The sequence below is a fragment of the Vipera ursinii genome (assembly GCF_947247035.1).
Source record: "Vipera ursinii genome assembly, chromosome: 1".
NCBI classification, from domain to species: domain Eukaryota; kingdom Metazoa; phylum Chordata; class Lepidosauria; order Squamata; family Viperidae; genus Vipera; species Vipera ursinii.
The window spans coordinates 250,728,860-250,800,948 of NC_139512.1; positions in this window are offsets into that span (position 1 = coordinate 250,728,860).

A 72,089-nucleotide genomic window follows, 5' to 3' on the forward strand; every position below is an offset into this window, starting at 1 on the left:
CTGTTCCCCATTCCTCCCAGCCCCTTTTCTTTCTGTGGAGTTTTTTAAGATATATTTTTATGTCATTATGTTCCAGAAGCTAATGAAATCCTTCTCAGGATGCAAGATTTGCTTTGTGGAAATTTTGCCCTCATGATGTTTAAATTGGACTCCTTATTTGCCAGCTTTGTAGGCAAACCATTGTCATTCCACCCATATATTAAGAGAGAAAGAAATCTAAGTAAGATTTGAAGGTCAGATTACTATTCATTTATATCCATTTTATCGAACTGTCAGCTGATTCCTTCCTTTCATTTATTTGCATTAATAGGGGTGTCTGCAACCAGGGGATCAAAAAAGTTAAAATGGCAGCTAGAACTAGGTAATTGAAGCCCAACTTCCTTTTTGCATGTGTCATCCTGCAGATATTCCTGCATGTTTAGTGTCTTATTAAGATGCTAAAATAAGAATATAAGTGCAACCCAATTGAACTGGCCTTCTTCAGTCTGGTGCCTTCAATTGTGTTGGACCAAGAATCCATGATCTCTACCCATCTGTTTTCTGAGAATATGGATAGATGACCACACTACCCAGATGTGACAGGAGATGATATTAGGTAATTGAATAGCTAGCTAATTAGATAAATCAAGCTGACCAACTATAATGGTCAATCAGATGAAAGTTCTTTTCAGAAAATCTTACACTGAACAATAGCTAAAGAATATGCAGATACAAATAACTTCATCTCAGGCTTCTATCCTGAATCAAAAAATAGTTTATCTGTCTTCTTCTTCTTCTTCTTCTTCTTCTTCTTCTTCTTCTTCTTCTTCTTCTTCTTCTTCTTCTTCTTCTTCTTCTTCTTCTTCTTCTTCTTCTTCTTCTCCTCCTCCTCCTCCTCCTCCTCCTCCTCCTCCTCCTCCTCCTCCTCCTCCTCCTCCTCCTCCTCCTTCTTCTTCTTCTTCTTCTTCTTCTTCTTCTTCTTCTTCTTCTTCTTCTTCTTCTTCTTCTTCTTCTTCTTCTTCTCCTTCTTCTCCTTCTTCTCCTTCTTCTCCATCTCCTCCTCTCCCTCCCTCTCCCTCTCCCTCTCTCCCCCCTCCCAGCTTTTTCAATCTCATATGCTGCCTATCTCACTGAAGTGACTCTAGGCAGCTTACAAACATTCAATTAAAATGCACTACAAAATTTTAAAACGATATTTAGAAACTTTAAATTTAAAATTCCATTAAAGCAAAATAAAATTCAGTTAAAATAAATAAAATAAATAGTTCAGTAAAAGAGGACAGGCACACTGACAGTTGCTATATAGAACATTAGGATATACTATTGTGAATTGTGTAATTCACAATATACAATTGTGAGGTTCAAACAAGGTTCAAACCTTCATTCACAAGGTTGAAACCTTCATTTACCTCTAAAGCTTGCTGAGTAGGGAATATCATTATTTCTTTCCATGAAAAAACACACACACACTCTAATTGAATATGCTTTAGAAGCATCATCGGAACGTGTTTAACAGATGAAGCTTGAAAAAGCAGCATTTTCCTGATTTGTTTTATTAACTGCCATAGACAATGCTGGAAACAATTTTTCCTCTAGCTATTGCTAATAACTTTATCACTTGACATGCACTTTCATCCACTATGGTAAATGTGATTGTCGTGTTTAAAGGCATTTTGATCCATTCACCCATTGGCAGGAGGATTGTGTTCCCTTGCGGCATGTCATAACAGCAGTCCAGCAGTATCACCAAGCATTTTTACTTCTCTTTTCCAAAGTAAAAAAGATGAAAACAAAGCTAAACAACAAGCATTTAATAAGATTTTCTGCTAATAAAAACAAGAACGCTTGGAAGTTAGACATGGTTCAGTAACAAAAATTGCTACTGTCTGCAATTCTGCTTTCTGTTCAGGGTCTCTCATGTTGCTTTTTTTTCTCCTCTGGTTCATGAATATAAAAGAGTAACTGAGATTACTCTCTTGTTTTATCTTATACAGATTTGAGTTCACTATCGGGATCCTGCAACAAGTACAACAGTGCATTTCTACATGCCCTAGGAATGCAACCTTGAATGCATGTATCAGATTAATGATTAACATCTTTATTAGCTAAAATCATCATTACTAATTGAGCAAGTAGAGTGCAGAGAAGAGTAACAAAGATGATTAGGGAACTGGAGGATGAAAATATGTCTAGCTTAATGAAAAGACCAACTGGTGGTGACATGATAGCAGTGTTCCAATATCTCAGGGGTTGTCACTTGAGATAAAAACCAGAAATGAGCAAATATGTCATATCCTTTTTTTAAAAAAAGGGAAAAAAATACTGTTTCAGCAGATCTGTTGGTGAACTTATTTTTTTTTTAAAAAAATGGCCAGCCTTTCATCAATGAACCGTAAAAAAAGATTTCACAGATCTACTAGTGGAAGACTCTTCAGAAAAGAGCAGACAATCCAGCAGCCTAGAATGAAATGGACATGAAGGACCATGACAAATGACTACAGGACAGAGACAGAACTCCTAACACAATTCACAGCACAGCAGTCAATGAGAATGGATGCATTTGACAGACTATGGCAGACTATGGGTTGAGCCCGCAGAAGTTCAAATTATTGGTTTTGATATGGAACCAAAAGTGGAAAACTTGTGACAGTTACTTTTGCAGGGGGCTGGGGATCACACTGCATTCTCATATCTAAGGATAGTGGGCTTTCCTTGTATGAGAGCAACCAGGATATGTGTCAAAATCCAGTTATTGGGAGGAGGTGATTTCTTTGTTCTATGTTTCTGCGGGTTCTGCCAACTCCAGGGGGGAGGGGGAAGCTGTGGGCACTACAATATATCCTCTCTGCTTTGCTATGTGCACTACAACGTATCCTCTTCACTTTCCTCTATCTGCTGCTCTTTGATCAACTTCCCTTGCTGCCAGCCTGAGGTGAGAATGGAAAGTGCCTCCAGCCGTCTGCCTTATCTCTAGCTGTGGAAGAAGAGGCACAAAGACCTAACAGCCTAACAAGCTTGGGAACGGTGTCTTATCATCCCCGTTCCCACAGCAGCTTCACACCTGGAGATTGGCTCATTTGAACTGACCGGATGGACTATTGGAATGGGGTTTGCCATTCAATCTTTAGCCTATTGATTTGCGTGGGAAACTCTCAGGTCCTGCCTTCTGTGCTGCTGTCAACTTCTCCTAATGAAAGTTCCTTTTGGAATGAAGCTGTTCCAGGAGTTCTGCTTGTTGACCTGGACTTAGGATACAGCGTAGGAAGTATCAATTGTGAATATGTGCAGATGGCCCTGCTGTCTTTGGGCACTTGCAGAGTCATGGATGCAGGGTCATGAAAAGACAGCAAGGAGAACAATCGATGTCCTAACCCACCCGGGAACCTACAATGTCTTTAGGGAAACACCCCAAAGAAAACATTTTCGGCTACTTCTGCTTTCTCCCTTCTTATTTACAGTGTGCCAGAATGACTGGCTGAAATCTTTATTTTATGTGTGTCAGCTCTGCTGGGTGGGTTGCTTATGTAATCAGAAAGAATAAATACAAGGATTTCTTGTCATTTGGGGCTTCTCTCTTTTAGAGGAGCCCAACTTTGTTCAGCTGAATAAAAATGTAAAGCTTAAAAGGCAACTTCTGGTTTCCTGTATTTTTTTTAATCAAGCAAAACATGCTTCCTTGGGAAGAGGGACTGAGGCAGCGATTGAGCCCTGAGCATTCTCTACACATGGTCTGAGCCAATGTGCTTCCTATTGCATATGCAATCCAGGGCTAATTTTATCTCACGTTATAGACACATATAACTTTTCAGACTTTATTTTTATTTTAAAAACAGTTGAACAAGCATATGCGCAGTCAAGTCTAATTCCCAACAGAGACTAAAATTTCCACTGAGGCATGTTAACAAGACGGCTGGACCAGATTCTTTGATATTTAGTAACAGCTTAATTTTTAAATGGTTTATGAATTTTATTTTAAAGTTAGGTTAAAGACTTCTGCCTTTTGATTTAGCACAACTGCTTTATAGCCGTTTGTTGTCAGTTAGAGTGGTCCTTTCCTTATCTATAATACCTTAAAAATGCTTCAGGTTTTTTTTTCTGCAGTAAAAACTTTGAAGTACCCTGCTGAAACTGGGTGAGATTCATCTCTAAAAGGAATACCACTGCTGTTTGCTAAATTGCATCCCATTTTGCTTGAAAATGAAATAGCTAAAGACATTTTTTATACTTCCCCATTAGAGCCAATGGTCAATTTTTTTTATCGAATTCAAGGTTGAGATCCATTTAAGTCTTGGTGCTTTGGGCCCTTGAATCTCCAATTTAAATCAAATCATGCTCAAAATTCAGTCAGACTTTGAATGATTTGCATAGATTTATAGTGGCAAAATATTGAACCAATCCTGAGGAGATCCAAACTCAGAACTACCACAAGTGTAACCTATAGCATAACTTATTCTGAGGATAAAATGTAGAGTTTCAGAATCATGTATCAGCCTTGAGGAATGATGATCTGTCTATCTGTCTCTCTATGTAACTAACTAATTAACTAACCATAAATCAGTTAAAACCAACCATTAAAATCCAATTATAGGTAGGGAGGATGGGGGCAGGGTGGGAGAAGGTGGGATCTGTAGTTATTTAATCAACTACCTCCACAGTGCTGTTCCCTTATTGGAGCCTCAAGCCAATGGGCAGAGTCAGGTCTTTATACCCCTACAAAAGGAGGGTTGGTAAATAAATAAGGTAAAGGTATAGATTTCCTCTACCCAGTTGAGTCCAGCTCTAGGAAGCAGTGCTCCATTTCTTACCAAAGGAGCCAGCATTGTCTGGAAATGTTTCCACTGTCATGTGGTGACATCAAACCACAACACAGAGCATGTGGCGCAGAATGCTGTTACCTTCCCACTAAAGTAGTTTCTATTTATCAGCTCACATTTGCATGCTTTTGAAATGCTAGGAGGAACTGGGGCAAGGATGTCACAGGGCGCTTGGGTCTCAAACCCAGACTGTCAGCTTTCCAGTTAACAAGCTCAGCTTCTTAACCGCTGAGCCATTTCCCCCCTCCCTCTGATCTATAAATATATTTAATATATAAATAGAAACAATAAGATAAGGAATTTCAATCATCCATTTAGCCAGTTGTAGAAAAGAAATGAAGGTCCCAGGAATGACAGATGACATATTTCTTCCTGATGCTGTAATGTAGACACTGTTAACTGAAGACAAAGCAGAGAATACTTTATTATGAGAATATAGCCATGAAGGCGTTCATATAACATATAGGAAGAAGACAATAAGGAGCAAAAGAGAATGAAACATGTAGGAGGGAGTTGATAAATTAGGGGTCCTTGGTGTTCGCTGAACTTGCTTGCTTTCTTGCAGACATTTCATTACCCAAATTAGGTAACATCATCAGGAAGTTGATAAAGGAACCTCACCTACAACACACCATACTCAAGTGTGAAAGAATAAAAACACTTTAGTTGATGATTTTTTTTAAAAAAATAAAAAGTTAAAAACATAGAATTGGTATTAAAAGTGTCTAGATTTGGTCCCATTTTTTTCAGAAGGATTCAAGTCACTAGTCGTGCGTACTTGACAATTGTCCTTTAAAGAAAGTATAAAACAGAGAGTTATTTACTTGTAAAGGATGTGAGGTAGGGAACACATTCAAAGTCACCATTCCTAGGGCTAAAAGATTAATCATCAAAGAACAATGATGGCCTTTCCTATTTGTTCAGAACTTAACTGGTAAGTGGGGGTTGGAATAGTTTATAGTCTCCCTTAATGTTGCCCCAATCTGCAATTCCCATTCCTGGGAAGGTTTAATATTTCAATTCTTGTCTAGGGTCGCTTGCTTCAGTTCCTCAGATTTCTGCCATCCATATTGCTGGAGCCATTTTGAAACAGCTACCAAGGACCACATTCCTGTTCGAAAACATCCAAAGCAGCCCTCAGTGGGATCTTCCACATCTGGGTGGATGCAAGAGGTGGACATGAATAGTGTTGAAGGAAGCAGGTTTTCTTCAGCACAAATGTAAGCACCTGAGTATAGGTACTGAGGATCCAAGGTGTAACCAATACAAACAGTGGTGGGATTCAAATATGTGAAAAACTGGTTCTGTGTGTAGATGCTGCTTCCAGAAGTCCATTCTGGGACTGAGCAACAAAAAATTAGCTACCGGTTCTGCTGAAGTGGTGTGAAGTGGCTGAATCCCACCACTGAATACATCCCATATAAGTATGTGCTTGTTTGATTTTTCCCACTAAGAAACCATGCTGAGAATGTTATTAAAAATGAGCATAGTTTTGGCTTATTTTGATACTAACAGAAAAACTGTTGTAAACTTTCCACTCTGTTTCATACGCAAGTAAAGGGGATGATCAAATTCTAACCTACATGTGCTAAGACACTGCTGAAAATATATACTTTGAAGCTGATAGAACACACACATGCATACAACACACACCCTGCAAGAATGCCAGTGTGAGCTAAATGGAAGTACGCAAACAGTCTCAGTAGGAACCGGTGTCAGCTACTTGCATGTGATCAAGAAATGAAATATAGTAATCAGCCAGCTTTTCTTTGAAGGAACAGAAAAACGCAGAGGAGGAGGGCAATTCAGACTGGAGGGTGATTTACTTGTAAATGATGTGAGGTAGGGAACACATTCAAAGTCAGTTTCAGTCATCAGTCCTAGTGGGTCAGGGGGCTGAAAGATTAATCATCAAAGAACAATGATGGCCTTTTCTATTTGTTCAGGATTTCATGGCATGCTAGCATGTTGCTCTGATCTTCTTCTATTATATACAGGAGAGGTACATCAGGAAGCTTGGCACATACAGTTATTCTGGGGGGAATAAATAAATAAAAAATCCCCATACCAGCAAAAATATTCACTAGTTCATGTTTATTTTATCCAGAGGCTCTGCCTCTAATGCTCTAATAAATTAAATTCTATTAGAAATGATGTTCAGCTTTCTTTCCTCTCAGGAGTGCCTCTAATCCAATTTGAATTGCTGGGGCATTTGCATAATATTTGCACCGCAATAAGTTTTTACTTTTCCAAAAATACAAATTATAGTTTTAGGACTGAAAATGGAAGATCCTTTGTGTCTGAATTTTCTGAATCTTGCAATCATTGCTACTCCTATTAAACTGGCAACTTTAGAAAATATTGATCATATTCAGATGGAAGTTAATCCATTTTTCCAGTCTCTGCTTAATACCCAACATATATATGTACTCATATGTGCACATCTACAGGGGCATCTTCGCGATTCTATAGTTATAGTGGCAGTTGTGATAGTAGAAGTCATGAATATGAATGTTTGGTAATTTGGCAATTTTTAATATTCTTTTAATAATGACAACTGCTATCATGATAAAGGTGCCCCATTTTATTACATCAGATGATTAATTATAGGCCATGAAATATTATTTTATATTTTACAGAAAGGCATATAAAAAGAGCTAATATCTAATTCCCCTTCATGGATTACTGCCTTGTTGTGGTGAAGGGGCTTGCGTAATTCAATGAAGCAGGGCCACCGAAAACGGAAAGGTCATAGCAGAGAGTTCTGACAAAACGTGATCCACTGGAGAAGGAAATGGCAACCCACTCCAGTATCTTTTCCATGAAAACCCTATGGACAGTACCAAAAGGCAAAATGATATGACGCTGGAAGATGAGCCCCTCAGGTCAGAAGGCGTCCAATATGCTACTGGGGAAGAGCAGAGGGCTAGTACTAGTAGTACCAGAAAGAATAAAGCGACTGGGCCAAAGCTGAAAGGATGCTCAGCTGTGAATGTGTCTGGTGGTGAAAGGAAAGTCCGATGCTGTAAAGATTTTTTCTCCATAGGAACCTGTAATGTAAGATCCATGAATCAAGGAAAGCTGAACGTGGTCAAACAAGAGATGACAAGACTGAACATCTTAGGTATCAGCGAACTAAAATGGACAGGAATGGGTGAATTTAATTCAGATGACCATCAGGTATACTACTGCAGGCAAGAATCCTTGAGAAGAAATGGAATAGCCTTCATAGTCAATAAAAGGGTAGGAAAAGCAATACTGGGATACAATCCTCAAAATGACAGAATGATCTCAGTTCGAGTCCAAGGCAAACCATTCAATATCACAGTAGTCCAAGCCTATGCCCCAACTACCAGTGCTGAAGAGGATGAAATTGACCGGTTCTATGAAGCCCTACAGCACCTTATAGAACTAACACCAAAAAATGATGTCCTTATCATCATAGGGGATTGGAATGCTAAAGTAGGAAGCCAGAAGATAACCGGAATAACAGGCAAGTTTGTCCTTGGAGTACAAAATGAAGCAGGGCACAAGCTGATAGAATTCTGTCAAGAGAATACGATGGTCATAGCAAACACTCTTTTCCAAAAACCCAAGAGACGGCTCTACACATGGACATCACCAGACGGTCAACACAGAAATCAGATTGACTATATGCTCTGCAGCCAAAGATGGAGAAGCTCTATAGAGTCAGTAAAAACAAGACCAGGAGCTGACTGTGGCTCAGACCATGAGCTTCTCATTGCAAAGTTTAGGCTTAAACTGTAGAAAGTAGGGAAAAGCACTAGGCCACTCAGGTATGAATTAAGTCATATCCCTATTGAATATACAGTAGAGGTGACAAATAGATTTAAGGAATTAGATCTGATAGACAGAGTGCCTGAAGAACTATTGGCAGAGGTTCGTAACACTGTACAAGAGGTAGCAACCAAAACCATTCCAAAGAAAAAGAAATGCAAGAAAGCAAAATGGCTGTCTGAGGAAGCTTTGCAAATAGCTGAGGAAAGGAGGGAAGCAAAAGGCAAGGGATCAAAAGAAAGATACGCCCAATTGAATGCAGAATTCCAGAGAATAGCTAGAAGAGATAAGAATGCCTTCTTAAATGAACAGTGCAAAGAAATAGAAGAAAACAATAGAATAGGGAGGACCAGAGATCTTTTCAAGAAAATTGGAGAGATGAAGGGAATGTTTCATGCAAAAATGGGCATGATAAAGGACCAAAATGGCAGGGACCTAACAGAGGCAGAAGAGATTAAGAAGAGGTAGCAAAATTACACAGAAGAACTATACAAGAATGAGCTTAGCATACCTGATAATCACAATGAGGTGGTCACTGACCTCGAGCCAGACATCCTAGAATGTGAAGTGAAGTGGGCCTTAGAAAAACTGAGCAACAACAAAGCTAGTGGAGGTGACAGTATTCCAGCTGAGCTATTCAAAATCTTAAAAGATGATGCACTAAAAGTGCTACACTCAATTTGCCAGCAAATTTGGAAAACTCAACAGTGGCCACAGGATTGGAAAAGATCAGTTTACATTCCAATTCCAAAGAAAGGCAGTGCCAAAGAATGTTCAAACTATTGCACCATTGCACTCATTTCTCATGCTAGTAAAGTTATGCTTAAAATCCTACAAGCTAGACTCCAGCAGTATGTGGATCAAGAACTACCAGAAGTACAGGCAGGATTTTGAAGAGGCAGAGGAACTAGAGATCAAATTGCCAACATACGCTGGATCATGGAGAAAGCTAGAGAGTTCCTGAAAAACATCTACTTCTGCTTCATTGACTATGCTAAAGCCTTTGGTTGTGTGGATCATAACAAACTGTGGCAAGTTCTTAAAGAGATGGGAGTACCAGACCATCTTATTTGTCTCTTGAGAAACCTATATGTGGGCCAAGAAGCAACAGTGAGAACTGGACACGGAACCACTGATTGGTTCAAAATTGGGAAAGGAGTCCAGCAAGGCTGTATACTGTCGCCCTGCCTATTTAACTTATATGCAGAGCACATCATGAGAAAGGCAGGGCTAGATGAATCAAAAGTTGGAATTAAGATTGCCGGGAGAAATATCCACCACCTAAGATATGCAGATGATACCACTCTAATGGCAGAAAATGAAGAAGAACTAAAGAGCCTCTTGTTGCGGGTGAAGAAGGAGAGTGCAAAAGTTGGGTTGAAACTTAGTATTAAGAAAACCAAGACCATGGCATCATGCCCTCTCAATTCCTGGCAAATAGATGGGGAAGAAATGAAGGTAGTGACAGATTTTATTTTCCTGGGCTCCAAGATCACCACAGATGGGGACTGTAGCCAAGAAATTAAAAGACGCTTGCTCCTGGAGAGGAAAGCCATGCCAAATCTGGACAGCACTAAAAAGCAGAGACATCACCCTGTAAACAAAAGTGCGTATAGTCAAGGCTATGGTCTTCCCAGTTGCAATGTATGGCAGTGAAAGTTGGACCATAAGAAAGGCTGAGCGTCAAAGAATTGAGGCCTTTGAACTATGGTGCTGGAGAAGACTCCTGTGAGTCCCTTGGACTGCAAGGTCATCAAACGGGTCAGTCCTAGAGGAGATCAACCCTGACTTCTCTTTAGAAGGCCAGATCCTGAAGTTGAAACTCAAATACTTTGGCCACCTAATGAGAAGGAAGGACTCACTGGAGAAGAGCCTAATCCTAGGAAAGATTGAGGGCAAGAGAAGAAGGGGACAACAGAGAATGAGCTGGCTGGCTGGAGTCACTGAAGCAGTAAGCGTAAGCTTAAATGGACTCCAGAAGATGGTAGAGGACAGGAAGGCCTGGAGGAAAATTGTCCATGGTGTGTGTGTGTGTGTGTGTGTGTGTGTGTGTACACACACACACACACACACACACACACACACACACACCAAGGGTCCAGATTGAGCATTCATCTTTTGAAGACATCATCCAGTAACAAATTTGCACTGAGACAATTCAGTCTCATTAAAACCAGTAAGACTGTTGCACTACTGTACTCACTGATATTTGGTTGACTATTTAGATATACATTATATTTTGCATGCATTTTTTGCTATGATATTGTGCGGTTGTCTCAACTAAAGTAAAGTAAACTCTTCCATATGGTCACTGGAAGCTAAAACTCAAATACTTTGGCATGGACTCCAGAAGATGGTAGAGGACAGGAAGGCCTGGAGGAACGTTGTCCATGGGGTCACGATGGGTTGGACATGACTTCGCAGCTAACAACAACAACAACAATATCTAATTGTGTCACTATGTTCACATAAAGTTTCTATCACTTGTGGAAAACCAGTTTTAATCCTGTTGTTGCTTCAGTTCCTATATTTTTATTTTGTTTATGAAATCAGTTGTGCAAGCTTTTGTATATCTGCTCTGTGAAATATAATATAACATATTATCTTTTGTTATATTTTACATAACATAATTTCATTAGTCTGGTTACTACTTTTGCTGATTGCACAAGCTGTTCCACTAGTATTTCTACAATTTCAAACTAATCACACAACCAGTGGTGGAACACTATGTTGTAAGAAAGTACCCTACATATTCAGTATGAATTCTGTTGAACAAGCCAATTGGATGCAATGGTGAAGATGATGACCAGGAAACCAGGAGACTGTTAGTTTCCCTTATCCATGAAGGTCAGCTGGGAGAATTTGGGCCAGTCAACTCTCTCAGCACAACCCATCTCACAGAGCTGTTGCTTCTTTACAATACTTTTATTAAAGTGTATTAAAGTTTGCAAGTAAACTTAGCAAAACAAATCTCTCCCAACTTAGAGCTTGAAGCATTGTTAAAGTCCCTACAAGCACACTTCATGGTCTGTTTCTGTTGCTCCCCTCTGGGAGGAGGTTTCAAAGTATTTCTAGCAGGACTATCAGCTTTGTTCCCTATGTCTGGTAAACTCGCAAGCTTCATTTTTCTCACCATGCACATATATACATCCAAACTAGATTGTGTTGTTTCTCTGTGTCATATATGTGTATATACATAATTATTTTTATTTATTTATTTTTTGTTATGTTTATGCAGTGTATATTGGAAGGTTACCCATTGAGAGCTGTATGCAAAAAAAAATCACATTTTAATGTATGCTGATTAATGTACATTTAAAGTGACAGTAAAGTTATTATTCTATTCTACTCTAGTCTAACTTATAAACAGATCTTTAAAATCTTGGAAATCCCACTAATAGCTACTAGAAACCCTTGTAACGCTGACCAAATAGATTCACTTTATAAACTTTATTTTTTTTAAAAAAACAAAACCTTGATCTTTAGTCACATCAGTCAATGTCCCACAAATGATTTCTTATCATTTTCTCTTTGTCACTTTTCAGTAACATCTTAAGTAATTTTTCTTTGTCTCCTTCCCAGAAAGTTTCCTTAATTTCACATATTCCTGTGAAACCAAGATAAGAAGGCTTTCCAAATCACTCTTCTGATTTATTATTTCTATGTCGCACATAAACTCAACTTACAATTACAGAATGGAGGCAAATATTTTAACATTAACATTAGACATATTGAAGGATATTTTTGAAAAATGTATTCAAAAGTTTACATTAATAGTGTCAATGGACATCTGTCTCTAAGAAGAGACTCTGTTTAAAAGTGTTATAGAAGAAGAATAAGTTTTAACTCCAATAGAGACTGAGTTGAAAGTGGATTTACAAATGATCATCTAGAAGAATGACATGGAAAAAGTTGTTACACTGGACATAGAAAATGAAGTGACTGTTTTGATAATTAAAAGGGATATACAAATGACAAATAAGAAAATGATCTGGATTTACCAAACAAGTTGTGAAGGATTTTATGAGAAGGCACAAAGAAAAATAAAAGAAATCAAGTTCTACATTATTTGAAAGGAATAAAGCTTAAGATTGTTATAAGATTAAGGAAGGAATATAAAGTTGGTTTATTTGATCACAGTCAAAAAGATCATTTGTTGCACTTTAAGAGGAGGTGATAAATTATTTATATTTGTTTTAATGAAGATTGGAAGTCAGTTCTTTCTTCATCTTTTCTATATTTATTTTACTTTATTTACTAGACTTTTGTCCCATCTTTATTACTTTATAAGTAACTCAAGTACTTTATTGCTTTATAAATAACTTAATTTATCTTTCTAATTTTTCCTTTTTTTCTTCTGCACATCTAGTCTTTTTTTTTCTATTCATCTTTTAGTTTGAATTAATTTTTACTATAATAATTATAATAAATAAATTGATCATTTTTATTAACTTCCAATAGAGCTTCAGCTCCTAATTCTTCTAGTTTAAGTAACTCTTTCAATAAGGAAATATGAGTGATATTTTTCAGAACAGAAAAAAAAATCAAACTTAAGAGAGCTATGCCTGTCTGGAAACTTTTACAAGTGGGCAGTTGTAGAAATGTATTTATTGCATTAATAAATAAATGGAGTATATCAAAGAGATAGAAAAAGATGTGCTACATGCTGACATATCTTTAAAAAAGATATACTGTATCATAATATGGAATTAAATGTAACCTTTTAAAAAAAGATAAATGAGAAGTATAAGTTCAATAGTCAGTGTCAATGGCTTGTGTTGTTAAGAGCTTTTTATGAGTATTAAAGGAGTTAATAGTCTTTGATGACTTTTAAGGATAACAATAACAATAATAATAAAGTTGGAAGGGACTTTGGAGGTCTTCTAGTCCAACCCCCTTCTTAGGCAGGAAACTCTATACCATTTCAGACAATTTGTTGTCCAGTCTCTTCTTAAAAACTTCCAGTGTTGGAGCATTCACAACTTTGGAGGCAGGTTGTTCCACTGATTAATTGTTCTAACTGTCTGGAAATTTTCTTAGTTCTAGGTTGCTACTCTCTTTGATTAGCTTCTGTCCATAAGCAAAGTCTTCCATTTGCTTATCCAAGATATGGTAGGGAAGGACAGCTATGACAAATTTTCCTTTAGGTGCTGCAATCCAACAGCACTGACAAACCACATGTAGAACTTCAGCGTGTTCATCATATCAGCAGATGAATAGCACTGTTCTCCTGATGATAGTACATTTCTTCATCTTTAAAAAAACATCTTCCATTAATGATATTAAGGCTGTGCAATGCTTCATATTTTGTTCTAAAAAGTTCCTTCAGAACACTTGGAAGTACAAATGTAGCACCTATTAGCAATTCATTAAAGCAGCCATGTCTGTTTCCTGGACCTGGCTATGTGGATGAGTGGCCAATGGGCATAATATTGCCATTCCCATACTTTCCAAAGGAACTTTTAGGAATCTAATCAAAAGCATTACACAGCCTGAGTATTTATACCCAGAGATTTGACTACTAATTCAATATTTTGTCTTATATAACTTGATATTAGTGAAAATCCCTCTAGGAATCTTTATATGGCATTTGTTGATCTTTATTCTGCCTTTGACCTACTGGCCACCAATGTGGCTTTTGTTTTTTGTTTTTTTGCTTTGGATCTACAAATGATAAGTATGTGAATGCATGTTGATTTAATAGGAATGCTACCCAATAGTAGTGAAATGAACAGGGGTATTTATTCATTTGATTTTTATCATGCCTTTATTTAATTTCATACATATCCAATGCTCCTCCTTCCTTCCCGCAACAACTACTCTGTAATGTAGATTGAGCTAAAAAAAAAAGTGGCCGGACAAAGTCACCTAACTGACTTTGATACTTAAGGGAAGACTGGAGTTCATGGTTTTCAAGATTCATAACCCATTGGTTCCTTATCTAGTCAGGTTGTGTCTATATTTTAATCAACAATAGTGTAACAGAGCTTTCATCCCTTTTCTCAATGTCTACTTATAAATGGAGATTTCAGTAATACTATATGCAATGTAATGACCCACCTCAATCAGTTCTCCCAAAAAAACAGAACTCTTGAAATGGCATCATTTCAAAAGGAATTTTTATTGGAAGGTGTTCACAGCAGGAATAGAAGGCAGGATCTGAGGGTTACCTGTGCAAATCAAGTAATCAAAAGTGTCCATAGTAACCCCACCCTAACTGTCCATCCGGATGGTTCAAACAGGCAAATCCGCAGATGTGAAAACACCATGGGAACAGAGTGATAAGGTGCCACTTCCAAGGCTGTTAGGTGTCTGTGCCGGTTCTTCCGCACTTGGAGATAAGGCAGATGACCGGAGGTACAATCCATTCTCACCCTGTTAGAGACACATGAAAGTAGAGCAAGAGACAGAGCAAAGCACCTCACACAGAACATAGGGTTCTGACATGCAAATGATATAGCACTATCTCCATGAGACAGACTGGTATGTGAAGTCTCCTGGGTAAGCTAAGTGAATATTATTGGATTGACATAAGTGGATTTTTTTATAGCAATGAAATAGAACAAGTATTCATGTACATATCTGGGTTTCTCATGCTTTCTATACTGGGAGGTTCATCTATGAAATGAAAGTTTCAAGATGCGCAAATGCTTGCTGTTCTTCCTTTGTCTGTAGAGGAGGAATTCTGGTGCTATCTACAGTACAGAACGTCAGAGGAGAAATGGTTTCACAACTACTACATAGCATGGAAGATGGGATAAAATAAATAAGTTGGAACATTGCAATTACATTTATTAGAACTACCCTAGCTCTCCACTAAGCATCCTCATTGCCTTGTTGGAAAATGAAAATGGATCTTCCCTCCATCATTATTTTTATTTGATTACTTATTTGATTAATTGATTTAAGAAAATGTATATAGTGGCCCGATTCATTCTCAGTGACTCCAGATGGCTTACATGGATAAAAGTCCAAGCCCAATACAAAAACAAGAAAAAAGCAACAACCCCCCACACCTTGGGTGACAACAATCAATTGAGCAATTTGATGGGCTACATCTCACTCTGGGGTCTCTAGGCCTGTTGGCAAAGCAGATCTTCAGGGCCTTGAGAAAGAGTGTCAAAGTGAGAGCCAATCTTATCTCTGCAGGGATGATGTTCCATTAATAGAACAGTAAAAACAATCACTTATACACAGAGCCCTGATTTGTGCATAGCTTAAACATGCTTGAAAGAATAACTAAAAGGTGTGGTTGACTTTCAGGTAGTTTAGAGTATTCTGAAGTTATTCCTATTCAATAGAACAAGCATACAAGCCAAAGTTTAAGGTTAAATCAACAGACTGGCTGTTTGCAAAGGACTCTTTTCAAAATAACTTCATAGCATGAGCTATTCAAAATGGTTCTTTGTGAATAAACTGTTATCAAAGAATGTTGGCATAATTATAGGGTCTGATAAACCCAGTGCTTTTTTTTTGTAAAAGAAAAAGGTGCCGGAACTCATACATGTCATACAACCCACCTTGCCTACCCTACAAGGTTCCATCCAAAAAAGGTGCCGGAACTCCGTTCTGAGTGTTCGATGAGAAAAAAAGCCCTGGATAAACCTATCCTTGGGACAAGGTTTTATTGAGCTCTTCTTTGAATCAATGCCTTCAGCATATTTGGATACGAGAGAAATTTAGCAGTGTTGGAAAGTCTCTGTATTTGTGGAGCACCGCAGATTGAAAATCTAATTCATTATGTGCTGAACTGTAAATTATACAAGGCTCGTAGAACCTTATTTATCCACTGCTGTGTTGATATTCTTGGGATTCTTGTAATACAATGATCTGTCTTTTGTTGACAGATTTGGATCACAAGGTAACCCAGCAAGGGGCAAGATATTCAGAGACAGCAAGAAAGTCAGAGACTGAGTTGTGGCAGCTTTGATAATGAATTATGAAGGGGTTGAATTATTTTAAAGACAGATATATATGCATACATGCATGTAAAACTTTATTGGTGCACTTGTCTGAAGGTTTCATTAATTTTAAATATAAGTGTCATGGAACTGGCATGTTTGATGTAATGTTTCTCTTTTCACCTTTTATTAAAACCACTTGCTTGCAATCAAGTATATAATAAGAAAAATATTTTGTGTATTGTTCTAATGGGAAGAATTTACAACAATGTTTGTAACACTGATGGAAAGGCCATGAAATAATCAATCAAGAAACGCGGAATTGTGAATAGGAGAATACAAAGATTTCCCATGCCTTACAATCAGAGCAATACTAAGAGAAGTAAATATCAATAGGGTCAAAAGGTAAGGGAAGATGATCAATAGCAGCCTGAAAGTAATGATTCGTATCTTATTAAGCATCTCAGATTTATCCTGTTTGGATTTAAAATCTATCTAAAGAAGGGGGGGGGAAAGAACAAAGAATGAAAGCTATGAATTTGTAGGCTAAAGGTACAAATAAACAATATTTCAGCTCTTAACAACAATCATTCAATGTATATGACAAAACCAAAACAACTTTCTGTCACTGATCCATAAAAAGTTGAATGGTGATGCTTTATGAAATCTGTCTAATAGTCAAAAGTTATTACAGAGAAGGGAGGAGAAAGTTCTACAAAAATCTGTCTAATAGTCAAAAGTTATTACAGAGAAGGGAGGAGAAAGTTCTACAAAAATAAAGATCAAAACACAGTTAAGAGCATTTAACTTTTAGAGAGCGGAAATAGCAAATTACATTATACCTATTCTTGTAGTTGAGAGTATTGAGAATATTGTAAATATTCTCCTTGGCTGGTACATTGTAACAACCCTGTGCATGATATATCAGGTACTTTTACATCTCTTCTTTCTTAGGCGTATAATGGCTCTGTTAATTTCTAATGGTATAATTAAATAATCAGATTGTCTAGATCAGTTTCAACATTGCTTTCTGACTAACTTTGAGACTGAGAAAACCTTGTAATCCCAGTAAATGGTCAATGGCAGGAGCTACGGTTAGGTAGTGCCTCTTTGCTGGTGTCAGAATCCATTTACCGTATATACTTGAGTATAAGCCGACTCGAGTATAAGCCGAGACCCCCAATTTCACCCCCCAAAACTGGAAAAAGTTGTTGACTCGAGTATAAGCCGATCCGCCGTTCTGCAAGCCTCCGCCACCAGCAGAGGCTCGATCCGCCATTTTGCAAGCCTGAATACACAGGAATACCCTGTGTGGCCGCGGCTCTCGGGGAAGCCCTGGCTGTCCACTTCCTCGCTCCACGCTGCCATTCGGGGCCCGCGCGTTCCCCGGGCAAATCGCGGCGCCCAGCAGGCGAGGAAACACGCCCGCTCCAGTCGCCCCCCCTTCCCTCAGGAGACGCGAAGCAAGTGACCGCCCGGAGCTTACCGAGGACTTGCTTCGGTGCTTCCAGGATCGCGCGCACCTCTCCCAAGCCGCCGCCGTCCGGAGACCTGCCGAAGTTTGGGGAGGTTTGGGGAGGTGCGCGCGCACCTCCCCAAACCTCCCCAAATGTCGGCAGGTCTCCGGACCTCCGTGCCCTGCCTGCCTGCTTCTTTCCGCTGTGGAAAGAAGCGGGCAGGCAGGGCACGGAGGTCTGCTTCTTTCCGCAGCGGAAAGAAGCAGGCAAGCAGGGCGCGGAGGTCTGCTTCTTTCCGCTGCGGAAAGAAGCAGGCAGGCAGGGCGCGGAGGTCTGCTTCTTTCCGCAGCGGAGGTCTGCTTCTTTCCACAGCGGAAAGAAGCAGGCAGGCAGGGCGCGGAGGTCTGCTTCTTTCCGCAGCGGAAAGAAGCAGGCAAGCAGGGCGCGGAGGTCTGCTTCTTTCCGCTGCGGAAAGAAGCAGGCAGGCAGGGCGCGGAGGTCTGCTTCTTTCCGCAGCGGAGGTCTGCTTCTTTCCGCAGCGGAAAGAAGCAGGCAGGCAGGGCACGGAGGTCTGCTTCTTTCCACAGCGGAAAGAAGCAGGCAGGCAGGGCGCGGAGGTCTGCTTCTTTCCACAGCGGAAAGAAGCAGGCAGGCAGGGCACGGAGGTCTGCTTCTTTCCGCACCGGAAAGAAGCAGGCAGGCAGGGCGCGGAGGTCTGCTTCTTTCCGCAGCGGAAAGAAGCAGGCAGGCAGGGCGCGGAGGTCTGCTTCTTTCCGCTGCGGAAAGAAGCAGGCAGGCAGGGCGCGGAGGTCTGCTTCTTTCCGCAGCGGAAAGAAGCAGGCAAGCAGGGCGCGGAGGTCTGCTTCTTTCCGCTGCGGAAAGAAGCAGGCAGGCAGGGCACGGAGGTCTGCTTCTTTCCGCAGCGGAGGTCTGCTTCTTTCCGCAGCGGAAAGAAGCAGGCAGGCAGGGCGCGGAGGTCTGCTTCTTTCCGCAGCGGAAAGAAGCAGGCAAGCAGGGCGCGGAGGTCTGCTTCTTTCCACACCGGAAAGAAGCAGGCAGGCAGGGTGCGGAGGTCTGCTTCTTTCCGCAGCGGAAAGAAGCAGGCAAGCAGGGCGCGGAGGTCTGCTTCTTTCCGCAGCGGAAAGAAGCAGGCAAGCAGGGCGCGGAGGTCTGCTTCTTTCCGCTGCGGAAAGAAGCAGGCAGGCAGGGCGCGGAGGTCTGTTTCTTTCCGCAGCGGAAAGAAGCAGGCAGGCAGGGCGCGGAGGTCTGCTTCTTTCCGCAGCGGAAAGAAGCAGGCAAGCAGGGCGCGGAGGTCTGCTTCTTTCCGCAGCGGAAAGAAGCAGGCAAGCAGGGCACGGAGATCTGCTTCTTTCCGCAGCGGAAAGAAGCAGGCAGGCAGGGCACGGAGGTCCGGAGACCTGCTGACGTTTGGGGAGGTTTGGGGAGGTGCGCGCGCACCTCCCCAAACCTCCCCAAACTTCGGCTGGTCTGCGGACGGCGGTGGCTTGGGAGAGGTGTGCGCGATCCCGGAAGCACCAAAGCCTCGGGCGCGCACAAGTCCTTGGTAAGTTTTTTTTGTTGACTGGAGTATAAGCCGAAGTGGAATTTTTCAGCCCAAAAAGTGGGCTGAAAAATTCGGCTTATACTCAAGTATATACGGTATATCATATTCATAAATGGAATGTTTCAAACATTATTCCATGGATTCTGCCATCTCCCGAAGAGAAGAGGATAGATGTGTATTGAACCGGCAATAGGCATTTCAAGGGAAAGGAGAAGCCTTTTGAACTGGGGAAACAAAAGGGGGGGCTAGCATCTGGTTTTTGTCATGGTAGACAGCAATAAACAAAAGGGTCCTAACTTCCTTTTTCCCATGAGATGGATGATACGAGAGGAAGGATGGGGGACTGACCTAATGGGGATTAAGGGGGGTTAAACCGGGAACTCTTTATAAGGGTTTACATCGTGGAAATATTAAGTCCTGTCTCGCCTCCTACAACCAAGCATGTCATAGTAAAGATTCCTTTTGGACTAAGATTTGGCTCCAAGAGTTTTGTCTTCCTAAGACGTGGTTTGGGGTGGGTCCTGACAGCTGGTTTCTATTGAATCAGTTTGATCATCCACATCATATTCTTCTGATTTCTCTTTTTCACTTATTATTAGGGAGGTTGTTGACATTTAAAATCAGTGTTTGGTAGCTATAATAGGCTGGATGAAGGCTAATAAATTGAGAGTTAATGTAGACAGGGTACTTCTGGTTAGGAAGCCCAAGAACTCTAGAACAGGAATTTAATCAATTGTAGATGGATAACATTTCTTATAAAGAAAAATGTTAACAATTTGGGATGCTCCTAGATTCCGGCTACATCAGAAGCCTCAGGTAGCAGTTATTGTCAAGAATGATTTTGCCCATCTTAAATTGGTGCGATAACTGCGTCCCATTCTATTCACAGTGAGCATGAATTTGGGCAAACTCCAGAAGACAGTGGAGGACAGGGGCAGCCTGGCATGCTATGGTCCATGGGGTCACAAAGAGTCACACACAACTTAGTGACTGAACAACAACAATTTATTCACATGAAATAAGGCCATGTCTTAGAATGGTATATACAGAGCAGTATCATGCCCTTTCAAAATCCAGATACTTGGCAACTGGTTCATACTTATGACCATTGCTATGTCCTCAGGTCATGTGATCAGCTTTTGCAACCTTCTGACAAGCAAAGTCAATGAAGGAGCAAAATTCTTTTAACAACCATGTCATTAACTTAACAACTGCAGTGATTCACTTAACAACTGTGGCATGAAAGGTCATAAAATGGGGGAAACTCACTTAACAAATGTTTCACCTAGCAACATATATTTTGGGCTCAATTGTGGTCATAATTTGAGAACTACTTGTAGTATACATAATATGCAATATGCAAAATTTACAATATAAGTATAAAGACTATGACCTTCTTACATTCAATTTGATTACTGACATGCCCTTTCTCAAAAAATATCTTTGAAATGTCCCTAGAAGTGTTGTTCTAGAAGACAACAACTCTATTGACTGGCAGAAAGATATTCCACTGGCTCTTCAAAGGTTGGACTGGTTACTAATGTGCTTCTTAATATAAGTCAAGGAGCCAGAGCTGAACCTAAAAGACATAACAGCCTGCCTGTGGTGAAAGAATAGAGAGAAAAATCCATTTCTAGGTTCTAACTGAAATGGGGCACAGAAGTAATAGAAATTAAAATAAATGGCATTCTCAAAAGCCATCCCTAAATTGTGAGATCCAAAAGGCTGGACTGGTGAGACTTGTGATAGCCTTTAGTCCGTCAGTTAAATTGTCCTAAATTCAGAAAAATATTTAGTCCACAAGGAATACAAACTCTATTCACAATTTATTTTACATTCTGTATCTGCCCACCTTTAATATTTGCAACTTTTATTATTTAAAAAAATGTTTTGAGTTTAACTGCTGCTATCCCTGCCTAAGTGATGTATAAATATAAACCAGTAATATATCATTTCACAATACATGTACATATACTCATAAACAAGGTAGAAATTTTTTAAAAAATCTAAATTGACTGGAAAACATATTCCATAGTAAATTCTGGCATAAGGCCTTATTCCCAAAAATTTATCTTAAAGGCACAACTTATTCTATTATTAGAATAATAATATTCTATTAATAATCTTGATTTTCTTATATATTAATAGAAGAGCTAAGAGAAAAAGATCATGAACTGAGTAGGATTTTTTAATTGTGAACACCAATAAAATAATCTCTGTAAAAAGAAATCAAAAGCACATTTACACAGAAAAGAGAGTGAAACAAAAAAGAAATGTATGAAATTATCTTTTTTATACAATGAACCCTAGTGATTAAAGTGCAGTATTGCAGGCAAAATTTTGCCCACAGCCTGGTGTTTGATCCTGACTGGGCTCAAGATTGACTCAGCCTTCCATCCTTCTGTGGTCGGTAAAATAAGGACCCAAATAGTTGGGAGCAATATGCAAAGTTACAATGCTACTACATTGTAAACTGCCCAGAGAGTTCTGTAAAGAGCTATGGGGATATAAGTAAACCTAAATGCTATTTTATAAGCACTATTAGCAAGTATCTATAAGTACACATAGCTGAGACATGTTCAAAATAGCATTTTGAACAAAAGTAGTCACGTTAAACCTTGCTTTTTGCTCCTTATAACATCAGCTGCTTATATTTTGCATATCTTGTTTCAGGTCAGTAAACAGTCACAATTACACAGCATTTGAAAACGAAATCCCTTTAGGGACTGCTCGTATGTAAGCTCTTGAGAACAACATCTTCTGTTCAACTGTTATTCTACAAGATAATGTATTGCTCTAATTCATGGAAGAGAGCTATCCACTCAATCTTTCCTTGTCATAAACAGATGAACCAGATTCCACAGATAGGCCCCACTGTGAGCAAAGGAATAAGGCAGCTAGGAGAAGAAATAAATTGTGTATACATAAGATAAGCATGCACCCTGATGAGGGGGAGAGGGGGAGAGAGAGATATAAATTGAAGAAGAAAGAGTCTAGAAGCAGGGATTTCACAGCTAAAATGAACAGGCACATGAGGTGCAATAATCAAAGTAACTAGTATCTGCTGGACTCTGTTGTTCTCTGCCTCTTTCCCTAAAATAATTTGTATTTTCATCTGTTTTCAAGACACACTCTTAACTATTTTATTCTCTTTTCTGGGTGGAGCCATGTTTACATCAGAAAGATAGCCATTGGATTTGGGGAGAAAGAAAACAAGAAGAAAAATTCAAGGTGAAAACTGGCTAATCCTAAACCAGACCTTAACACTATTATTATTATTATTATTATTATTATTATTATTATTATTATTATTATTATTATTATTATTATTATTATTATTATTATTATTACTACTGTATTTTCCGGCGTATAAGACAACTGGGCGTATAAGACGACCCCTTACATTTCCTGTTAAATTATAGGGTTTGGGCTATACTCGCCGTATAAGATTACCCCTCTTCCAACGCACACCAAATAAAAATTAAAAAACATCAGATTTGATTTTAATATGGTAATTTTAATTCAAATGCTTATGACATGCAGGTGCTTAGTAGGAAAACTGTCACTTATAAACATAAGGCTGTTTGTCATCAAACATGTAAACATAAAACAGTGCAAGTGGATTAAACAATAATAATAATAATAATAAGAAGAAGAAGAAGAAGAAGATGAAGAAGAAGAAGAAGAAGAAGAAGAAGAAGAAGAAGAAGAAGAAGAAGAAGAAGAAGAAGAAGAAGAAGAAGAAGAAGAAGAAGAAGAAGAAGAAGAAGAAGAAGAAGTTGGAGGGGACCTTGGAGGTCATCTAGTCCAACCCCCTGCTAAGGCAGGAAACCCTATACCATTTCAGACAAATGGCTGTCCAGTCTCTTCTTAAAAACTTCCAGTGTTGGAGCATTCACCACTTCTGGAGGCAGGTTGTTCCACTGGTTAATTGTTCTAACTGTCAGGAAGTTTCTCCTTAGTTCTAGGTTGCTTCTCTCCTTGACTAATTTCCATCCATTGCTTCTTGTCCTGCTTTCAGGTGCTTTGGAGAATAGCTTGGCTCCCTCTGCTTTGTGGCAGCCCCTGAGATATTGGATCACTGCTATCATGTCACCCCTCACCCTTCTCTTCGTTAAGCTACACATACCCAATTCCAGCAACCGTTCCCTATTTTCCTAATTCACTTTTTCACTTTTCCTAATTCACTCTAAAGCTTTCCCTGCACAGAGCCTTAAATAACACCAGCTGCCTGCAATTAGTGCAGGTTCGCATCCCACCAGGCTCAAGGTTGGCTCAGCTTTCCATCCTTCCAAGGTAGGTAAAATGAGGACCCAGATTGTTGGGGGCAATAAGCTGACTTTGTAATAATGCTGCTTGGGGGGGAGCCTTAATAAACAGGCATATACACAGAATGAAGGCTATTGCTAAGCACATTGATTTGTGCTTTAAATCGTAAGCCACCCTGAGTCTTCGGAGAAGGGCAGGATATAAATGGGATTTTTTTAAAAAAAAAAAAGACCAAATGGGAGATCCACTCCAGGTTCTCCAGCCAGCCCACCCAGTTCCTGAGTCAAATGTGTCCTTAGAGCTAAGCTGCTGCTCTGGCTGCTGCCTTCCCCACCTGCCTTTCAAGTTGGGATATACTACAGCTGCTCTTCAACTTTAGAAGGAAAGACGCCCAGACCCCAGCCTGTAAAAAATCACAGACTGCAGCTTCTTCTCCAATTGGTCCCGCTTTCCCTGCGCAGACTAAATGGGAGATCCGCTCCAGGTTTTCCAGACAGCCCTGTCCCCAGTTCATTCCAGAGGGTCAGCACGCCTACAGAGAAGGCTTTCCCCCTGGGGGTCGCCAGCCGGCATTGCCTGGCCGATGGCACCCTGAGGAGGCCGACTCTGTGGGAGCAAACCGGGAGATGGGAGGTAGACATTGGCAGCAGGTGGTCTCGCAAGTACCCTGGGCCTAAGCCATGTAGGGCTTTAAAGGTAATTACCAGCACCTTGAATCACACCCAGAGGGCAACCAGAAGCCAATGCAGCTCACGCAGGAGTGGTGTAACATGGGAGTATTGAGATACTCCCGTGCAGCCGCATTTTGCACCAGTTGAAGCCTCCGGGTGCACCTCAAGGGCAGCCCCATGTAGAGAGCATTGCAGTAATCGTACATAGGGCATCTCGGTCCAAAAGGGCCCCAACTGGCGCACCAGGCGAACCTGTGCAAAGGCCCCCCTGGTCACAGCAGTTAGATGATCCTCCAAATTAAGCCATGAATCCAGGAGGACACCCACATTGTGGGCCCTTTCTGAGGAGGGCAATAACTCCCCCCCATCAAAAGAGGTGGAACATGTTGGACAATACGAGATGCCGGTATCCACAGCCACTCGGTCTTGGAGGGGTTCAGCCTGAGCCTGTTCCTTCCCATCCAGACCCGCACCACCTCCAGGCACTGGGACATCACGTCAAGGACATCACTGGGTTGGTTCGGGGTGGAGATAAACAACTGAGTATCATCGGCATATTGGTGATAGGTAAAGGTAAAGGTAAAGGTTCCCCCGCACATGCGTGCTAGTCATTTCCAACTCTAGGGGCCGGTGCTCATCTCCATTTCAAAGCCAAAGAGCCAGTGCTTGTCCGAGGAGGTCTCCGTGATCATGTGGCCGGCATGACTAGACGCCAAAGGCACACAGACTGCTGTTACCTTCCCACCGTAGTGGTCCCTATTTTTCTACTTGCATTTTTACGTGCTTTTGAACTGCTAGGTTGGCAGAAGCTGGGATGAGTAACAGGTGCTCACTCTGTTACGCGCCACTCAGGATTCAACCCACCAAACTGCCAACCTTCTGATCGACAAGCTCAGCGTCCTAACCCACTGAGCCACCGTGTCCCTATAATATTGGTGATACCTCACCCCAAAGCCATGGATGATCTCACCCAGCGGTTTCATATAGATGTTAAAAAGGAAGGGGGAGAGAACTGACCCCTGGGGTACCCCACAAGAAAGGGGCCTCGGGGTAGATCTCTGCCCCCCTGCCACTACAAACTGCAAACGGCCCAAGAGGTAGGAGGAGAACCACCATAAAACAGTGCCTTCCACTCCCAACCCCTCAAGCCGTTGCAGCAGGATACCATGGTTGATGGTATCAAAAGCCGCTGAGCGGTCAAGTAGGACCAGGACAGAGGAGCAACCCGTCCCAGGCCCACCAGAGATCATCTACCAGTGCGACCAATGCCATTTCCATGCTGTAACCGGGTCTGAAACCGGACTGGTACGGGTCCAGATAGTCCGCTTCATCCAGGAATTGCGGAAGCTGACGCGCAACTGTCACTAACTGTTTTTTAGTTTTGCCAGCTTCGCTCATTTCTATCTGTACATTTTCACCTGCTCTCTGCACCTGTGTTACTATCTTATCATGTAACCATAGTGACTCTCATATGTCCAGCTATGGTATTGTTTTAGACTGTTTTGTGCGCATGTCTAGAAAAAGTTTCTCACAGTTACTTTCTTACTTTTCTCTTCTGCCTGATGAGAGAATGTAGTCAGCTTAGGTCTTTTGTGCTTTCGTTACTTGCCACTAATACCGTTTTAGAGGAATTCCCTTTGTGGTCCTCTTGGAACGTCTCAGAACAACCGTCCATTCTTCTTCCATGTCATCCTCTTCATCATTGTCACCAGCAGCAGCATTGGTGGCTTACGAAGATGGAACAATGGGTTGAGAAGAACTCGTGGAAGGAACATTCGCCTGTGCATCTTGATCATCAGGCTGCGTGGCATCAGCAGCATCATCTCTAGGAAAATACACTCCAGGATTGTTAGAATGAATCCTGGACCAGTCAGCATCTTCCTCAAAGATAGAAGATTGTGAAATCACTATGACATGATGAGAGTCAATATATTTGCTCCATTTTGAAATATCATCAATGCCCATAAATATCATCCTTTTTGCTGCAGGACCCCCTTTCTTTCTTTGGGCTAAAGGAATATTGACCATAGCGTATGAACCAAAAATATGGAGATGTGAGAGGTCAGGCTTATGTCCATATAACATGAAATAAGGGGTCTGATTTATGACACTACTCCAAGTACGGTTGATGATATGGTTAGCATATTTGATAGCTTCACCCCAGTATGGAAGACTGAGGTTAGCATCTTCAAGAAGGCAACGCATCATGGTTTGCAGAACCCCATTTCTGCGTTCTGCCACTCCATTTTGAGCCGGACTGTAAGGAGCTGAGGTCTGGTGTAGTATGCCGTTCCTACACATCCAGTCCTGAAAACACTGAGACATGAATTCAGCACCACGATCACTCTGGATTCTGGCGATGTTGACTTCGAATTGAGTGTAGACAAGATTGGCAAAGTCTTTAAAGACCTGAAAGGTCTCAGATTTTTCTCTCATAGGGAATACATATCCATATCTAGAATAATTATCAACAATTGTCAAGAAATATCTTTTACAACCAACTGTTGGTGTAAAAGGACCCACTATGTCAGTGTGTACCAAATCAAATATCCGTGTTGACAGGTGTGTAGCGCATTTTGGAATTGTTGCTGCTTTGGATTTGGCTTTCTTGCAGACAGCACAGTCCAAGAACAACTTACACCCCTTTAGATCCAAACCTCTAGCGAACTCTGGCATCTTCTTCAGAACACGGAAACTGGCATGACCCAATCTTCTATGCCACTTATGGATACACCTGGAATGCAAAGGTTTACCTGTTAGTGAATTCTCAACATTAGCATGTTTGTTAGGAACATTCCGACCAGAGGAGGATGGACCGTGGTTCATTTGCATGGTGAATATCAAAGAAAGAAAATCCGAGGCATATTCTGTTGTAAAACTTTTAATGAGAAAACAAAAGACCTAAACTCTTTTCCAAATCATCCTGTTCAGGTCATGGGAAAGGGAACTGTTTATATTGAAGAGCTCGGTGCATTCATTCCTGATGTTTACTACGTAGCATCAGCTAATAGTAATTTGCTTAGTCAGAGTCACTTGTCTAGGGTGTTACTTATTCTGTGTCAGCTACAACACTCTCAACAACCTTCACTACAAAGCGAAGGTTGGAGACAGGACAATAGTTATTCAAGGAGGCCGGGTCCAGAGCAGCCTTCTTGAGAAGGGGCCTCACCACCGCATCTTTTAAGGAGGAGGGGAAGACACCCTCCATCAATGAAGCATTGACAACTGCCTGGAGCCAGCCCTCTGTCACCTCCCCGGCAGCCGAAACCAGCCAGGAGGTACATGGGTCCAGTAAACAAGTTGTAGTGCTCAGTCTATGCATGATCATGTCCACATCATCCAAAGACACAGGGTCAAACTCACCCCAAGTGGTATAACCAAGACCTGCCCACTCCACGCCAGATTCCGCCCAGTTGGAGTCCAAACCAGTCCGGATCTGAGCAATGTTGTTCTGCAGATATTGTACAAATTCCTCAGCCCTACGCTGCAAGGGGTCATCACTGGTTGAGCAGTGAGCGGGTCACTCTAAACAGGGAGGCTGGGCAATTATCTGCTGATGCAATGAGAGCGGAAAAGTAAGCATGCTTTGCCACTTCCATCACCACTAGGTAAGACTTAGCCGTTCTTAGTCGTGTTCGATCAGATTCGGATCTGCTAGACCTCCAAGAGCTCTCTAGGCGTCTTTTCTGGCACTTCATCTCTCGGAGTCCCTCGGTAAACCAGGGGGCCACCCGGAATCTGTGCTGGATCAGAGGCCACAAGGGCACAACTCAATCCAAGGCCCCAGCAGCAGCCCTATCCCAGGCTACCACTAGGGCCTCGGCAGAGTCGTGGGCAAGAAAAGCAGGAAATGTCCCAAGCTCCATCTGGAACCTCTCAGGGTCCATCAGGCACCTGGGGAAGAACCACCTGGTCGGTTCAGCCTCCCAGCAGCGGGGGGTGGCGTACTGAAAGTCTAGCCAGAGAAGAAAATGATCGGACCATGACAGGGATTGGATAGTTAAATCCCCCCTACCCAGAACATTAATCTATAGTTACCCCAGACTCCAAAAGACCCTTTTAATTTCTATATTAAAAGTTATACAGTTTTGCATTCTTGAGTTGTAGTGATAAATCTCTTTACACTAACAAGACTTGTTTCATGTAATTGCCCATGCCTCAAGATATGGCTTCCTGTCTCCTGTAATTGTCCTTGCTTCAAGATAATACCTCTGCCTTTCCCCAATTATAATTATGAAGTCTGCATTCCTGTGATAAACCTTTGCCCCCTGCTTCATTTATAACAAGACTTGTCTCCTGTATTTGTCCTTGCTTTACAACCCTTGTCAACTTTGTTAACATTTGTATAAGATAAGCTATGCATTATTGTTTCCTGTAATGACCTTTGCCCTCTTCATTATCAGTTCTCTGTTAGCATAAACTATGTTTTATTGTTTCCTGTGATGACTTTTGCTCTCTTCATTAGCAGATGTATGCAATGAGTTATGTTTTCCTTTGACCTCACATATGTTCATTAGCAGATGTATGCAATGAGTTATGTTTTCCCTTTGACCTTCCATATTTCCATATGTTGCTCCCTCATGTGTACTTTCCCCCTCCCAAATGAAACTGCCTAATAAAAAGAGGGTGTACAAAGCTGTTCGGGGGCAAAACATCTACCCCGGGCATTCCGTGCTCTCTCACCTTGAGCAAACTTGTGTTGGTGCCTCAGTTTGTCTTAGGACTCTGTCTCTAAAACCATCGCAGTTCCCAAGTGTGACCGTCGGAACGTCCGGCACACTGGGTCGGTGGCAAAGGGCAAGATCCTTCCATATTCAAGGTGTTCACCCTTGCGAGGGTCCCTCTAAATTCTCACCCCTGTTACGGGGCTCTAAGAGTTGAGGCCAGAACCCTGATCAATCACTCAGCGCAACATTAATCCACTACCCAGAGATAAAAACCAGGTTGAGTGTGTGCCCTCCATTATGGGTCGGGTCTTGAATTATTTGAGTCAGGTCCATGGCCGTCATGGAGGCCATGAACTCCCGGGCCAACTCAGATGCCTCACCTGTGGAGAGCAGATTGAAATCCCACAGAACTATAAGCCTGGGGAACTCAATCACCAACCCGGGCAAGACATCGAGAAGCTTGGGCAGGGCCGATGACACGCAGCTGGGAGACAGGTACGTAATCAATAGGCCCAACTGAACTCTAAGACCCAACTTCAAAAGGAGAGACTCACACCCGCCTATCTGAGGGACAGTGGCCACTCGCGGACAAAGACTCTCCCTAATAATAACCGCCACCCCCACCCCTGCCCTGGGCCCATGGCTGGTGAAGCACCCGGAAGCCCAGTGGGCATAGTTCCAAGAGGGGGACACCCCCCTCTTGGCCCAACCAGGTCTCTGTGATGCAGGCCAGGTCCGCGTTCTCCTCCTCAATAAGATCATGTATGAGGGGAGCCTTGTTCACCATGGACCCGGCGTTGAAATAAACCAACCTGAGCCCAGGGTCCTGCAATCCAATGCCCCTGGGGAGGTGAGAAGAGCAAAGAGGGTGGGAACAGGCAACTGCTTGAAGACAGTGGTGGCCCGTTCCCCAATAGTGATAGAGCCCTCTGCTCTCACACTCTCTGCCCCTCCCAATCACCGTCAGGATAGGAAGACCCTCCACACTCAGAGCTGAGTCTGCCCCCAAACCCCTACTCCCCCCATGACCACCCGATGGTCTAGACTGCTGTCCAGGTCGAACTCCCCCAAGTTCGTTCCTGATCCCTAAAGCCTCCTCCCTCCCGGGTCCCCTTAAATTTTTATATAAAAATCTTAATAAAAATCCCCTCAGCCTCTTCTTTGAAGCATGCCATCTCTCAGGGTCCCACAACCCGTCATCAAGAAAGTTCTTATGTAGGACAGATGGGCATTCCTGTTGAGAGGGGGGAATCTCACAGCAAGTAAAGTTCTTCAAAGGTGTACGCTGGCATACAAAGGAAAGCGGTGGTAACCAACAATGAAGGGTGCCAGCAGACGAAGTCAAGTCAGGTCCACTGCACTCATGGAGCCGAACTTGCCAAGTGGCAGAGGGGGAGGGTGGAAACAACATTGAAGCTCCCTTCCCCCTGCCACAACCCTGGTCTTGATAAAACAAACAGGCACGAGCAGAGCCCAGAAATTCCGACAAAAATCACTTGTCACAGCTCCACTCGGCTTGGATGAGCAGGGAAACAGTTGAGTCAGCCCCGTCCAGCCACCAGCGTCCTCTCACCAGTGAGTTAGAAAGTCAGCTTCTCCAGCTTCTCTTCCCTCATCCTCAGCCATTCCAAGACGTATACCGACAGGGGAGGGAGCTAACGCTCCGCCAGCAGTTCCACTGACCGAACAGGGGCCAAAACGATGACAAAAAGCCCCATGGCACCCAGCAGAGCCGAAAAACCGCTCAACACTAAAAGCTCAGAAGCCAGCGAGGAACCATCTTGGACATGTGCAGAGGAGATTCTCCCCTAAGGCTTATCTGAACAAAGAAAGGAACTTTATGAACAAAATTAATATAACATGTATTAATATACTGACAATCAAATCCTAATCCAGAGTTGAACAATTGAAAGATTAGTGCAGAAGTGGAAAAATGTGTCTTTCTGAACTACGACTGCCAGCAGTCTTCTTCTTTGGACTCCTGCTAGAACTGCTGAGAGTTATAATTTAACATAAGTTCTCTACTTTTGAATTAGAAATTCCCCTGTGTTTCCGTTCTCACAAAATTAGATGTTTCACTGAGCTTGTGTAGAATAAATGGTAAAGAACATACTTCCATTAACTTAAGGATGAAATAGTATAAACCTTACGCCACAGACTAGGAGCATATTTTATGAATTTGTTAACAGAAAAGCAGTTTTCTTAATATTTAAAAGGATCATTATGCATTAGTATTTCTTCATGCAAGATGATAACCTAAGGGATAACTCTAAGAGAAACATTTGTTAAAGATATGCTCGATGTACCTGCTGTCCACACTAGAAACACTTAATTGTCAGGCCTACAGGGTCTTTCAGCCATCACAGTAGCTGGAGATTTTCATGGGGGTAATTGCCATTCGGGTTGTTCTGACCTCGGCTCGGCTTCAGGTAGGAGAGGCTTCTTATAGCGGGCAAGCTGAACATCTAATCTTACCACTGCCTGGTACCATTCTTGCAACTGGTCAGGTACAGCTCGGTATATGCAGGCCTGAGAAAGGTGGTCATCCAACCCTTCCCTGAAATGATGAATTATGGATTGCTCAGGCCATCTCCCTATCTGACCAGCTATTTTGCGAAACTCCTGCACATACTCCAGGGCAGGCCGGCCAGCTTGTTTTATCTTGTGGATTTGTTCTTCTGCTTTGAGGGCAATGGATGGGTCCTCAAATCTCTCTCTCAGCCCTAGGAGGAAGACGTGGGGGTCCTCCAATTCAGGGGCTTGCTCATTATATAAATTGTTTAACCATTTGGATGCTTCTCCCTCTAGGCTGAATGCAATCACATCGACCATAGCACCTGGGTTCAGATAGAGATAGGCCCAGCAATTCAAAAGAGAGCATATTTGGTTTAGGAAAAAAATCAATTTATCTGGGTCCCCATCGAAGTTTGCTCTGAAGGGTGGGACCATCATTAATTGCTAGGGCCCCCATTGCTGCTGGCCCCACTGGTTGCACATTCAGGCCCTGCTGCTGCCACCCTTGCTGTCGTTGTCCTCCCACCAGCTTCTGATCTCCAGGCTTCTGTACCACCCCCAGATGTTGCAAGGCCTCTATTAGTTGTGGCAAGCTTAGTAGTTGTTGGTCTTTCACTTGTGGGGGCTCCCCAACCTCCCATTGCTGCAGAGGCCCCAGGCTGGGGTCCTCTGTCTCTGTGGGTCTGGAGAGCCTGGCAGGGGACTCCTGGGGCTGGCAAGCTGTCTGGTCTGCAGACAGGATTTTCCACTCACCCAAATTCTCAGTGGCAGATGGTCTCCACCATTCTGCTTTTGAAGACTTTGGCAGTGAAGTCTCAAGACATCTGTAGTCTCCGCTGGAGTGGTTCCAGCCTGACGACCTGAGCTGCTGAGGGTTGGAGATCTGCCCAAACTCATCTTCCCACAGCAATCCATCTATTACTCTCTCTGAGGTTTCATCAGCAGCCAGGCTTCCTCTTCCCATGATGAAGATTCTTCCCTGAATCTTTGCCAGCTTCTCTCCCTTAATTACTAGAGACAGCGGTGGGGGCTCAGGACTCCCCAGGATGTTTGAAAGAAAGTAGATTCATGTCATGGTTCCGATTAATGAGACAGATCAAGAACACTGCATGACTGTTTATTCCAAAAAAGTCTATAATAATGAGAACGGAGCATCAGCACTCATGGATGGATGCCAGAATCTGAATTCTCCTCTCCTTAACCCATCATATCATACAGAATCTCCCTCCCTTAATTACATGTCATGAATCACATTCACCAATTAGTTTAACACACAAAGTTTCACTTCCCTTCTTATCTTCTCAAAACATCCGGGTTGAATTCCTGCCGCACTTTAGTGATTCAAAGCCAAACAGTTAAAGCAAAAGGCTGCCTCTTATATTGTCAGTGCAAAAACATGTCAATGTTTGCAGCATTGACAGTGCATTTAAATGTACTGTTTTGTGCCATGTGAATAAAACTAGGCCTTCATTCACTTTTATTGCACCAACATTTACTTCATGGAAACTAGGCAAGCATAAAACAAAATGTACAGCTGCATGGAAGTTTCTACTTCTGCAGCCTTCTTCAAATCTTTTCACCCAAGTCAGAACAGAAGGCTTTCCAGGGAAGAATGATACAAAGCCGCTGGAATATTAAACTCTTAAAGGCAAACTAGAGTTCATGTTTGTGTGTGGTTATAGGAAGGTTTAAGTAAGCATCATCTGATTTCTCGTCTGATTTCTTGAACAGATTTGCATGCTAAGGAGGATGATTTTGCTCTCCCTTCTTTCAGAGAACCCTCATTGAGGACATGTGTGCTCATCCAAGGGTGTTCATCCTGATAAAGAAGAATTTAGGATTTCTTCAGCCTTTTTTTGGCATAATTTCAGCTCCCCCTCCCCCTTTTCCTTTTGGGGCAGTAAGGGTAGTACTGTACGCCAGTTCCCTTATTAGGAAATGAATAGAAACTGAAAGAGCGGGCAGTTCTGACTTTTTTTAAAAAAAATCTATTCTATACACTTTCATTTGAGTTGTACTGCACTTTGATCCATTTGGTTTATTCGGCTTTTGCTCGCCTATGCAAAAGTTCAGGCATCCTCTTCTTTCATTGATTTGATCAGGAGATTTCAGAAAGTGAAATCCCATGCCAACAAACTTGAAAGGATAGGGCAAATCCTATCTTTGGATTCACCAAATGTCAGTCCTCCAAAAATGACCAGTAAGCTTTGAGTAAGCTTGAGCAAGGTCTGCAGGATTATCTCAGATGTTACACATCTTCTTCACAATTTATTTTCCATGACCTGTTTTCCTTGTTCCCTTCTGGGAGGAGGAGGCTTCATGGTCACAGTTTTATTCCATATAGCATTAACCTTGTGAATTCTCAAGTTTCCTCTTTCTGCTCTGTGCTCACAATAGATAGTGATTAATATTTATGTGTGTGTGTGTGTGTACATATACACAATGCACACACCCATACCCACATATGGACTAGGTATATAGAATGTGTATATGTGTATTATGCATGTGTATGAGTAGATATATATTTTCTTTTGAGAGTAGGAAACAGATTTTCATTTTTAGTGTGGATCACTGTGCTCACAGTAAAAATGAAAATAAAGTCCATCTTATCTTGTCTTGTCTTGTCTTGTCTTGTCTTGCCTTGCCTTGCCTTGCCTTGCCTTGCCTTGCCTTGCCTTGCCTTGCCTTACCTTGCCTTGTCCCGTCCCGTCTCACCTCGCCTTACCTCACCTTGCCTCACCTTACCTTATCTTACCATATCCTACCTTATCTTATCCTATCTTACCTTATTCTCTTATACTATCCTATACTATCCTATCCTGTCTCGTCTTATCTCGTGTCATCTCATCTCATCTCATCATCTCATCTTATCATCTTATCTTATCTTATCTTATCTTATTATTTTATCAAGCAGCAACTCTATCTGCCTGTAAAGCAGGCAAACAATGAAAATTAGCAACTTAATCAGTTTACTTCCAAGCACTGGTGATGCTATCCACATTCCAGAAGTTGACTAATCTCGGTTCAGGTCCTATCGCTTGTTGTTGATTGTAGGAACCTTTAATCCGATCTTGGCTGATGTCATCCTTTCAATGACATGTTCTGTTTGATGATGAAGAGGAAATTCATGAAAATGTGATCAGGATTGCAAGGGAATTATTGTGTAGATATTTGGTGGCTTAATAGGTGAAGTGGTTCTGAGTTTTGATTTGTTTCCAATTCCTGCAGCCCCAGTGTACAAAGATGTCAGCAGGTGCCACTTACTTTTTAATACATATCACCATTTTGTTTTCAAGTTTGATGCAAATTATAAGGGTGCCCTAGCCAAGGAGGTGTGCTTTTATTGAAGCAACTAAGCTATCATAAACTAATAATGCATATCAATGGGTGACATATTACCCAAAGGGGAAAAAATCCAATTTCTCCAGAGAGATATATTAGAATACAGAGAGGTCACCTACTGCATAATTCTGTAAAATGTCATCAAACAAAAATGTTGCATTCAGTCAGGAAGTCAGTATTAATATTTAAAAGTTATTGTGCCAAAACTTTTTTTATCTATATTTCCTTTCGTATATTGACCTTAAGTTTCCAGCTGAACTAAGTTTATTTCTCTGTCCTTGAAATACTTTCAGTGAGTGGGATGCTACTCTTTTCTTTGAACTGTAATCTTTTGGGACTCCAGAGAGAAAAATACAGCATATTCAGAAGTCATTTGTTGCTTCAGTTTATTTTGTACTGAGATGACAAATACCACAGTTTGGGGATGCTGTTTTATTCCTACTGTTTTCTGTTGAGGATCCAATCACAAGCCTAACTTTAGAAGCTAAGCAGTTCAAATTCATGTAATTGTTACAATGACTAGTGATACCACCAAATTCAGAAAATGCCTAGCTTAAAAGAAACATTCAGGAAGGTCCTTTACAAACAATCAATCTTATTCGGGGGGGGGGGGTCTTCATGAAAATTGAAAACTGTGAAATGGGGCAGAATGGGTCCTATCATTAGATTTCTCCCTTTTCATTTCCTATGTTTGAAAATCAATATAACCTGGTGTTTCTGATTATGTATTTACTTAGGTAGTTCTCAAATAAGCAATCTGTTTTCCATCAGAAATTTGATATTTGGGTCAAGAATTTTTATGATCCTTAACATCAACCATGCCGAAAGGAGCTTCTGTGTCCAAAAACAAAACGAAATGAAATGAAAAAACCTAAAGGCACATTTTACCTACCTCTGCTAGAAAACCTCTGCTAGAATTTTTGTATAGAAACATCTTTTTTAAATATAGGCTAAGGATGGCTAGGACGTTGCAGTTTATGACTTTTATTTCTGTTTATGCAATCTGAAAACTGTTTGGATTGACCTGACCTTTCTAAAAATGATTAGTTTCCAAACTATTATTTCATCTTTCTTCTACATCAGAGCTGAAAACAGCATTTCCTGATCAAAGAAGTGTCTATCAATAATAATCGGTTGCATTCTCTAACATTTAGTGACAACAAATATCAACACATCTGTCTAATGATCAAATTATATGTTGCCATGTTTATTTACCTTTATTGTACAGCTAATTTAAATGCTGGCAAAGGAAGGGAAAGAATTTCATTGTGGATTACATTGGAAATTAATTTTGGTATTCTATTCCTATTATAAGTTATAATGGTTCAAACACTAGAATCAAATCAAGCCTGTTAGCATTCATCTTTCCTCAATCAAAAATATGGAGGGGAAAAAGAAAGAAATCTTCTGGAATAAAAAGGTGTATAAATGAAAATTATGTGCACACAATAATAGTTACATTTAAAAGGCTGTTTACATTAAGGATAATTTGCATTTTAAAGGCCTGCCTCAGGAAAATTTATATGCCAGTAAACAAAAGCAATGCAATTTGCATTTTTAAAAAAATCTTGTAGATTTAAATGGTTACAATTTTTTTATTAGTTTTTTAAACCCACAGGAACATTGTCCTACTAACAAAAGAAGTAACTACAGGAGTTATGTTATGAATCACACAATTCTAATTATCTGACCTTATGAAGACTTATTATATTATACATCTTGGCTGCTAAAATATATTCCATGCTGCAAGATGAAATTTAAATTCAATTTAAATGTAGCATTTGATGAGGAAGAAATATTAGGCATGTTTGCCATCTTGCATTATTTATAAAAATAATAAAGGTGAGATATAAATAGATAGATAAATAAATTGAATTAGAATTAGAATTCAAACAGACAAGCACCTGCCATGTAACTTCCCCAAACGTAACAATTGTTCATGGGAAAAACAAAAAAGTGGATAGTAGATGTGGCAAATCTTGAAGACAGCAGAATAGGAAAGAAACAACTGTAGAAAACCACAAAGTACAAAAGCCTGCAAATAGAAGTAGAATGATTGTGGCAAAAGAAAGCACAGCTAAAACCAGTTGGAATACAAATGTTTTGCAATTCCAAAAAAAACTGGAGCACTATTTCAACACCATCAACATTAGTAAAATCAATATCAATTTGGACAAGGGAATAGATGGAGAACTCATCAAATTTGCAGATGACACCAAGCTGGCAGGAATAGCCAACACTCCAGAAGATAGGCTTAAGATACAGGAGGATCTGGACAGACTTGAACACTGGATGCTATCTAACAAAATGAAATTCAATGGTGAAAAAAGTAAGGTTCTATATTTAGGCAAGAAAAACCAAATGTACAGGTATAGTATAAAAAGTAAAGTTTCCCCCGCACATGCGTGCTAGTCGTTTCCAACTCTAGGGGCCGGTGCTCATCTCTGTTTCAAAGCTGAAGAGCCAGCGCTTGTCTGAGGACGTCTCCGTGGTCATGTGGCCAGCATGACTAGACACCAAAGGTGCACGGAACGCTGTTACCTTCCCGACATAGTGGTCCCTATTTTTCTACTTGCATTGGCTCAGTAGGTTAGGACGTTGAGCTTGTTGATCAGATGGTCGGCAGTTTGGCGGGTCAAATCCCGAGTGCTGCGTAACAGAGTGAGCACCTGTTACTCGTCCCAGCTTCTGCCAACAGGTATAGTATAGGGGGTACCTTACTCAACAGTAGTAACTGTGAGAGGGAGCTCAGAGTCCTAGTGGACAATCTGTCAAGTTTCCAACATATGGGCTTTTCAAGTGACTCTGAGGCATTGTTTATCTTAAAGAGTCTTTTATTCAGCCTAATACACCGGCAAATGCTTGCTCAAAGGAAGCTGGAATCTGAAATCTCCGCCCCTTGCACAATATATTAAAACACAATTCTCCACCTTTCTAATTTTGTCATTAAGCATATTCTCCAATTAATTTAAAGAATCAGTTTCCCTTCTGTTAGAAAACCCACCAAGGTCTTATCTTCTTTAGTTAGAGACGGCCTTGAAGGTACAATCCACCTCTTCCCCCCTCCCAACCTTAAACTCAATCTCTTAAAGCAATACACAGGTTTAACATATGAAATGGCTACTACTTCATCTCTTGTCAAGCAATAACATTTGATGTTAGCAGCGTTGACACAATCACTTAAATATGAGACAGCAGTGTGCTGCAGTCACCAAAAAAGCCAACACACTCCTAGGCTGCAATAACAGAGGGATAGAATCAAGATCATGTGAAGTATTAATACCACTTTACAATGTCTTGGTAAGGCCACACTTGGAATACTGCATCCAGGTTTGGTCACCACAATGTAAAAAAAGATGTTGAGACTCTAGAAATAGTACAGAGAAGAGCAACAAAGATGATTAAGGGACTGGAGGCTAGGAATGGCTGATGGAATTGGGTATGTCTAGTTTAATGAAGAGAAGGATCAGGGGGGACATGATAGCAGTGTTCCAATATCTCAGGGGCTGCCACAAAGAAGAGGGAGTCAAGCTATTCTCCAAAGCCAGGACAAGAAGCAACAGATGGAAACTAATCAAGGACAGAAGCAACCTAGAAGGAGAAACTTCCTGACAATTAGAACAATTAACCAGTGGAACAACCTGCCTCCAGAAGCTGTAAATGCTCCAACACTGGAAGTGTTTAAGAAGAGACTGGATAGCCATTTGTCCAAAATGGTATATCCTGCCTGAGCAGGGGGTTGGAATAGATGACCTCCAAGATCCCTTCCATCATCATCATCATCATCATTATTGCAAATGGTAGCTTTACTTGGAACAGCTTACATCTTGTAACCATATCTTTAACAACATCAAACACAACATCTGTTTATCCCAGATTCTTCAGAAGGACTCAGTATGATGGAACCTCCATGATGGGAGAGTGGGGAAATATGTAGCTAAAACATTTGAAATTTACATTATATTATAACTTAAAAGAGAATTTAAATAAAACGATATGCCATTGGTATATGACTACAGAAAAAAAATATTCAGAACACATAAAGGGATTTTTGTTGGAAAATATGGATTTTTAACTCGTATGAAGTGTGATAAGCATTTCCAATTCATCCCATCTTGGATTCAGTCTCAAGAAACCTTTACTATATAGTCCATTAGCTCAGCATGGGGAAACAATTGGTGAAAAGTTCCAAAAGGTTGGGTGGGGGGGAGTGGGAAGAAGACTCCCTTGCTTATGTAATTACTACTTTGGTGGGGACAAAAGAAAGGGAAGAGGGTGGGAAATATTGGATTCAGGAATAGACGTGTCCATCCTGAAATCAGAGGTCTACTGAGGATTGGTTAGTTCTAATAAAAATGTTTGGATGAATGACAAGATTATGACATCATGCTATACACTCCCACACAGACTTCCTATCACTGAAATTATAGGTATGATGGTGTTCACTTTTTCTCCAGTGGATTTAAATTGGTTGCTCTTTCAGCTACTTTGGGATTTTCCCCCCGTTTTTCCATTTTAATCATTTTCTACCCATTTTATTTCCTCCTTACTGTATTTCTTTGCCTATTGTGATATTCCTATCTTTTACTTCTAGGACTGTAAGTTCTCAAGTGCATTATTTTTTATTTATTCTTCCTCTTTTGTTTACCTCAGTTATGAATAATTCATTATTTACAATCGACTCTTTCACATGTAAACATGTAAATAATAAATCTGTATGTATCTTGTCTTTCGTTTTGTAAGCAGCTGCCTTTCTAGTTCTGTTTTGATCCAAGGGGTACTATGAGGGTGCAAATGTTATCCTTTTCTGATAAAAAAGAAGCTAAGTGTTTCTAATTTTATCATGATAGAAAATGGGAGAGCAAAATTCATTTTTTCCTGATTCACATTCCACATAGGGTGATTTTTCTGCAGATACTTTATACTTCATGTAGGAGAGCAGCCTGATTTTTTTCTGGAAGGTGACATAAGAATACTATGAATAGATAGACAAACACATTAATGGAGAGATGTGCTCTTATCTCTATTTTTATGCAGTGGTAGGAAAAGCTGCCTGCATTATTTTTTGTTTTAGACAAGAAACCTTTGAGAATATAACAACTGGAAGGAAATTTAATTCTATTGCTAGAGATATCTGTTCCTTCTGCAGTCCTGGTTTTATCTTGCCAACTGATTAGCTGTTAGCAATCCGGTAGACCTGAATCAGAGGCTAGCAGATTTTCCAAAATAATAACAGAGGATGCTTTTCTTACAGGCAATGCCTCAGGAAGCAGAACGCCCCCAAAGCAGTTAACTTGCAGTTGTGGTAAAAACAGAGCTTTCCCTAAATACAAAGCATTTTACTGACAAAGGAAAATGCAATGTTCAAGCTAGCCATTGAATAGGTTTTTCACAGAAGGGAGTGTCAGAGGGATAGACAGTACCCCAAAGAGAATGTGACTGATAAATGCAATGCTTAGACCAGTTGACAGGAAATTTAAGCTACATGTTTATATCTTTATGTTCAGTAAGAGTCCAGAGACTGATGCAGAAATCCTCTATATAAATCCAAAGAGAAAGTTGAAAAAACAAGTTTTCTTCAATCTGGCAGAGCATTATAGGTAGAGTCCACTGGACATTCGAGTAGAAAAATGAGGTAAAAAATACTGATAAGATACAGCAGTGATCCCCAACCTTTTTGACTGTACGAACTGGAAGTGGTGGCAGTGCTGGAGGGAAGGGATGGGTTTGCACACTCAGGTGCAAATGAAGCTTGGTGCACTCACCCGCTGCTTGCATGGCCTAGTTCCCAACAGGCTGCAGATCAGTACTGGGCTATGGACCAGAGGTTGGGGACCCCTGAGATACAGGATCACAGAAAAGGGCACCCAAAGCTAGCAGTCCATATAGTTAAAGATTTTGTTTACCATGTGATGCCATCTCTGAAATTACACTGGATTTAGGGGTCCAAAGTATAAGTAGATGTATTAAACCAACATTTTAGAAGCCAGACATGCTAAGTACAGCCCTAGATTTCTCCTGAGCTTTTATTTTTTTTATATAAAATGTCTATTGGTGTGCTGTTTTACTATTTTTCCAGTGACCTAATATAGAAGGGTTTCACTCTTAGCTTCTAGACATCCCATCTCAGGAGAAAAATCAGGTACTCAGCAAAAGAAAAATCATTATTTTAAAATAACCTGCCAGGCAACCTTTTCTAAACTAAGAACACAGAATAACCACTATGCAATTTCAAGCCTACTGAGAAAAAGGTTGAATGGAACAGGTGGAAAGAAGCAATTTTTTATAATAAAGCTACTTGTTCTGCTTAAATATATGTGCATTTTGATGCTCTAATTATACACAGACGCAAATTTTTGCACACATACACACAGGCACACATAGACACATATATACACACAAAGGTAAGTCCAGTAAATCATTGCCATAGAAAAAAGTATTGTTGTTGTTTTTATTATTGTTATTGTTATTATTTATTCTATGACTGTACAATTGTACACAAATAGCTATTATGGTATGGAAAATTGGGAGATAACAGCAGAAGACCTGTGTCATAGGAGGACATGGTAGCCTGTAGTCCAGATTGAATCCCTTGCAAGCTGCTACCACCTTATCTCAGCCTAGGGAGAGAAGAGCAACAAACATGATTAGGAGACTGTAGGCTAAAACATATGAAAAACAGTTGCAAGAATTGGGCATGTCTAGTTTAATGAAAAAGGGACTCAGTGGCTCAGCGGGTTGGGACGCTGAGCTTGTCAATCAGAAGGTTGGCAGTTTGGTGGATCGAATCCCGAGTGCCACGTAACAGAATGAGTGCCTGTTACTCGTCCCAGCTTCTGCCAACCTAGCAGTTTGAAAGCATGTAAAAATGCAAGTAGAAAAATAGGGACCACTACGGTGGAAAGGTAACAGCATTCCGTGTGCCTTTGGCATCTAGTCATGCCGGCCACATGACCACGGAGACATCCTTGGACAAGCGCTGGCTCTTCGACTTTGAAACGGAGATGAGCACCGGCCCCTAGAGTTGGAAACGACTAGCACGCATGTGTGGGGGAACCTTTACCTTTACCTTTTAGTTTAATGAAAAGAAGGACTAGGACTAGCAGTGTTCCAATATCTAAGGGGCTGCCACAAAGATGGGGTCAACCTATTCTCCAGAGCCCTTGAAAGCAGGACAAGAATCAATGGATGGAAACTAATCAAGGAGAAAAGCAACCTAGAACTAAGGAGCAATTCCCTGACAGTTAGAAAAATTAATCACTGGAATGGCTTCTCTCCAGAAGTTGTGGGTGCCCAAACACTGGAGATTTGAAAGAAGAGATTGGCCAACCATTTGTATGAAATGTTATAGGGTTTCCTTCTTGAGCAGGAGGTTGGACTAGAAGACCTCCAAAGTCCCTTCCAACTCTGTTATTCTGTTATTTTATTATAAGGCACTGAACCTATGTACCAGAGTTAGGGCTTTGTGTAATAGGGTGCTGCCTGAAGGTCTTGTTAATCTCATACCTCCCTCAAAGGAAACACTTCAAGATGTAATTTCCCTACAGTAGCCACTGCTCCCAGTCCAATGTCACATCACGTTTTCCTTGGCATCTGCTGAAATACCAAATTTTAAACTGTTGCCATTGAATAAACAGGAAGAGAACAGAAGGACTTGACATTTCATTTGGCATCCTCATTCTTTCATTGACAAGAAACATGACAAAGCAAAGAACTCTTGCACAGAATGGCCTTTCCTATTAAGCAGCCTAACAATTCAAGGTGATCTCTGCATCCAGTGCACTTTTTGCACTGGTTTGAATCATAGCAATGTGTTTCAATGTTTTTAGATAATCAAAGCAGATAATTCCTGGTATTATACAAACCTGTCATTTAAAATAGAAACAGAAGAGGAAACAAAGTCTTTTCCCCCCAAAAAAGTATAGTTTTCCAATTAGGACATTGGCCTCCCAAAGTCAGAAGGATTTGAAAATTTAAAAGACAGAAAATCCATATCCTCTTGATTCAATGAAGTTCATGCTCAGCATCAAAACACATTATGATATAAAAATTATTTGATTTCCTAATGAGTTTCTATTCAATCAAAGAGCCCCTATCAGAACTCTTCATTGTCGCTCGATGTAGCTCATTAGCTTTTAGCAATAACATTTGAAGGAAGTGAGCCAATGAGTTTCTCCTCAAATTCTATGAGAGGAATACTGTATGCTAAACAAAAACTAGTTTTTCAGTCTGTCAAGATATGTATTTTTTCTAAATCATAGAGAGTCTCATGGATATAAATTAGATTTGTATAAATTTATATATATGTTTCTCTTTTTGGATATTAAGAAATAAAAATTTGAAATTGCAAGACAAAAATGTCTTATAAAACACATTACTTTTTTCAGTATCACTGTAAAAAAATAGCAATTTTAATTTAAAATAATTGTATTTATTAAATAATACTGGTTTCTATGCATGACCTGCTAGCATATATTTAAGAAAAAGTACAAGTGCAAAAAAGACCTGAACAATGTTTTCTAATGAAAAGTATTATAAGAAAAGTCACAGATGTGATAGAAATGTTACACAGTATTTGAATATAGAGGTAAAAGATAAATAATTATATTGATTTCTTCTGTAATTCTTCAGTATTATTATACCCCTTGCAGGTTGAAGATATTTTAAGACTGGGCATTTATCATTTGTTGTTGTTGTTTTTACATACCAAATCCATAAAAGTTCAATGATTAATACAAAAGTATTCCTTAAAGTGCTAGTAAAGTGCTAGATCAGGATGTATAACTGGAAGCTTACTGAAGATATTTTATCATAATACTCATATCTGAATTTTATATTTTCTCCATGCAACAACAAGAAATTATATTTCATGCAGCTTTATGAGCATCATAATCATTTCTCCATGGTACCATTCCGACTGAATACTAAACTGCCATATTTTAGACTGTTTTTAATCTGTTGGTGACTGCAAGTATATTTTGTTGCACAAAAGGTTGCTCATCCTGTCCCTCTATAGAATATCCTCCATATTCAACATGCTCCATATTCAACATGCTGTTCCAGCCTACGACTGGCCCTGTTTGAATGTCAGGGACAACCCCTTTTTATAATCAACAGGCTGGAAATAACCCAACCAAATTTATTTACAAAAGTTAAACAAAAAGTTCAAACAAGACTTAAACCAAAAAGGTTAAAAAAGAGTTAAACAAGAATAACAGACCAGGACTCTAGCAGAAGATCTTCAAATGGTTGCCTTCAGCAACCAGCACCTCCCACACATTCCCCTTTTAACAGCAGTCCCAAGGCGTGGCTTCTCATTGCCTTCTCCTGAGTTGCCTCATTGCTTTCCTCTGCTCAGTTCTGCTAGATTGCCTCCTGCTCCTAGCGTCCCTGAATAGAGCCAGCTTTGGATCATCTTCTTCCAATCCCTCATGCTCACACAGCTGGGTCTGAGGAGGAACAAGATGGGAGGGGCCAGGCTGAGAGTCCTGTGGTGCATCAGACTCTGACACCAAAGGCTCTCCAAGTCCCTCCTCCTCCTCCTCCTCTTCAGAATCATCCGACTCAGCTGCCGAAACCACAGGCTGACGCTGAATCACAACAGTTTGTGGGTAATCTTCTATTCATATTAACAAAATTGGGAATGGATCTAGGGTCCCATTGCCCAGGCAGAATGGCTGGGGATGGCCCAACTGAGGAGGAACACTGCAGGCAAGTGGGCGGAGGTGGTAGGCTTCAGGTGAAGGAGGTATGGCCAAGGGTAGGAGCCTAAAGGTCCCATTCCATCAGGAACTGTGTTAAAACAGCATTTCTGACCACAGAAAAATGTTTACTTCATCCCTGAAAGGAAAAGATCAGTAACTAAGCAGTGGGAAGGGAAATGCAAATATTAGTGGTGCAAGTTCCACCTGTTCATCTCCATACAGTTTAACTCACCTGTGAAGAGGCTGAACACTTACAAGTACATGAAGCTAAGACCAACGTACACAGCTGGTAATGAAGGGTTTTTCCCCCTATTCAGTCATTTTTCCAGTGAAGAGTAAAAATTTTAAAGAAGGAAAGACATTTTATTAGATCCACACATACTTAGAAATTAGCATTCCAACATTGCAGTGTATTGGAAAGGAAGTATCTAAGAAATAAGTGTATTTGGCCCAGACACTCAGGACATAGTCAGAAACTACAGGTAGAAATTAACAGATGAAAAGACAAGTGAAAACTATTTTTTCCTGAATTATATCTATAAGTGAAAAAAAATACAGCCCAATAGTATTATGAGGATAAATAAGAAAGAACTTTGTATGAACAATACAAAAGAATATATGTAGCTCAGGCTTGAATTGTGGAATCTCTGGTGTTCTTTGAGCTCAGTTGTTTGCTTGCAGACATTTCACTATTCAAGTAGGTAACATCATCATCAGTGTATAACATCATCAGTGCAGTGCAATATCATTGTGCACTGATGATGTTACCTAGTTGGGTAATAAAATGGCTACAAAAAAAAAACAACCAAGTTCAAAGAGCACCGAAGATTCCACAGAATGAAGAAAGTCAAATAAAGCAAATACATGAGTATAGATTTATTCCTTCCAAAAATCTCACCAACCTCGCCTTCTGCAGTCAAAGGAAATAGCTCCCATTTCTTCTGGTACCCATTTTATTCCTGAAGAGGCATCACAAAACATTTACTAAAGATCTAGTGCAGACATGTCAAACACAAGGCCCGGGGGCCAGATCCGGCCCGCAAAGTGGTTTCATGCAGCCCGCGGAGCCATCCTGGAAACAGTGAGGGAACGGCCCCCACTGCCTTGGCCCTGGCCCAGAGACCCTCCTTCTGCCAGAGACCCTCAGATCTGTCCCACTCCTGCCCAGGCCCCCATAGGCACCCTTGATGCGAACGATGTAGAGCTGGCCACGCCCACCCAGTAGGCCATACGCACTCTAGCCACGCCCACCCAGTAGGCCACGCCCACTATGACCATACCCACCCGGCCCCCTGAGGGCAACCGCTATGCTGATGCGGCCCTCAATGAAATTGAGTTTGACACCCCTGATCTAGTGCAAGTGTTAAAATTTGTCTGTGTTCTGTGTTTAAGTGGGTTATTATTGAGAGATAGAATTTGGTTAATGATCAATTTCTACTGTCAATATGATTTTAACCTTGCAATTAAAGTAAAAAAAAAGAATTTCAGCCAATTTTAATTGTGAGTTTAAGATATTGACATTTGTGTCCTTATCATAAGAACCGGAATTAATACCAAACAAACAAACAAACAACAATATCCTAGTCAAAGGACTACCAAGGGAGAAAACCAGACCTCTAACAAAACAGGCAAGCTACTGTATTCTATATAAGCAGGGAGCAAGCCCCACACTCATTTGTACTCATGCTACCTAATAACTAAAATGCTGCAAGCAAACGACTGAGCTTAGAGAGAATCAAAGAATCCACAAACTCGGCTTTCCCCTCTTTTATCATTAAGAAAGGTCGATCATGATTATACTTTTGGAAGAGTAATGCGAGTTTACTGTACAATATTATTGTTCCTGTTACTAATATTATGAGCACTGCTTGTAAGATTGTCATGTTTCTCTTTCACAAAGCCCGATTAAAAAAACAACTGTCAATGTTCTTGAAAAGTATTTCTGTAACTTTTTAAACCATGCGGGAAACCAACCCTACTTTTGGAACGTTGTTTAAGCTTTAACTGAAAATTCTGCTTTCATTCTCTTTTCCACATTAGTGGAATTTCATATGAAACATAAGATTATCTGAACCTATAAAAAGGGGATCAGCAAACAAAGAACCCAGTCCAATTCTAAAGTCACAGGCAACTTGATATCTTTGACAGTAAGTAGCCCAAGATAAGCTTGTGAGATAGCAAACCCTAGCCAATGAGATGGAGAAACTCCTGATTCTCTATAACAGTTTCCTGAGTGCTGCTATATGCTGGTTTCATTTAAACAGAGGCTATGCAGGATGGCCATCTGCCAGAGATGCCGTAGTACTCAATTTCTGAATGAAGTTTGGCCTAGTTGAGCTCCAAATAGTGAATTTTGGCATGGGGTCTGGCCTAGTTGTGCTCCAAACTCCTTCTAAGCTCCCCATTCAATGGCTTTATGCATCTTCATCCATTTAATAATCTCAATGAAAATAGATTGGGTGTCATTGCTCTGTCCCATCCTACTTGAGTCCTTAAGTTCACAAGGAGAAATCCCTGGGTGATTTCCCAGAAACTGCAGGAAACACCCAAACCCCTTTTATTACTCACAGACCTGAGAACAAACACAGTTCACCGCAACTTGTTCTTAACCCGAACAGTTGCCTTCAGCAACCAGCATCTCCCACACCTTCCCTTTTATTATGCAGCCAAGGCGTGGCTTTCCCAATGCTTGCTCCTTTGCCTTTGGAGCCACCCCATTGCATTCCTCTGTCCTGCTCTCTTTTCTTGCCAGTGTTTACAAGCATCCTGGATATCACCCAGCTATGAGTCATCACTGTCCCACTCAGACTCCCAGCACAGCTGTGTCTCAGCCTGAGCACAAGTAGAGGGGCCAGGCTCCTCATCAGACTGTAAGTCTTGGAGCTCTTCAGAGCCTTCCTCTGATTCTGATGTCACTCCAGGCCCCTCCTCCTCCTCCTCTGAGTCCTCAGACTCAGCTGCTGGATCCGTGGGCTGGCGAGGAATGACAACAGTAATGTGGAAGTATATCCAATGTATCTGCACTCATGTCAGCTGTGAGGGATGGTGCCTACAAAGGGGGAGTGGGTCTAATGGAATACAGTGAAGCAGGAGTTTCCTAAGAAGAAGATAGCACAATTCCAGGAAGTGGTGGAGGGGAAGAGACAAAAGGCAGCAAAGCATGAACTGGATATGAGACAGAGGAATAGAGTTAGAATAGCCACTCCCTAGAATCTCCCAGGGTATATCCATTAGGGTGAGAATAGTAAAAGGTTAGTCTGACAGATTCTTTCTTTTCTGTGCAAGCAAATAAAGAACTGAACCCTGGTTGGATTGTTCTACATTGTTTTGGGGCTTATCTTGAGAGTAGTTGTGTGCATGATAATCTGTAGTCACAGGTAAATCTCCCTTTTTGGATTCAAAACAGTTTGGGTCTCTCTAAATTGCGTCATCCCATCATCTACGTATCTACCATCTCACAGTAAAATTAAGCCAGCTACACTGGAAGAGGAATGCTGCAACAGAGGAACATATGCGATTTCAGTATTTCCAGTATTGCTGGCATCACACACAGTTACTTTGGCAAGGCATGTCAAGAAGGAAAAGGAGGCATGCTCCCAAAAGATCTTCTTCTGGGGTACTGTTAAACTGCTGCCTTTCCTGTTCTTAAACTCACATTTGGGTCATCAAACAGACTCTACGGGACCTAAAACTAGCACTCTGCCAGAGAGAAACTTTTCGACCTTTGGAAAGTGTCATCCTCATTATAGACAATGCCTGTTGACTTAAAACTAATTTGTCATCTCTCTTCTGACACTTGATAAATAAGAGCACAAGCAACACCAGATACCTTTTCTCATGGCTGTTAATTTCCAGACAATATTGCATTAAAGCAGTGTTGAGATTGCAAATTCCTGCCAATGATTTATGGGTAGTAGCATACTTTTTTTAATGTTGTTTTATTCCCCTTTTCAGAAAAGTCAAACTCGGTAAAGTTTCTGTGCATAATTAAGATGAAACCAAAAGGAGGAAAAAGAACACAATCCAAGAAAGCTGACCTCTTTAAATCCCATTATTTCACTGGTATTACTAAATCTCTTTCTCTCGTTCTTGCTCTGAAATCCGCCTGTGTTGAGAAATGCCTATTGGGAAGCTCTGGGTCATTAAAAAGGAATTTCAGTCCTTGGATTATGAGCTGTTTAGACTTTTCTAAACTTCCAGGAATCTTTTTGAGTATTAAGCCATGGTGAAAGGTCAGGACATAAAGTAATTAACTAACCCACTTTCTAGATCAAAAGACACATTGGTTTTGAGAACACATTACAGTAGGGGTCTTCAAACTTGGCCCTTTTATGACTTGTGGACTTCAACTTCTAGAATTCCTCAGCCAGCTTTGCTGGCTGAGGAATTCTGGGAGTTGAAGTCCACAAGTCATAAAAGGGCCAAGTTTGAAGACCCCTGCACTACAGGCTCTCAAATAAAATGGCTTCTAGGTGGAGCTTATCTATGAATAGTTGTCAGTGGGTGTGATCAAAGAGAAATATGCACTTGGTCAATAGCAATCTGATAAAGCTGCTTTCTTCTCAGCATTTATGGATTTCCCTAAAATGGTCTACATTACCCCAGCTTTAGTTTCTCTAGCAATATGAACATCTCTACAGACTAAGCAGTGAACTGCAAACATTCACTGCTTTTATTTTCAAAGGATGCCTGTGGAGGTTATGAGGCCTCCAAGAGCATTCTTGGAAATCAAGGAAAATCTGAATGCTGATAGTTCAATTTTCAGCTGGCCAGTTTCCTTTTTCCATTTTGGGCAACATTAAAATAATTTTTGAAAAGGTAGAAAGTAGGTCAGGAGCTGGGGTGACATGTAGACATAGACAGATCTGTGGGAACACTAATCTAATATGCACAATGAGGGGATTCCAGAAATGACTTTATTAAAAAAATACCATCCCTTTATTCATTACAGGAAGGAAAATGCTTGGATTTTGTGTAGAATAAGTATATTTTCAAAACATATTCTGAGTTCATCCTGACTCTTGGACAAAACTTGAAAATTATATGAACTGAGGAATTTTAAGGTAATTTTGGTACAATGTAAAACATTGGAGTATATTTAAAAATTAGTTTACACAAAATTTAATCTCACTCAGACTGAGGAAAGATTATGAAGCACCAGAACAGGCAAACAGTAAATCCAGAAATAGACAACCTTGGTCCAGTGATCCGTCTTGGGTGGAATAACTATAGACATATTCCACCTCAGATACATTATCTAGTAAAAGATGTTTCTCAGCACCTCATCTCTCTCTCCAAAAATGGAACATCATGAGTTTCCAGTTGAAATCAGTATTAGAAAAATAATCATATGTCGAGAGAGAGAGAGAGATTTTACACCATAAACCTGAACAATATATGCACTCATTATACTTGCAGGCACACTATACCACTCATAGAATACAAATAGCCACTCAGTGAACTCCATAATTAAGTAAGAAAGTCCCCTTGAGAATCTTTTTAATACTGAGCCTCAATAACAAGGATTTCCTTTTTTGCTTCAGGGAGATTTTTTTTAAAAAAAATATCTCCAACTTGATAAACCAGACAGTGGTTGAAGAAAGAAAAACAATTTTTTGAGACTTAGATGGATGGGAGCAGAAAACTTCATATGCTGTTTCTTCACCCTCTTACTTTATCTAATTAAAAACATTCTTCAAAGAGCCTGAGGGAATGCATGGTGGCAGACAAACAATGACTTTGCTTTAGATATCCAGATTTTGTCTCCTCAATTAATTACTGCTGTTGAGTAAAATAAGATTATTCCAGCACTATAAGACTATGCAGCATAGGGCATAAATCATTTATCCTGTCCTAAATGAAGCCTCATCTGAGGTAGTAAGAATAAGGTGCTTACATTGTATTTAGTAAATGAGATGGGATTATTTTTAATCAGTGTAGGATCTAATCCTGGTGTCAGAAAAGATCCACCTCTATCAGTTTCTTCTTCTACGCAACTGCAACAAAGCAATGGGTGGCAGTTGTGGCTCAAAGAGCCTTTCCACAACTTTGTGTTATGTGCCAACTGTGCCCTTTTTGGGGATTGTGAGGCCTTAGTCATTCCTGACCTGATAATCTTTCATCTGGATTATTGCAACAAGCTCTACATGGGATTACCACTGAAGATCATTGGGAAGTTGGCCAGAATATTGCAACATTGATAATTTTGGTGGCCCCTAGGGTGGCACATATAACACCACTATTATGAAAGCTGCATGTCTACTTTACTTCCAAGTCCAATTTAAAGTGTTGGCTATTGCCTTTAAAGCCCTCTATGGCATGGGTCCAGGTTGTCTGAGGAACCATCTATCCCCAGTGGGATCCACCCACCTCACTTGTTTTGGCGGAAGGAGCCTACTGCAGATTCCATCAGCTAAGGAATTTTGGCATGTGGTATTCAGGAGAAGAACCTTTTTTGCCATGGCCCCTACCCTTTGGAACATCTTGCCTCTGGAGATGAGACCCACCTCCTGTCTTCTGGCCTTAAAACCTAGCTATGCCAGTTGGTATGAGGCCCTGAAAGAATAGAATAGAGCTGGAAGGGACCTTGGAGGTCTTCTAGTCCAGTCCCCTGCTCAAGCAGGAGAACCTAGACCATCTCAGACAAGTGACTGTCCAGTCTCTTCTTTAAAACAGTGATGATCTCTGAAGGCAAGCTGTTCCACTGGTTAATTGTCCTCACTCTCAGGAATTTTCTCCTTAATTCCAGGTTGCTTCTCTCCTTGATCAGTTTCCAACCATTGTTTCCTGTCCTGCCCTCTGGTGCTTTGGAGAATAATCTGACCCCCTCCTCTCTGTGGCAGCCCCTCAAATATTGGAATACTACTATCATGCCAAGCCTAATTTTTCTTTTCTTTAGACTAGCCAAACCCAAGTCCTGCAGCCGCTCGTCACATGTCTTAGTCCCCAGGCCTGTGGCTGGTGCAGTAACAGCGAAGACACCACTGCTGCTTTTCTCCAAATCTGCATGTGTGGTGGGGTTGTTTTGTTGTTCTTAACCTATAATTTCAATGTTTTAAAATTTATAATTGTTTTTATATCTGTGTGTTTAATTACATTGCAAGCCACCCAGAATTGCCCTGAACCATGAGATGAGCAGCATATAAGTTTAATAAATAAATAAAGCTTGAAACCAGCACATGGAGGAGAGGCCTTTTTAGGACTGAAGCTAATCATATATTTACACTAGTGAAAGTTATGGATCCAGGTTTATAATTATATGGAATACACACAATTTGCAGTATATACTTGCTGCTTTAAAGAAAGCTATTTCCTTTGTTATGGTGCTGGTGGTAGTTAAAAAAGATCTGAATTTATGTCCAAATATTCAACACATGTTTTCAAGTCCTGATACCCCATGTCAAGGAAGTGCAGCTCTTTCCAGCTAATTCCTTTCCCAATTTTATTATCTACTATTTCTTCAATAGTTTGAAGTACATTCTGCATCAATTTGGAAAACCCACTCAGAAAACCAGTGAAGAAAGACTGAAAGATATATAAACCTGCACTCCAAAAATGATCACAATGGCCTTATCCTGATCAGGAGACTCTATCCACTGTCAGTATTCCTTTAGTCACCTCTCATCTAGACTACTGAAATGATCACTTGAATTCCATCCCCAAGTTTCATCTGATGCAGAATGTTGTGACTTGGCTAGTTATGGGTTCCCTTTGTAATGGTCCTACTACGAGAACTGATTGTCAGTTTATTTCCACATGCAATTCAAAGTTCTTGTGGTCATTTATGAAGAAATATAGACTTTGTCCTTGGACATGGAAAAGGAATGAACAAACCATCTAGGAGGAACATTCAAAATCATAAATGAGTTTTGAAAAAGAAGAAACAGTGAGAAAGAAATGCTTGATTTTGTTTGATATAAATTGAACTATAGAGAAATTTCGATAGGCTTCCAAGATCCTGTTAGTAACCAACAACAATAAAAAGCTTTCCTGGAATCCCTGCTGTGTCTGTTTCTTGACCTAACCTACCTGAAAGGACTGACGACATATTTAAAATGTTACGTGGTTCAAGACTTAATTAACTTTGGGACCACCTGTTCTCAATGGTATCTACGTAGCCATTAAGTCAGGGGTGTCAAACTCACAATGTCACATGACGTGTCGCGACATATCATGACTTTTTTGCCATTGCCGGCAATAGGGTGGGCACAGTTTTGCTATGATGCATCCAGCCTGCGGGCCAGCAGTTTGAAACTTCTGCATTAAGTGGTAGAAGAGAAGGCTTCCTCCAGTCCTTCCTCTAATTTGGTGTTTCTGAATCTCGGCAGCTCTAAGATATATGGACTTCAATTCCCAGAATTCCCTAGCCAACATGTGCAGTGGCGTAGCGTGGGTTGTCAGCACCCGGGGCAAGGCAAGACTTTCCAAGAAGAGTCGCGCGCATGCGGGATGCTTCCGGGTCCCTCTCGAGGGCGGCTGGGCGGGGCTCCGACCTGCAAGAGCCGCTGCATTCAAGCCGCTGCATTTAGCTGCATTCAAGCCGCTAAATAAAGCCACGCATGCGCACGAAGCTAGGCCGGCTGGCCAGCGGGTCCGTCTTCGCTCGGCCAAACCTGCCAGGGCGCCTGCGGGGCGCTTGCGGTTGGCCTGAGCCTGGGCGGAGAGTTGGCCGCTTCTATTTATTTTATTCAGTTTATGTGGCCGCCCATCTCACCTGCCGGACTCATTTCGCTTTGCAAGAAAGAGCAGCTCGAGAGCGGAGCCAAGCCAACTCTGTGCAGCCCTTGGGGCTCCCTGAGCAGCTCAGTGCGAGCGCGCCCCCCCAGATGTTGCGCCCGGTGCGGCCGGCCCCCCCTGCACCCCCCACGCTACGCCACTGAACATGTGGCTAGAGAGTTCTGGGAGTTGAAGTCCACACAACTTGCAAAGGTCGAGAAACACTGATCTAAGTAATGGTATCTGTAGGTACAGTACCTTTAAAGATCAATCCTCCACTTCCCAAGATTAGATCACCCCGAACTCTCCTAGTTTTATAAATCAAGATCTCATTTTTCAGTGAGCTTTGGAGGAGGGTCTGATGTGTTGAATTTGTCTTTCTTGCAGCAGAACATTATATGTTATTGGGCTGTTTGTAGCATTTGTATATTTCTTTTCTTGTTTCATTAATTAGTTTTTTTAAAACTCATTACTGTATTCAGGCCTGTAGGCCCCACAGAGTTAGTTTAGCAAATGGAGTGGCATATAATTCTAGCAAATAAGTGAATACTTGCTTTTGTCACATCTCTTAATCTCCTAAACAGAGGTGTATATTTCTTCATTTTTAGTCACACATATATTCAGCCCTCAGTGCAGTAGGATAGTCTTTCCAAAAGTTTTGAATCCTATGAGAATTCAAAACAATTGTTGCCTCTTTTTTGTTGGTTGTTTTTCCTTCTTTTTTTTACAAAAAGCATCTGAAATACATGTTCCTTTGTAGAAGGCATGTCAATATAACTGCTCTTGAATTGCATTTCTATTGATTCAGACTCCTTGAAATACAAATGGTTTGTGTATTTCCTAGACAAAAGATAAACATGGTGATACTTGATATATCTTCTGCATATTGGTTGCTCTGTCAGTCAGATTTCCAAGTTCTTATGCCATTAGATCAAAAAAAACCCTACAAAATTATTCTGTCGAGAAACAAAGCAAAAAAAATTACCACATCTAAAAGCATATGCAGTGCCACTGTGATAAAAAAAGAAGTCAGACAAAAAAGAAAATGCAAAGCAATGTTGTCCTTTTTCTTTTTCTGTATGCTGTTGCTTACTTGATCTCCTGAGGATACTTTGATCTACTGAACTACTACAGCTGAAAAGCAGGATTGTACCTCTCTGTAGCATATATATTTTATTTCTCAGATGTTACAGTTTCATGTACATCTGCAGATGCTTGGGAAACTGGACTACAAATGACTTACTGATAACAATAGTAGCTAGGCCCTGATAGGCCTAAAGCAGTGGTGGCAAACCTATGACACACATGCCAGAGGCGGCACTCCGAGCCCTCTCTGTGGGCACGTGTGCAGTCACCCCAGCCCCGCCTCCCTATGGCCCCCTCCTCACCAGCAGCCCCCCCGAGAAGAGTTGCTCCCAGGCGTGGCCCATGTGGAGCAGTGCAGCCAAGGACATGGCAGCTGGGCAGCAGGGACAAGACTCCTCCCTCATGCCCTGTCATGTGCAGATGATGCTGCGGGGCACAGGCAGAGGGCGTGGCCAGCATGGCACTGTTGGACCACCTGCGCAATCTACTGCGGCGGGCCCTGGAGGCGGTGGGTGGCCCTGCGAGTGGGCAGTAGGGGTGGGGCAGTTTTTGGGCACTCGGTCCCTAAAGGTTCGCCATCACTGGCCTAGGGTTAGGCAGATTATTTTTTTAACCAGGGAAGGCTTAAGATCCACTAATAAGACAAATGTTTTTGTACACAAAGAAACCAGTGCTAAGCTTCTTATCTACAGGTAAAAGTATACCTGTAGCCAACTTACAACAGTTCATTAAGTGACCATTCAAAGTTACAATGGCACTGGAAAAAGTGACTTATGACCATTTTTCACATTTATGACCTTTGTAGCATACCCTTGCTCATGTGATCAAAGTTTAGATGCTTGGCAACTGGTTCATACTTATGACCATTGCTGTATCCCAAAGTCATGTGATCTCCTTTTGCAGTCTTCTGACAAGCACAATCAATAGGAAAGCCAGATTCACTTAACAATCATGTTACTAACTTATCAACTGCAGTGATTCACTTAACAACTGTGGCAAGAAAGGTCGTAAAATGGGACAAAACTCACTTAACAACAGAAATGTTGGCCTCAAGTTAAGGACTACCTATACAAGTAACAAGGCTGGTGTATGGAAGTGGAAAGCAACAGCCTCCACAGCAAAGTAGGATGTTTTCAAAATGATGACATGCCTATAATAATGTAATAATCAATCAACCGCTGCAACTAAGCTCTTGCACCAGGAGATCTGATGCAAGTATATGTCATTTGGGTGACTATGTCATCAAATGCATATCATTTGGCCCTCCCGACTGTTTCTGAGAGATATATACTATACAGGGTAAACAGAGAGAGCCATATAAGTTACAATGTTATCTAAAAACAAAAAATGGGATACAAGGAAACTGAGCTGTATGCAGTTTTGTTTTACTCATCCTAACAGCGGAAAGTATGAAGGCAAAAGCAGAAAGATCAGAAGCAAAAAGACAGGTCAGTTCCAGGAACAATGTCCAGATGCCAACCACTTCTAACTCTGAGAAACAAGCAGCTCACAACTCATTACAATATCAGAAGGAGAAACCGATGTAAGATTTGAACTATATATGAGATGTGAGTTTAAAATGTGCTATAGCTGGATGATGATGATGATGATTACTATTATGTAAGGTCACTAGAAGTCCTGGAGGAATGTTTTCCATGGGGTCGCGATGGGTCAGACACGACTTCGCAACTAACAACAAGGTCACTGGCCCTTACGTAAATTTGAGATACCATTAAAAGTCTGATCAGGTAAAACAGCTGGGTGGCAAACAATCTGGAATGCTGGCAGAGTTACATCCAGAAGTGCCACACCTTAGAAAGTTAGTAGCATTGCTTTATAAACTTTGTTAGCCAATCAAAATCAGACAATAGAGCCATTACATTAGTATAAGAAAGACATCAATCATTCCTGTACACTCCCTTATTCCCTTCTTCAGTACATCCCATCCATGTACGTGTTTCCCACACTTGCCTGAAATTTGCCTGACGCAAATGCTGATTACAGAAGCGATATAGCAATAGTTAGGCTAAACATTTTATTTTTGTTCCAGTTACAGAACCGTTCAATAATTAGCATTTAAAGTACTGTATCTCCAGTAAAAGTATCTTTATTGTGACTGTTATTAGTATTTCAAGTATTTCCAGTAAGAATATCTTATTATAGCTGTGACCTTAAATCACTGGCTGCAAGTTTTCTGGTTTCTCAATCGTGAAGCCAGATGGAAAGAGATGAATGCTTCTTTACATTTGGGGTATCTCAATTAGGCAACAATTGAGCTTCCCTTTGTCTCCCCTTTTCTTATTACAATAGAACCCCAATACCTCACCTAGGTTTGTCCAAATATGCCTTATTAAAGTCAACCTGGTACCCAGAATGTCTGCAGGTCAAGATGACAGCCACTATGCTGCATTCCATAGGAAAAAACAGCCAGAGCTTTGATCGCACTTTTATCGCTGGCATTTTTACTTTTTTTTTTTACCACTACTTGCAGATCTGCTGATGCTATTCTCCCCACCCCCACCCCCACCCCTTAAATAACTAATGATTAGCTCAGGTGTTTCTTCCCTTCTTGTTTCCTCACAACTCCTGCAAAATTTAAAGAGACTGAGAGGGTTTTTGCAAACAAACACAGATGATTTCCCTGAGCTGCTCAGCAAACTGGCCTTCCCATTGCAAGGTATCGTTTTTTTCTTGCAGGAAATAAAAGAGGCACAAGAGGTGAGGATCTTAGGCTGCCCAGTGCAGGGCTTTTCAACCTTTTCACAGATTGTACCACTTTTAGGACATGACAATATTTGAGTACCACCAGTGCTTAGCAAGGTGTCAAAAACTTGATGACTAAAAAAAATGGGGGGGATTTTGGGTTTTACTGATTAGATTCATTTATTGTTATAGAAATGGCTAGTTTATAATATTAAAGGTAAAGGTAAAGGTTCCCCCACACATGCGTGCTAGTCGTTTCCGACTCTAGGGGCCGGTGCTCATCTCCATTTCAAAGCCGAAGAGCCAGCGCTTGTCTGAGGACGTCTCTGTGGTCATGTGGCCGGCATGACTAGACGCCAAAGGCGCATGGAACGCTGTTACCTTCCCACCGTTAGTGGTCCCTATTTTTCTACTTGCATTTTTACGTGCTTTCGAACTGCTAGGTTGGCAGAAGCTGGGACGAGTAACAGGTGCTCACTCTGTTACGCGGCACTCGGGATTCGACCTGCCAAACTGCCGACCTTCTGATCGACAAGCTCAGCATCCTAACACACTGAGCCACCACGTCATATCAGTTTATAATATTATAGAAAAGTAAAAAGTTGAGGTTCAATATTAATGCTTCCTTCTACTGCAACAGAGGAAGTCTGTTCTTTTTCCCCTTTTCCCCCTCGCTTTTCCCCTTTTCCTCCCCACTGTGCCCCACTATTTCCTTTTGTATTTTTGTATTTTATTCTATAATCTAATGAACTATTACGAACTGTAGAAAAAAAGTAAAAAAGTACCAGTTTTAATTTCTTTGGTGGCTGTTCCTTTGCTGAATCACTTTCCCTTTGCACTGACAAATGTAAGATGAATTTATTCATGTTTATTAATATGCACCACTTGGCACCTTTAAGACTTGTGGACTTCAACTCCCAGAATTCCTCAGCCCTCATGGCTGGTTGAGGAATTCTGGGAGTTGAAGTCCACAGGTCTTAAAGTTTCTAAGTTTGAAGACTCCTGAGCTAGCTGGTTGGCCCTTCTGAGCAATTCCACAGTGTAGTAAGAATGCACCCCTCAATCCCTTCCCTGTACCCTTAAAGACACAGGAATCAAGTGCAAAGCAAGAAAATAAACACAAACTCTTGTTCTTTTTCTCTTTAAGCTGCCTCAGGCCTGTCACGTGTCACAATGTTGCAATCCCCCAGACAGAAAGGCTCTGGCAATTGCGAAAAGCTTTAGCTTTATATTTAGCCTGTTTACCTTCAAATAAAACTTTCTAAAAGCCATAGACAGACTCAATTAATGGGGGTAAAACTAATTACATTTGTTTAAAGGGATTAAACCTTTCCTGTTGTCTTTTTTCCCCTTCCCCCACCCAAAATTCTTTTATAGCCTCTCCTCTCTTCCCCCCCCTCCTTTCTTCAGTTCACCTCCAGCTCCCAGCTGCTTCTGGAAGTGTCAATCAGCTGGAGCCCTGCCGGCTCCTGGGGCTTCTGCCGAGCCCAGACAGTCTTGCAGCTGCAGCTGCCTCTCCCTCTCCCTCAGGCTTGGCTCACTTCGGCTCAGTCCCCTCCCCTGCTACACTTGGCTAGCAATCAGGGACCACCTGCCATGTGGCAAAGTACCACAAGTGGTGCCTACCACCAGTTGAAAAACCCTGGCCTAGTGGATAGGTATCGATCCAGTGCCAAAACTCAGCCTGACCCCTCAGAAACACAGTAAAAACAGATAAAAACCCTATATATGACCTTTTGCAAATTGGACTGAATAAGCTACATAATATCCTTGCTTTAAGCTAAAGTGTTAAGTTGAACAGAGAGACCCCCTGATATGATCTAGTTCAAACCAGGTTATTTTTCCAATAAGCAAAATCTGATCAGTGAATATCTACCATTTTGCAGCCATAACTGCTTATAAAAACAGCTGGGTTGTGTTATGTTGTGCTGTCTTATCTAGTGTCTTTTCAAATTATTTCTGCTCAGACTTTCATTATTTTTCTCCCATAACTCCAACTCACAAACAGAATAAATTAAACTGAAAATGATTAACTTCTCATTTTGAAAATGGGGAACTCTTTATTGGTGATAACCTGGCAAATGTGTTACATTACCTCTAATATTCTTGTTTAGTCACAGAGAATGCAGATTGTTTTTATCAAGTAATAATGCACTGAAGCTGATAATTTTGTTTCATTTGCTTCTTTAAAGGGACGCGGTGGCTCAGTGGTTTAGGACGCTGAACTTGTCAATCGGAAGGTCGGCAGTTTGGCGGGTCAAATCCCGAGTGCCGCGTAGCAGAGTGAGCGCCTGTTACTTGTCCCAGCTTCTGCCAACCTAGCAGTTCAAAAGCACGTAAAAATGCAATTAGAAAAATAGGGACCACTACGGTGGGAAGGTAACAGCGTTCCGTGTGCCTTTGGCATCTAGTCATGCCGGCCACATGACCACGGAGACGTCCTCGGACAAGCGCTGGCTCTTCGGCTTTGAAACGGAGATGAGCACCGCCCCCTAGAGTCGGAAACGACTAGCACGCATGTGCGGGGGAACCTTTACCTTTACCTTTTTTGCTTCTTTAAACAATTTGTATGGCCATGCATCTCATTGCTGCAATTTTTATATTTTGTTTTTTTGGAAAACTGAACCAGAAGCTCACGGAGGTGCATTTTTTCTTAAGTCATATCCTAATAGTTCTGAAAGGTTTGGGTGACTATTTTTGCAAAAGTTTTAAAGTGGTTGGAGACCTCCATGGAAGAAATGGCAAGGTGAAGACAGGAGCCAACAATCATGATGAAGAGCTGGTGAGTAGACCATCTCTTTATAATTCCTCTGCAGACATGAAGAGGATTTGAGATTGCCCACAAGTGCTCAGTGCATTTGTTCTCATAAGGAACTGCAAGACAGTAGGTTGAGAGCTTTGGGAACAGCCATGTTGTTCAAACTACTGTTGGCACCTTCAAAAGGACACTGGGTTCAAACACTTCATTTTCTAGTCACCTTCAGAAATCACTTGTTAACTGCTTTTCAGCTATTGAAAACTTTTGGATCAACATGTTTATAGCACCAGGTGAGTTTCTTTCAGTTTTAAATACAAATTTAAGTACTTAAATAAATATTTTTGAATAAACAACAAAAGGCTGATTGGAACTTTTTTTAAAAAAAATGGGAAGAAGATCATTTCAACAGCAGTTTATACTTTTTGTGATTAAATGGGAATCATTTCTTTAATTTTTTCCTTTTTCTTCTTCTTCACTATGTTCTTATTTTTTCTCTCTTCAATGTTTCTATTTTGCATTTTCTTTTTCTTTTCTTTTTTATTTGTACTATTTGTTCTTGTAATTGTAACTTTAAATAAAAAAATTAATATAAGAAAAATAGAATGAGCGCATACTGTATATTGCAGACAACATACATGATTTTTGGCAGTTCAGTATTGTTGTACTGTATGTTAAAGATGATAAAACAATAACAAGTATGTCCTGTATCAGTATGAAATTCATCTTCTTGATGGAAAGATGCTACAGCTATTCAATCAAAATTCCACTTCATTTAGAATAATTAAGATTTATCCTAAATGTTTGGATCTGTATATCCCCATTTTGATTTGGGTTTGTTCTTACACACATTTAAATTTAGATGATTCCCAAAGATACATTGATTAAAAACTATAAATAAAACATTGTTAGAAAATTGTTGTGTTCTACTGTAGTCAAACATCAGAAAAAGTTGATAGCTCACTTTATCAGGTGCCTAAATTGGTTTGACTGATGTGGAATTTAAATAAATAGGGAAGGGACAGAGAAGATAGGACAGTAATACAATTTACTGGGAGAGAAGTTACAATAACTTACTAATTTACAACAACTTCACGTACAAAGTTAAAAGCAACTTCACATGCTCTTCCTCTAATGTGATATATACCATTATCTGCCAACAATACCAGTTTGGATTCTGCAGGGGAAAAACAGGCCAGATCTTGTGCAAGAGATTTAATGGAAACAATTTTAATGTCAAACTCAAAACAAGGATGAATACAGAGCATATTAACCTCCCAGGACAATCCATTATTGAGCTCTTTTCATTTGTTTATTTATTTTAAGAATTTTCATATAATAAAAGAAAACTCCCAAAAAAGGAAAGGAAAAACAGATGTGAGAAAGGAAAAAGAAACTTAAAGTTAAGAAATATGTACATGACTTCTAACCTTCTTTTCAACAGATTACAGTCTTATTGTCCCTTATCCCTCTTAAATATTTTACAAATTCCCTCACTCCCTCATTTAGTCTGCATCTTTCTTAATCTTCCAAACTATAAGTCATCCATTTATTTTTTTCTTCTTTCAGCAAAAAGTTCATATAAGATTTCCAGTCTTTCAAAACAGTGTTTGGTGTTTGTTCTATGACTAAATCAGTTTTGCCAACTCTGCAAATTCTGACATTTTCACAATCCATTCCTCCACTATGGGACTTTCATTATTGACAGTCAATTATAAATCTCAAAGTAGTCCTTTTAGAATAAAGAAACTTTGCCAGCAAACTGAGCATGAGACTGCTAAACTTTACATCAAGAGATAGCAGGCTATCCCAGAAGGCCCGAACAAATACAATGAGTTTTTAACATATTACTAGTTACTTAATAGGGACACGGTGGCTCAGTGGGTTAGGACACTGAGCTTGTCGATCAGAAGGTCGGCAGTTTGGCGGGTCGAATCCCAAGTGCCGCATAACAGAGTGAGCACCTATTACTCATCCCAGCTTCTGCCAACCTAGCAGTTCGAAAGCACGTAAAAATGCAAGTAGAAAAATAGGGACCACTATGGTGGGAAGGTAACAGCGTTCTGTGCGCCTTTGGCGTCTAGTCATGCCGGCCACATGACTACGGAGACATCTTCGGACAAGCACTGGCTCTTCGGCTTTGAAACGGAGATGAGCACTGTTTCCGTAGAGTTGGAAACAACTAGCACGCATGTGTGGGGGAGCCTTTACCTTTAGTTACTTAATAAGAGGTTTGTAACTTGTTTCCCACCAAGAAATTCATATTTAAACATAAGCAAAACAAAATTATCTTCCTTCTCTAGTTAACACAACTGACTGTTTTTAGACCCTTAAACAGTGTTTCTTAGTGCATCAGTTTGTTTATTAATGAGACCTGCATTAATAATTCAGTAACACTAAGTTCTTTTTATATATACCTGCCTATATATCCCAATAATGTAAGACATTCACCTGAGAAAACAGCAAACTATTGTATATGTATAGTATATAGTATGTATTCTGACAAATAGTAACTATAATAGGATTTTGAACTTATAGGCTAAAAGTAATAGAGTTTCTGATGCAACACGGGGGGGGGGTGGAAATTCTAGAAGCTACATTTCAACCCACAAACATATTCCCATTTCAGCTAAACCAGGCTAAATGGCTTGGATAGTAATTTAAGTAGTTTCCAAAAAAAAGAAAGAAAAATCTGCTTCCCCACTTCACTAAAACAATATCAGTTAAACAAAGAAATTACAACAATAAGGAATTGAGGGTCTAGCAGAATTTGTAGAACTGTGAAATATAGGTATTGCCTTCACAGGAAACACCCCTTCTTTCCATTTTACTTTGATGGTGTAAATGAAGAGATGATTGCTGTGGAAAGCCTAGCATTACATGTTGCTGGTTTCCAGAAACCTGATAGCAGAGGATCACAGTTCAGAGAAAACCACCTTCCTAGTACATTAAGGCTCCGTGCTGCAGAGAAATTCTTCTGTAAGCATAGAAGTCATTTTTATATCCCTCTCCAATGCAGGGAGAGGTTACTCACACCCCTCTCATGTTTGACTGAACACACAGAAGTTACACCTGGAAAAGCTATGGTGGGTATTTAAAAAACATGCAAACCTCACCCAGCCTTCCTCCATTTCTCCTTTAAATGAGACTAATGAATTTAGAGAACCAGTTTGGTATAGAAGTTAAGGCATCAGCCTCAAAACCAGGAGATTGTGAATTCTTTCCTTCTTGCAGAGAGGAGAGAAATATAAAGAGAAATATAAAGATGGTTTTCACTGAACTGTATTAGGCTCAATAATAAAAACAAGAGTCAATTATTTTGACTTGGAAGGACATTTATTGGAAGAGAAGGAATTCAGAACCTGGGGGCAGAGTGAAAGGGGGAATCAGCTAGAATCCATGTGTAGCCACAAACAAACAAAGTCCACCACCCTTTGAGTGCCATTGAGCATATCTACCTTTAACCAGACAGGTTGTTAGTTGGAAGATTCCTGTGCATAGGCTTTTGGAAATAGATCAATATGATTGAACCTTCAAGTGTGGACCCAGTCATTCACACCTGTCATTTACTCACTTTTACAAAACAAATTCATTCCTTCATCATTTGGCTTATTAATTAAATCTATCCTGTCAGTGCAGATGTAACATATTGAGATAAAGAAATGTTTTACCTGCATTGTCTGAAGTTCTGCTGATCAGATCTGCTGAAGAGCAAGTCCTGTTTGACCTATTTTAGCTAACATATTGGCAGTGGCTGGGCAGTGGAGCTGGCATGTTGGTAAATCCCAATGTCAGAAGGATTAGACTTCTTGTTTTCTGTTTGTTCCCAAGCAGGGAAATTAATAAAACTCATCAGTTGATTAGTGGTGGCCCTATAATTTATATTTATTTAATCCAAATTTCTCAAGTAACTTTGGTGGATGCCCACAAATAGCTTGTCTTTTTACGTCCCTTTTATAAATATTTTTTGGTTTAAAATTTTACCCAAGCATTATCAATGGAACGGAGTGTGTTAGCTTATTGCAAAAGTTCCTGCTCTATCGGCATGAACATCTTCCTTCTGCACAATCTTTCCTTCCTTTTATATTCTGTTAAAACAGATATTTCCTTATCCTAGAATTACGACAAACTTCCTTATTTATAGTTAACAGTTGTCTCATTATCTAGAGCTAAAACAATGGGCATGTTATCTTTCCTATACATGTGTTGTTCTATATATAAAATATATGTCTTCCTTTACATAGATTCTGCTATTTGATATATTCACTTGTTTTACTGACAGGAACCAGCATTACTATCTTCCCTTAATGTAAAATATTACATCAATACGTAGATTTTGTCTTTATGTTTTAATGAAAATTTTAAGGGTTAGAAGTTATTATTGGGGAGGGGGGTGTTTCCTTTTCTACTAAAGTTATTCTATTTTGTTATTTGTGAGTTTGTTTATACCTATCTCACTCTTAACTCACAGTATTTAATAAATGTTGATACCTTTCGCTGTAATCTACAAAACATTTGTCACAGGAAGAAAAGAATCCATTCAAATAGTTCTCAGACACTGTTTGAAATCAGATGTTGTGTGCTATCTTGAGTTCATTTCTGCATTGTCATGTCACCTTCACTTGTGGTCAGACTGTGAAATCTCTTGCAGTATTAATGACTCACCAGCTGGATCTGGAGGGCACCTTCAAACCATTTTTCTCCTTGAGCTTCAGATTCTCAAAAGTATTTTGAGGAGATCAGATTGCTTTCTTTGCTATCTGGTTCGTAGATGGTATTAGGACTGCAGAGGACTGAAGGCTGAAGTAGATCAAGCAATGCTGCAAATGACTGGAGCCAGAGAAAAGATTATCCTGTTCTGTGTGGATTTAAGGGGATAGTTTGAAGACTTGGACTACCCTATGCTTATTTTAATGTGTTTCTCATAATGGAAAGAATACGTGGTCAACCATCATGACAAATGAGGTCTCTAGGGCCAGTAAATGGGGCTTCAGGATATTCTAGTATCCCAGTTGTGGCCTGGATTTTTCAGAGAGCAATGAAATTGAATTGTGAATTTGTATCTGAACTCATAAGGCTGTATAAAATATTTCTTCTCTTACATCAACATGTTTACCCTTGGTAGGAAGATGCTATTCTGCATTTGCAGAATATATGAATATATATGAATGGAATTGCCTCTATTGAAGTGGATGTGAAGCCATGCAGACTGAAGCTCCAGATCAGAACTCACGTGTTTATGTGCAAAATAATTCAACAATATTTATCTCATTCAATTTCTCTATAATGCATCTTGCTATTATTTGTTGCAGGCTTCTTCTGAATTTTCCAAGCACTATTAGAACCAAATCTGCCATTCTATAGCCTTCTACACTGTGAAATGCAAATGAACTTACAGAATAAAGATATTCTGGTATTACTCTAGCCTGAATAGGATGGTAGATAATAAAGTCAAGTTAATATACACATTGCCTAACAATATCCTTAATCTTGACTTAATATGACTTTCACACATAATACAGAATTGCCTGGTTGAATTCATTTTCAAAGAAAATGATGACCAATAAATATATTTCTTCCCCTACACAGTATATCTTAAAGATGTGTACACACATACAAAGCTTGAATGTATCAGTATGTTGTACATGCCTTCTAGTAGGTGGGATGTGTTTCTTAGTATCTTGCAAGATAGTTTCTAGATTATAGAACCTAGTTTGAATAGAATAATCTGAGTACGCTTGGAACAAAATTGGGCTTTGGCTGTGTTTGAGGCACATTTGTGTCAGCTCTTCAAAGCAGGCTAGGTCAAGAAACAGATTCCACAAGAAATATTGAAATTCTCTTTATAAAGGCTTTCATAACTGAATCTTGAAAATCTGACGGCATTTCCCCTCCCTGTTGCTTGCTTTTATCAAGGGGAATTAAGGCAAAATTATTTTAAGTTTCTTTCTAATGTTATTTTCTTCTGGATTTACATCATGTTTTGTTAAGTATCACAAGCCTTCTCCAAGGTAATCGCTGTATATAGCTTGCCAAGTGTGCCCAAACTAACCGGCATGCTCTTATTGTTAGCTGAGAATGACGCAGGTAACTTAGTCTACACGCTCTCTAAATTGCAAAGCAAACATTTGAGACTAAAACCATGATGGTCAAAAGAAATCAATGTCTGGGGACAAATGGCCCGTGAAATATTGTATCTTGAAACATAAGAGGAATGAATAGTAACCTTTTAAAAAACAAAAACAAAAAGGATGAGTCTGAACCAAAGAAGAATTAAGGTGACTAGATCATTGAAAATGTGATATATCGACTTTTAAAGAGATCTCTAGGGAAAAAATTCCAATGGGGATGGGCAGCATCTGGAAAGATGTACGGTAAATGTTTCAGAAAATACTGATAGGACCCTTGCTGGAAATGCTTTACCAGATGGATATAAAAGTCAGAAGGGAAAAAGGCCATTAAAAAAGTTCATGTCAACAAAATGATTTAAATTATGCCGCGGCCTCAAAACACTCGTTTTCCACCTGGCTGACCTGGACTGACAGGGATTTTAATTATGTTTACAATTTTTAACTCTAATTTTAATTTATTTTAATTTTTAATTTTAATTTATTGTACAGAGACCTTTAATTTTAATTTTATCTTAATTTCTGTATTTATTATATGTTATTGTTGTTAGCTGCCCTGAGTCCTTCGGGAGATAGGGCGGGATATAAGTCCCATTAATAAATAAATAAATAAATATGCTGTAAATGTTCCCATGGCACTGCTAGTAAGCTCCAAGCTAAGATGGAGGAGCTAAAATGTTTGGTAGCAAATAAAAACATAGAGTGGCCTAATAGAAAACAATCAAACAGAAATTATCAGTGGGCTATTTCATTCCTAGATACAAACTTCATCATAGGAAAGTAAAGCAATTTAGAGCTGATCTTGGGGAAAGTATGAAGAACCATTTAGAAGGGAAAGATGAAATGGGTCATTAAGGGAGATTCAGACAGATATAGAAGGAAACTGAGAAAGAAACTCAGAATAACCCTGCTTTGATTCTGTTCAGTTTAAATTTGGACAAGCTATTGAGAGTCTGTTGATATAGTCTACAACATAAAATAACATTTCTGAAATCTTGCGGTATCCGTTTCTTAATTCAGCCTATCTTGCTAGGGTGACACAGATGAAAGTAAACCAGCAAGTGTGTTGGTCTTTATGTCAAGAATGATATAAAATCTAGCACACTGAAAAACTAGATTCCTCCACAGAATCGTTATGGATGGCAATATCTGTCCACAATTATAAAATATGTTTGTTGGGGATGGAACATAGTTTAGTACAAAAGTACATAGAAGGTGGTCTGTGAATATAAGGAACTCTGCTGATCGGCTATTTTAGGGCCCCAAAATTGTACTGGAGCACTACCGCTCAGCTGAAGATTAAGCAGTTTTGTACTGGCAGTGGATCAGGTTTCATTCCCCTTCCTGGTGGCAGCATCATACTGTATTTGGCTGAATCAACTTCTTTTCCATCTCTTGAGTAGTAGTGGTGATAGTGACCTGGGAATGCCCAGCGCTTATTCCAGATGGCCATGAAGCCTGGTCCCTGCCAAGACAAAAGGTTGTAAAGCTCTGCTGATGAAGTTGGGTCCCAGGGATCAGATGAGATGGTAGCAACTTGTATCAACTTCCCTGCTATCATAGTTCCGAAAGATGAGACCAAAAAAAACCCTCCAAGGCACAAAAGAATTTCCTTAAAGAACATTTTTTTAAATTTGGCTACATAACAGCATGTTCAAAGGTAAACCCAAAACTGAAACACCCCCCCCCAAAGGTTACAAAGTTGCAAAGCTAAACTTCCCATCCCAACAATGAGTCATAAATCACATTCCCCAATTAACTACTTGCGCAAGCTTTCTAACGGAGACTACAGCCCGCCAAAATGCAGTTAGCAATGACCTTAGTTCCCGCAGAACAACTTATTGTTATGTCTAAGATAAAACACTCATCCCCCACTCCCAATTCTGTAGCAACCAAAAATGAAGAGAAAATGGCCTCAACTAATTTCATTTTGAGAGTTGACACCTGCTATGCAACAATCTCCTGATTCAACTTGCTGGATACACTTGCAGTGAAGGTTCCCAGACTGGTTCAGGAGGATTTTAATTTTGTTCTTCTCAACATAGGATCAGAGGCCATCTTGGCAACCATGGACACATCTCTGTGAATTGCTAGGATGTTTGGTCTGACACCTGGGAGTGTATTTTGTTTCTAACCATGGTTTTATTGATTGTTGTGAGTTGTCTAGAGCAAGGGTAGGCAACCTTGGCTCTTTTATGACTCATGGACTTCAACTCCCAGAATTCCTGAGCCAGCATGGCTGGCTCAGGAATTCTGGGAGTTGAAGTCCATGAGTCATAAAAGAACCAAGGTTGCCTACCCCTGGTCTAGAGTAACTCATGAGATAGGCAGCCATATAAATCAAATAAATAAATAAATAGATAGATAAATAATCTCGCTAGAGCTGTTCCTGTGATATGTCTAAATCAAACATATATAAACTAGATGAGTGGTGAATATAATAACAAATGTAGTACAACTTAAGTGTAAAGTAACAAAATCATTCAAAAGCCTAGGAATTGGGGGAAGTAATTGAGGTCATATTTTTGGAACAAGGTATCAGCAGCAGCCAGTTGTGTTTTAGTTGGTCTTGATATTATTTCTGCCTGTACTTATGTTGTGTTTTTAAATCTTTGTTAGCTATCCAGAGTTGCATTAATAAGATGGGCAGCCATATAAAAATATTAAAATAAAATAAATTGAAAAATAAAATAAAAATACCCTAACTGCTTATATCCATTGATATGGCAGAAGCTAGCTGCTTTTATCAGACTGACAACAGCAACTTTGCAGTGTCATGACACAACTCTACCCTTTTCGACACAATGCCCCTACAAGGGAGGCAGGACTTGTACCATGATGCTGCAATACTGTTTTTATTATTCTGCACCCCTCCTTCCACAGACACCACTGTGCTCTGAGCTGTCTGTAACTTGCACTGAAAAATATAATGGGCAATTCAATGAAGCCATCCATTCAGTCTACAGCAACTGTGGAAAAGGCAAAATGCATGCCTGGATTATTAAGAAAAAGACACAAAAGAAAACTGCTGACACTGTAATGCCTTCATGCAAATCAACAATTATTTCCCCATCAGGAAACGACATTTAGCTCTAGTTACCACATTCAAGGAAAGCTCTAACAGAATTGGAGAAAGGACAAACAAGGGGAATTGAAATCATCAGGAGACTGAGGCATTTTCTTTACAAGGAAGGAAGAGTCAGAATGTTTGAGACCCTTCAGCTTAGACCCAAAAAAAAGGAACTAAGATTAAGGTGTAAATTAATACGGTACAGCATGGAAAAAACACTAGTAGAAAGAAAATCCATTTCTTAGAATAGGTCTGGTCATCCAACATAATTGATTGGAAGAACAGAGAAAATAATGCATTTCTTCTAAGGCATATGAAATCTGGAAGAACCAATATAGACACCCATTAGATCAGGGGTCCCCAACCTCTGGTCCGTGGACTGGTACTGGGCTGCGGCATGCCAGCAACAGATCTGCACAAACAAGCATAGCCCCATGCATGGGATGCAGGCAGCACATAAAACCACGCCCCCTCTGGGCTGCAGAAAAACCTCTCTCCACATAACTGGTTCCTGGTGCCCAAAAGGTTGGAGACCTCTGCATTAGATGGTGGCAAACAGGTGCAGAAAGATCTAACTCCATGCTGCCATCTAGTGGTGTAGATTTAAAAGAGAGGGCTAGGTAAATTGCAGCCCTCCAATGGGATTGAATCGACATAATATTCACTCCACTTTGTTGCACTTTGATTCAGTGCCACCTAGCAACCAAAACCATATAACTTCAGGAATCCAAGGGTCCAGGCTTCGCCAACCTGTATGTGTCTCAGATGCCATTGTGGCACAGTGGTTAGAATGCAGTATTACAGGCTAACAGCCAGCAGTTCGATCCTCAACAGCTCAAAGTTGACTCAGCCTTCCATCCTTCCAAGGCAAGTTAAATGAGGACCCAGATTGTTGGGGGTAATATGCTGACATTTGTAAAGCTCTCAGAGAGTGTTGTAAAGCATTATAGAGTGGTATATAGGTCTAAGTGCTATTGCTCTTGCTATAGTTCAGTTTTCAGTTTTAAGCATTTTCAGTCGATCAGGCCATTGTTGAAAAATTTTGAAAGTCAGAATTCACAATCCTTTACTGAAGTAGTTACTCTTAAAGCATAAGCCAGAATGCATGTCATTGAATCTCCTTTCTATTTGTGCCATGATCTTTTGCACAAATAAGGAGCTTGTAAGGATTCTATGATCAACAATTAGAATACTGATCGTGCTGGTGTAAGGGAGAAGATGAAAAAAGTTTAGATTGCCTTAACAGGAGGCAATTTGGAGAAGGCAGGTTAAGGCCATCCTTTTGTTCTTCATTTGGTTGTTGTTGTTTTGTAATATTTCTGTCTAATTTTACCTTACTGCAATTAATTATATTGCAATTAGTAATTGCCATTCTCAAAGGGAAGTTAAGTATGAGGTACATAATGCAGAGAATTGAAGCAGAGTTGGGAAATGAACCAATCTTGAGAAAACTGGTAGGTGTTTGCCATGAGCATCTAGGAAAATTACTTGGATGCTAAATTTCTAGTTGAACAGGTCTGTAATTGGAGTGAGCCAGAAGTAGAAAAAACAGGATCTTCGGATGTTAAGAGAAAATAGATCCCAGGAAGACATAAGGAGCTTCTTGGTAGACATTAGGGAGCCCTCAACAGAATCAGAACTGGAGACTTCCAAAAGAGAAGCAAAATCTGCTGCCCAAAAAAAAGTGAAGGAAAAAAACAAATTTAAAATTTGGGGAAAATATAAAAGCTGTGGGTCCCAAAAACTCCACTAGATGCTAATAAACTGTATATATAGTAGACTAAGACACAGCAGGAGAAATGAAAGAAGGACTTCAGGATGAAGACGTGGAAATGAAAAAGAGAAGCAAATGAAAAACAAGTAAAGGCTTCAAGTTAAGGGGGAGATTAATCTTCAGTAGCTTAACCAGTGTGGAGATATGCCCAATAAAAGTCACCTCGGGAAGCTCAAGAAGAGAAGAATTGTGCAGTGTGTGTTGACTGGAAATGTGGCTGACATGGTTGAAGAGAAAAGATAGACAAAGCTTAGACAGATTAGCAAAGAGGAAGCCAAGTACAATCAAGTAGCCAAGAAGAGGATAATCAGAACTGGTTCCATGAGTCTTTTGCAAAGCAGTTGAAATTTACTAAGAGAGAGGTGCAAGAATTGATAGTTTGGATATATACTGTGTTTCTGAATTGTACTGCCCCCTTTGAGAAGTCTTTCCAGCTACCCAGTGAGGCAGAGAGACCTCCAGCTAGCTCAGCTAGCTCAGAAGCAGTCTCTCGGGACAGAAGGATTCATCCCCATTGAGTTCAATAACTCCCATTGCTTAAAGTTATTGTTGTACCTTCCAGCCTCTTCAAGATAGGCCAGGTCATGGAAGCAGACTGCACAAAGACTACTGCTACTTAACTTTATTGTTACAGCATATAATAACAGATTCTTGCAAGCCTGCCAGACTATCCCCTCTGCTCGTCCTATAGTATATCAAGCAAAGTCAAGGTGATGTTACTGTGCATTTCTTTCTCATGCTTTCTTCTTTCCCAGGACTGAGTTGCTGTTTACTTAATATTTATTTCATGCCTTCTTCAAGGTTATCTCCAAACCTGTCACACTGCCTGAATATACTACTTGTATAACACTATCTGTCTCTCTGGCTAGTTACTCTGAATGCAAGAGATAAAACTGCTTTTATCTGTCCATAATTAGAGGTTAGAGTTATTTTTAATTAGATTGGTGGAGAGAGTGGGGGAACTGCCCCTTACAGTCTTCTGCTGGTGGAAAGTTTGACAGCTGGCATGATTGGAATAGATGGAAGGGACTGTTGTCTGGTAGATTCCCTGGGAGATCTGTTTCTCAAACTCTGCACTCACTTCCCAGGTATATACAAGAACTGCTTGCATAGAAACAAGCAAAATGTGAACCTTCAACCTATACTGATAATTAATTACAAGTGTTTAATTATTCTCC